This window comes from Vulpes lagopus, chromosome 2 (genome assembly GCF_018345385.1).
Source record: "Vulpes lagopus strain Blue_001 chromosome 2, ASM1834538v1, whole genome shotgun sequence".
NCBI lineage: Eukaryota > Metazoa > Chordata > Mammalia > Carnivora > Canidae > Vulpes > Vulpes lagopus.
In genome coordinates, this window is record NC_054825.1 from 155155309 (window position 1) to 155214261 (window position 58953).

General features: G+C 50.3%; 2 pseudogenes; both read left to right on the top strand.

Annotated features, from left to right (window-relative positions):
* Positions 1-15918: 15918 nt before the first annotated feature.
* LOC121485729 lies at positions 15919-24408 on the top strand (annotated as a pseudogene).
* A 1589-nt stretch (positions 24409-25997) lies between these two features.
* Positions 25998-26565, top strand: LOC121478542 (annotated as a pseudogene).
* Positions 26566-58953: the final 32388 nt, after the last annotated feature.

Sequence of the window (58953 nt, forward strand, 5' to 3'; positions counted from 1 at the left end):
CTTTCACTGTTGTGTATGATGCTTGCTGTGGGCTTTTCATAAATATCCTGTATCATGTTTGAGGAAATTCCCTTCTATTTCTAGTTTAAGGAGTATTTTATCACGAAACAGTGTTAGATTTTGTCACGTCTTTTCTGCATCAGTGGAGACGATCATGTGGTTTTATTCTTTCCTTCTATTAATATGATGTATTACATTGATTTTCTTATTTTTTAAATATTTTATTTATTTATTCATGGGAGACACAGAGAGAGAGAGGCAGAGACACCGGCAGAGGGAGAAGCAGGCTCCCTGCAGGGAGCCTGATGTGGGACTTGATCCCAGGACCCTGAGATCACGACCTGAACCAAAGGCAGATGCTCAACCACTGAGCCACCCAGGCCTCCTAATTTTCTTATGTTGAAATAATTTTGTCATCAGAGGGTAAATCTTATTTGGTATATAATTTGGTGTATAATCTTGTAAATACTGTTAGATTCAGCCTAAGTTGTTACGGACTTTATGTTGGCATCACCTCTCAACCACCACCAAATTCATATGTTAAAGTCCTAACCTACAGTGAGATGGTATTTGGAGGGGGGCCCTTTGGAAGGTAATTGGGTTTAGATGAGTCTGAGGGTGGGACCCTCATCATGTGATTACTGCCCTTATTAAAGAGGAAGAGAGAGATTTCTCTTATTTTCTCTTCCCACCATCTCTCTCCCTCCCTCACTCCTTCACTCCCTCTCCGCCGCCCTTGCCATACTCGTACACTGAGGAAAGGCCATATGAGCACACAGTGAGAGAGGGGCCATCTGTGAGCCATGAAGAAGTCTCTCATCAGAACCCTAACCTACTAGCACCCTGATCTTGGACTCCCAGCCTCCAGAACTGTGAGAAAATAAATGTCTGTTGTGTATATCAAAACATGAGTATTTTTGCTGAAGATTTTTACATCTTTACTCATAAAAAGTCAGTCTCTAATTTTGTTTTCTCATGATGTCTCATCTAGCATTGGTATCAGGGTAGTACTGATCTTACAGAAAGTTAGGAAGTGTTCACTGCTTGCTTTTTTTTTTTTGAGAGAGAGAGAGAGAGCACACACATGGAGGGACGGGCAGGGGGAGAGAGAGAATCTTAAGCAGGCTCCATCTCACAACCCTGAGATCAAGACCTGAGCCAAAACCAAGAGTCAGATGCTTAACTGACTAAGCCACCCAGGTGCCCCTTTCCTCTTGTATTTTTTTGGAAGAATCTGACAAGAATTGGTGTTAAATCTTCTTCAAGTATTTGGTAGAATTCACCAGTGGAGCTATATGGTCTGAATTTTTCTTTGTTTGGTATGTTGTGTTTTCTTTTTTTTTTTTTAATTTTTTTTATTATTTATTTATGATAGTCATATATATAGAGAGAGGCAGAGACAAGGCAGAGATAAAAGGCAGAGGGAGAAGCAGGCTCCATGCACCGGGAGCCCGACATGGGATTCGATCCCGGGTCTCCAGGATCGCGCCCTGGGCCAAAGGCAGGCGCCAAACCGCTGCGCCACCCAGGGATCCCTGTGTTTTCTTTTTCAGTAGTCTCTAAGTATCTTCTGATTTCTCTTATTATTTCTTCTTGAACCCCTGGTTATTTAAGATTATGCTGTTTAATTTCCATATATTTGTAAATTTCCCAGATTTTCTGTTACTGATTTTTAGCTTCATTCTATTGTGGTCAGAGAAGCTACTTTGTATATTTATCTTTTAAAATCTACTGAGATTTGTTTTGTGATCTAACATATGTTGTATCCCAGAGAATGTTCCAGAGAAAAATGTGTATTTTACTGTTGTTGGGTTGAGTGTTTTATATGTTTATTGGGTCTAGTTGGATTAGAGTATTGTTCAAGTCCTCTATTTTCAGGATGCCTGGGTGGCTCAGTGGTTGAGTGATCCTGGAGTTCCAGGATCGAGTCCCACATCAGGCTCCCCTGTGGGAAGAGGTAGCCTGCTTCTCTCGCTGCCTGTGTCTCTGCCCGCCCCCTCTCTCTGTATCTCTTGTGAATAAATAAATAAATCTTTAAAAGAAGTCCTCTATTTTCTTATTAATTTTCTGTCCATACATTGTATCTCTTATTGAAAGTAGAATTTTGCCATTTCCAATTATTAATGTAGACCTATTTCTTCCTTGAAATCTGACAGAGTTTGGAGCTGTTTTTTCCATCTTTATTGAGACATAATTGATATATAACAGTGTGTAAGTTTATGGTGTATAACATTACGATTTGATACATGTATATTGCACAATAATTACCACCATAGGGTTATACCTAACACCTCCATTACCTTGCATAGTTATCCTTTTGGTAGTGGTGAGAAATTTTAGGACCAGAGCAACCTTCAAGTGTACGTTACAGTACAGTTAACTACAGTCACCATGCTGTACTTCAGATCTGCAGAATTATTCATCTTATAATTGGAAGTTTGTACCACCAATGACTTTCACATCACACACCATCCCACCCCTGACAACTATCAATCTACTTTCCCCTTCTAGCTTAGTTTTTAAAAGATTACACATATAAGAAAGTTCATACAGTTATTTGTTTTCCTCTCTCTGATTTATTTCACTTAGCGTAATGTCCTTAAGATTCACCTATGTTGCTACAAATGGCAGGATTTTCTTCTTTTCTTTGGCTGAATAATATCCCTTTACGTCAAGCACATTTTCTTTATCCGTTTGTCTGCTGATGGGCTCTTAGGTTGTTTCCATGTCTTAGCTGTTGTAAATTGTGCTGCAACAAACATGGGAAGGTGGATATCTCTTGAAAATAGTGATTTTGTTTCCTTTGAATCTATTTCCAGATGTGGAATCATTGGATCATATGGTAATTACATTTTTTTAATTTTAAAGGAATTTACATATTATTTTCCATAGTGGCTGCATGAATTTACATGCACCAACAGTGCATGAGGGTTACCTTCTTTCCAGATTCTTATGAACTGGATAACAGTTGTTATAATAACAGTTGTTATTTCTTGTCTTTTTGATAATAGTCTAATATGTGTGAGGTGATATCTTGTGATTTTGATTTGTATTACCTTGGTGATTAATGATATTGAGCACCACTTCATGTACCTCTTGGCCATTTGTATGTCTTTTCCAGAAAAAAAAATGTCTATTCGTGTTCTTTGTCCATTTTTTTATCAGATTTTTTTTCGCTTTTGGATTGTATATGTTCCTTAAATGTTATGTATATTAACCCCTTATCAGATACATGGTGGGCAAATATTTTCTTCCATTCCATAGTTTGCCTTTTCATTTTGTTGATTACTTCCGTTACTGTGCAGAACAATTTCAGTTTGATGCAGTCCCATGTATTCATTTTTGGTCATTCCTTGTGCTCTTGGTATTAAACAAACAAACAAACAAACAAAATCATTGTGATGACCAATGTCTGAAGGTTTTTCCACATGTTCTCTTCTAGGACTTTTACAGTTTCAGTTCTTATATTTAAGTCTTTCATCCAGTTTGAGTTGATGTTTTGCTATGGTGTAAGATAGGGATCTAGTTTCATTCTTTTGCATGGGGATATCCAGTTTCCCCAACACCATTTATTGAAGAGACTCTCTTTTCCCCTATTGAGTATTTTTGTCATCCTTGTCAAGTATTAGTTGACCATCTATGCATGAGTTTATTTCTCAGGTATTGATTCTGTTCCATTGGTCTATGTGTCTATTTTTATGCCAGTACCATACTGTTTGGATGACTAGAGCTTTGTAATATAGTGTGAGATCAGGAAGTGTGATACCTCTAGCTTTGTTCTTCCTTCTCAAGATTGCTTTGGCTATTGACCTCTTTTATGGTTCTATACAAATTTTAAGATTGTTTTTTCTATTTCTGTAAACAATGCCATTGGATTTGATAGGGATTGCACTGAATCTATAGATGGATTTGGATAGTGTGGGCATTTTAACAATATTAATTCTTCTAATTCATGAACACAAGACATATGGCACTGACTTCTGGCTTCCAAGGTTTTTGTTTTTTCTTTTTTAATTTAAAGTCAATTAGCCTATATATAGTACGTCATTAGTTTTAGACATAGACGTCAGTAATTCATCTGTGGTGTATAACACCCATTGCTCACCACATCATGTGCCCTCCTTAATGCCCATCACCCAGTTACCCATCCCCCAACCCCAGCTTCCAAGATTTCTGATAAGAAATCAGCTGTTGATATTTTAAAAGATCCCTTGTATGTAATTAATCGCTTCTCTCTTGCTTGCTTTCAAGATTTTTTTCTTTGTCTTTGTTTTTCAGCAGTTTGATTACAATGTATTTCAGTGTGGGGTATCTTTGGGTTTATCCTCTGAGCTTGTTGAGCTCCTTGGATTTGTAGATTTATCAAATTTGTGAAATATTTGGCTACTACTTATCCAGAGTATTCTTCCTACACCTTTCTCTCTCTCCTCTTGGTTTTGAGACTCCCATTATGCATATGTTGGCCCACTTGATGCATTCCACAGGTTCTTTACGCTTCACTCACTTTTCTGCATATTTTCTTGGTCTGTGTTTCTGCTCTTCAGATTCAATAATTTCAATTGGCCTGCCCTCAAGTTTGATGATTTTTTTTTCCTGCTCAAATATGCTGTTAAACCCCTTTAGTGAATTTTTATTTCAGTTATTGTACTTTTCAGTTCCAGAACTTTTGTTTGCTTTCTTTCTACAATTTCTTTGTCTTTATTCAAAATCTCATATTGTTTATGTATTATTTTTTTTTCTGATTGTCTTTAGTTCTTTGTCCATGTTTAAAGTCTTTGTCATCTAGTAAGTCTGGTGTCTGGGCTTCCTCAGGAACAATTTTTGTCAATATATTTTTTCCTTTGAATAGATCTCTCTCTCTCTCTCTCTCTCTGTCTCTCTCATATGCCTTGTGATTTTTTTTGTTGTTGAAAAACAGACATTGATGTTATACTGTGATAACTTTGAAAATCAGATTCTTCCTCTTTCTCAGTATTTGCTGTTTTGTTTTGATTGTTGAAAGATGTAGCTTTAGTAGTATATTTATTTAGGGACTTTCCCAAAGTATTTTTACAAAGACTTTAATTTTTGTCATGTGTGCTTATTAAACTCTTGTTCTTTACCTCACGTTCAGCTAATATTTTGACAGAGATTTCCTTGCATGTCAGGAACTTAAAGAAAAGGAGAGAAAAAAACAAACAATAAACAAAAGCAAACACCTCTCCCAGTCTTTTGAATTGTCTCTCTGCTGGGGTCCTCCAACACTAAGGCAGGCTTGCACTCAGCCTCAGGATGATCCCAGCATGAAAGCTTATGATCTTCTCGTGTTATTTCTGAGCAAGTATTTTGTCCTGGGTATTTGTGTGGCTTTCAAAGATCCTCTGTATTTTTGATGCTTTCGAATATTCTTTTTTTCCCAAAGAATCAAGAATCTCCCAGTTTTTCCTCTTGGGCCTTAGGCAGTTGTTATAGGTCTCAACCATAATCTTTGTCCAAACCATCTGTGGGTTGTTAGTTTGCCTTGCAAAACTAAAGGTAATACTCACCCCTTTTGTAGACTGAGGTCTGAGTCAGGGGAAATAGAGATGGCTTCCTTGTGTCAGTCCTCCAGGTGGCCCCCAGACCAGTTAGAACAGACATACACATTAATTCTCAAATAAGGTCTTTTTGCTCCCTTGAATCAGGGACCAGGACTTCAGACTTGGAATTTGGGCTGCTGCCATGTGAAGTCTATCACCACACCAGGGAAGAGATAGGTAGGCCAAAGGCAAGTAGAATGCCCCAAAGCTTTCCTGCTGTTTTCAAGTTGTCTTCTTCTTGATTTGTTTTTTATTTGGTTGGCGTAAACCTTTGACTGCTTTCCAGAGTTCTGACAGTTTCTGCTTGTTTCTCGATGTTTCTGTAAAGGGACGGACATTTGGAGCTCCTCTGCACCACTTTGCTGACTCCCTGTCATCATGCATTCTTAATCTCGTTGGATTATGTCTATCAAGCCCTACTCTTACTGGTTCCCTCTTTCCACACACAAAGATCTAGCAGCTGTTGCCAGAACCCTTCTTGGTGATGGTGAGCTGAGCATAACACAGTGTCCAGATTCATAGCAGTTCCTCATCCTTATTGCTCCAGAGAGGAAACGTCCTCTGAATCCTTTCTGGGAGCATAATCAGCAGGAGGTTTCTCAGGACTTAGGAGACATTGTTTCAAGCACCCTAACTTCTCTAAGTGTCTGATCCCAACCACATCACCAAGCCAAAGTGTTCTGACATCTGCATCTCATTCAGGCAGACCACCATTTCTTCCAACCTTCCAGGAGCCATCCCAATGAGGCATTAAGACCAGCTCCGGGCACCCTAACTGGTGTGGTCTTAGTTTATAGCTCAGGCTGCTATAATCAAATGCTGCAGGCTGGGGGTGGGGGGCTAAGCAGCTCCAGGAGGGGGTACAACCTGGCTATCACCATGGGTCAGCCCTGGAGACCCTGCGAAGAGGGTCTTAGCAGTTGTTATAGGTTTCGGGACTCCTGACCTTCTGGCCTATGCAATAGTAAGAGGATGATTTTCTGACCCCCCTGAGGACTCAGGGTGAAGCTGAGAATTCAGTCTTCCCTGTGGTTTGGCCACTCTCAGCTCCTCCCAGTCCACTGTCCAGCTGTAGGCAATGAGAGGCTTTTAACACAGGCCTGGTGTACCCTGCAGGGAGACAGATGGACAGTCCTCCAGAGCCCTCTGGTGGGGATGAGGGACTGAGTGGCCATATTGCCCCACTTTGTTGAATGAACAAAAGGACATTGAGATGTTCCCTGTTGGGGTCACTTACTCATCTGAGCACACCTGCCTCTTCTGCTTCCGATACCCAACTATGCACATCCCGGTTTGGAAAAGAAGGTGTTCTGAGTCCTGGGGTTGGCTGCCAGGAGGTGCTGAGGACATCTTCCTGGAAGAAGAGTTAGCAAAGAGGATCTCTTACATAAGGACAGCAAGTAAATCATCCTGCAGCAGCAAATGGGGATCCCTTTGCGCCAGAGGCCAGGAGAGGCTGTGAGTCTGGTGGTGTTGGGATGACCCTGTCCCCTGCCAGCTCGGTTGGTCAGGGGAGTCATCAGCCCCTGGACTTCAGTTTCTGCACCCATAAGAGGAAGGAATTCCTGAATTGGAGCAGGTTGTCAGAGGCCTCTGGGCTCAATCACAGGGTGAGCGTGTGACTGTGGCCAGGCGTCCTAGCCTCACACATTGAGTTCCCTGTTTGGGAGCCCCAGGGCCACTGGGAGGGCTGAGAACCATGTGAGTGTATATGCATGTGTGTACGTGTGTGGTATGTGTGTGGCAGGGTGTATGTGAGGGTCTGTGTGTGCCTACATGTCACATGTATATGTGGTGTGTACATGGGTACATCTGTGGTTTCTATGCATGTGGTGTGTATATATGTGTACATGTTGTGTGTGTATACATGTGTGGTGTGTGTGTCTGTGAGTCATCCCTTACCCTCCTGTTCTCTCTCAGGTGAACCCTACAAGCTGCAGGACCTTGGCTGGGGCAGGCAGTGGCCATGCCCCTGGGCCTGTCCCCTTAGACTGTTTCTGCCCCAGCACTGGCCTCTTGAGTAGCAAGCAAGCAGGTAGAGCCCAATGTCCAGGGCCTGGTCTGGGGCTCTCAGAGGAGGAAAGGCAGGACACAGAGGATAGCCTGATGGTTGGCTGGCCTTTCCTCCCCACGGGGGCAGTCCATCAGGGCAGGGCTCCCTGGCAGCCACCTCCACTAGTGTGCGGCAGACGTAGGAGCTCTGGCTCATCCTTGGCCCTCACCATTGCCAGGCCAGGAACAGGGGAGGGGCTCACAGCAGAATGTGGCCTTGTCCCCCATGTGCTTTCCAGAGGCCTCCACCCACAGCTTCAGTGCACAGGGAGCCCAGGTTTTGATGGTGAGGGCTCTTTCCCTACAAATGTGCCACTTCTCAGGTCCCAGAGGCCTGCTCCAGCTCAGAGCCAGGACTCCTGGTGGGAGCAGGCAGAGGAACCTGGCAGGAGCCAGCCCTATGGTATAGATCGCATCCCACCGCACACAGCCTGAAGCAAAGTCTGGGAAGCCCCAGGAGCTCCCAGGCTGGGTGCCACCCTCATGCCTCACTTGGACAGTGGTCACAGGTTTGTGCCTTTTATGCATAAATTGTGATTATTTGTGTGTGAAATGCTAATTGTTTTCATCTGGGTGAGTTAACCAGCGCCCCAGTGCCTGTTCTGGGCCCCACCCCAGAGGGCTGCTCTGAAGTGCTTACTGTTGCTGTTTGTCTGGGGTCTGTCCCCTGAACACACAGTGTTTTATGCAAGAGAGTTCTCGATTTGGGTTATTACATTTTCCACTCAGCCCTGTGTCTGTGAGGCTCATCCCTGTCTCCTGGTGCTGTTCAGCCCTCTGAGCTGTGTGTGCTGCATGCACCCCCTTCCCCAGCCACCTCTGGTCTCAGCCCTCCTGGTCCCCCCAGGACCTGTGTGAAATGGGGACACTCTTGAAAGTAGCAGACGCCCTTAGTGTCCCAGCAAACTCAGAATGGAGTCCCAGTAAAGACCCCCATGTCTTGTGGCTCTGAGCCAATGGCAGCCAGGCCCCTGGGGAAATGTCTGAGACAAAAGTGGGTTCTGGAACTGAAAACCCATAGGGCTAGTGTGATAATGAAAACACACATACACAAGTACACACATATATATATGCATAGACTCACACACGTACTTCAAACACACACAGTATAAGCACACACATACACACAGACTCATACTATTCACATGCAGAGATGCACACAAAGCATTGTACACACAATGTAAATATGCATGTGCACATATCCACACACTTGAATGCACATACATTCATAGGCACACAACACACACACGCAGGAACATACCCACACCCACTGCACACACCTAGTGTCAAGCACTCTGCTTCATCACACTGATGAGGTCTGTGGGAACTCATGACCATCCAACAGATGAGAAAGATGAGGCCCATGAGGACTGATGGCCTGTCCTCACAGGGTGCTGTCTGGGGGACTGGGGCAGCACGTTCTGGCCACAGGTTCCTTGAAGGAACAAGGGGTGATCTCAGCTTTGTTTTGGGGAATTGGAGAAACAGGTAACACCCCCAATGTGGGAGGAGGAGGTCTTGCGAGATTCCTGGTCAGAAGTTAGAGGCCGGGGTTGGGACACGCTCCTGAGGAAGTGGCCTCCAGAACAGAGGGGTGTCCGCCCAAATGCCCCCATGGGCACCAGCACTTTGAGGGCTGGGGCAGGCGCCCAGGGCCCCCCAGGAGAGGCGGCCCCAGACTCTGCTGGCCTCCAGGGATGAGGGATGAGGGACACGCGGGATGGTGCCTGGACCTGGGCCCCTCAGGAAATCACTTTCAGATCTCCCTCCAGCTCACTAACGTAAGTGCTGCTGGAGAATTGCCTTTTACCTAAATTGCCTCAATTTTCAATTTGCTTGACATTTGAGCAGCACGAGGCCTTCTGGCTCCCTTCCTGGGGCAGCTGCTGCATGGGACATCCCAGAGCCCAGTGAGTGGGGTGCAGGGCACCTGGGGGCCAGAGGTGCCACAGGGAAGGGTGCAGATCCCTCAGCACTCCCCAAGTTGCTACATGCACCCCAGCCTCGCTCGTCCCCCAGCCTGGAACCCCCCCATCACTTCCCACCCCAGGCTCCTCCACAACACCCAGCCGGCCCCCTTGGGCTCTTTTACTGCTGAGGTGAGGAGTTTGCAGGACTGAGGAAGGAGCTCACTTGCCCCACAGACAATGTCCATGTCCGGGAGGGACCCCAGAAATAAGTGGACTGTGTGTCCCTTGTGGAGGAGGGTGCAGGGAGGGGAGGGAAAGGGAGGGGAGGGGCTGAGGGCTGAGGGCGGGAGCTCAGGCAGATCTGGATAGCAGGTAGAGGAAGGGCAGAGGCTGCTCCAGGCCTGTGTCCTCCAGGCCAGGGCAGGTTTCAGGGCAGGGGATGCGCCGCTGATGCAGTCCTGGGCGGGGAGACAAGTGGGGGTGAGACACAGGGAGAGAGGGGGAGGAAGACAGACCCAGCAGCTAGGGGAACTCCCTGCTCTCCCCCAGAAGGAACCAAGAGGAGGGAGGAGGAGGAATAGGGATGAGAGAGAAGGGAACAGAGGAGGGAGGTGGGGAGAGGGGGAGGAGGGGGGGAGGAGGGGAGGTAGGAGGGGGGGAGGGAATGAGCCGGGTGAGGAGAAGGGGAGGGAGAAAGGGGGGAGAAGGGGAGGAGGGAAGAGCCAGGAGGGGAGGAGGTGGGGGGAGGAGGGAGAAGAAGGAGGGGAGGCGAGGGGGGGGGGCGGGCAGCCGCCTGCGTCCCCCGGGAGCCCTGACCCCACTGGGCGCCCGCGGCCCCCCTCCGGCCGCTCAGGTTTCGGGGCTGCGGAGGCAGATTGGGTAACGGGGCATGTGCTCCGCATTACCAGGAAAGCCTTAAAAAGCCCTCGTTTATCGCTGTTTACGTTCCGTGATTGAGAGGAGAATTCACCAAGACCAAAGGTTACTGCTGGTGTTTCTGTGACCAATATTGCCTCCAACTAAAGCAATTAGCTTCAAGGAAGGGCGCGTTGTCGTCGGGGCTCTCAGGAGCCCCCGGTGCGCGACACGCCCCCCCCCGCCCCGCCCCGCCCCGCCCCCTCGCCGCCGGGTCACGTGCCCGGGCCTCGGTTTCCCTCTGCGTGGGACGGGGACCCCAATTCGGAGCTCCCACCGGCCGCGCACCTCACTTCCTTGGTTCAGTCCCGGGGCCTGTGCCGCTGGCTCTTCTCCTGAGGCTGTTTCTACTCAAACTGGCCACTAAAATCCCCAGACATTTACGGAGAAAGCCGGACGGGCAGTCAGCAGATGCGCTCCTTCCGGGGAGGGCGACCTGACGGATCCGTAGCGTGTCTGTCTGTCCCAGGCCAGGCCCTGTGGGGGACGGCTGCGGCCAGGGGCTGGGCGTGCCTCAGTCTCCCCGGCTGTCAGCGGCGCGGTGATGGAGCCTGCGCGGCGCCAAGCGCTTAGAGCAGTGTAGGCAGTGTAGACCGGGATCGCATTCCCGCAGCTGCCACCAAGAATCCGGAGGACTGGCCAGCGGGTAGGGCTGCAGGCAGAGAGGCGGGGCAGGCGCTCCCCTAGGGAGGGGATGGAGGCCAGAAGCTGCTCTGGGGGTGGGGGTGGTCCCGCCCCCGCTTCCCACCCCGCCCCCACACCTCCTGCCTAAGTCACTTAGGAGCTGCCACCGCGCCCCGCATCATAGCACGTCTCCGCCTCGCGGTAAGCTGGGGTGCCAGCCCCGGAGCGCCCCAGCTCTGCCCCTCACTCCCTGGGCACCACACAGCGGGAACCCCTCGCGACAGAGGACTGGGTAGCTGTCTGCCTCCTAGGGTCGTCAGAAGGCCCGGGGGCTAGACAGGCGCACGCTCAGAGGTGGGCTGCAGCAGCGTGGCCCAGGGGTAACTCCGGCGGGGAGGCCCGGGCCAGGCCCCGGGCGCAGGGGTCCGCAACTCCCCGGGTCACTCGGAACACGGGACCTCTCCCCGCAGGACTGGAAGCAGCGCCCACGCTCCTCCCTGCAGAGGTCCCAGGAGCCCAGGGCTCCCGCTCTTACACTTCGCTGGCCTGGGCTGACGGTGGGTGGGTGGGCAGATGGTCACCGGTTGGGCCAAGGTCAGGGCAAGGGGCTGCAGGGAGACAGGAGTCCCGTGGTCCCGGTGCTCTGAGCTCCATCAAACCATGAGCCGGGCGGCCGGGCTCCAGGCCTACAGGGACACAGGCTGCGTGTCCTCAACAACACGAGGACTTCGGGGCTCCCCCGGTTGGCCAGTTGTCTGCTCCTCCCCTGTGATCACCCCACTTTACTGATAAGGGAGCGAGGCTCAGAGGAGACATGAGGGCATTCAATGCTTCAGTAGACACTTGCCAAGTTGCTGGATGGTTTCGGGGTTTCTTCATATCCCTGTGACCCTTCTGGGAGCACGGCCCACAGGGGAAGCCCACCTGGCCCCTCCTGTCTTCTCTGACTGCAGGGTCAACGGCACCCCAGCTCATGGGGTCCAGAACCTAGTCCAGGACCTGGTCCACCTGCACCAGCCCTGACACTGTCTCTCTGCCATCTGGGGCGGGGGCGGGGGGGGGCGGGGACAGAGGACAGTAGTGAGGGGCATACCCCAGGCTCCCATCTCCCCCACTTCCCCACCAGACCTGCGAATCCTCCTGGCCAGGCCATCTTCAGCTGCTCCTGGGTACACCCAGCCCGGGGTACCTGCAGTGTCCTCTGCTCCTCTGGTCAGTGACCACCACCCCTGTAACCTGAAGACACCCTGAGAGAGATCCCACAACCCCTCACGCCACCCTGCTTCTACCTCCAGAGAGACCAGCTCATTCTTCAAGGACGCCACTCACCCTCCACATAAAGCGCCCATTCTTCCCGGCGTGGGGCTAGGTGGGAAAATATTTTCCAAAGGTCAGTTTTCCAATTATACTTAAAATTTGAAAGCTTTTTTTTTCTTTTTTTTTTCTTTCTTTTTTTTTTTTTTGCCTCCCGTCGGTGCAGCCACGTTCTGCTAATTTCATAAAGATACCATTTAGCTGAGGTAGGTGGGATTCTGGGCATCAGAACAGCTTCCCAACGTCAACAGCCAGCCCTAACCGTAACCACCGACTTCCCATCATTTGTGGGGAAAAAAACGTTTCTCTCCCCAAAAATTATGGCCTGTAGGAATCAGACAACATCCCCATTGCCCGGCGGGAAATTACAGAGATTTTCTTGCATACTTAACGTTAAGCCATGTTTATAAAGTCCTGCTCTGTCTTAATGACCTGCTCACGGTCTGCTGGGGAAGCAGGATGTTTGAGGTCGCTCAGGGCCTGGGACACAGGTGAGCGCCCGTGTCACAGGACAGTGCTCCCGGGGTCTGGCGTGCAGCTGAGGCCTGTGTTGGGGGACAGGGCAGGGGGCACAGGACTGTCTCGCCCGTGTCCCCTCGAGTGCCAACAGGATGAAGGGGTCATAGGCACAAAGTGGGGACTTGGCCCAGATGCCCCTCCTCTCCCCCACCTCTGCCTCCATGGGCCCCCATGGGACTGGACTGGGGAACCTGCCTGTGCCCACACTCCATTCTCCACCTTAGCTGGACCTTGTCCCTCCCCATGCATACCTTCAAGGTCCCCGCATGTCTGAGAGGGATGGGCGCCTCCGGAAGCCTGCCAGGCCGCTCCCCCTGGCAGGTCACTTGGCCCCTCCTGCCTAAGGCCCCTCCTGCTAAGAGGGCACCAAAGTTGCTGAGGGTGCCAGATGAGGCGTGGGATGGAGAGGATTTCAGAAGCCACGGGGAAGGTAGGGGAGCCGTGAGGGGGCCCAGGGGTGTGTTCCCCTCCCACAGGAGGAAGGCCTGTCTTTTCCCAGGGTGGAGAGGGGGCAAGCTGCAGGATAGGATGCAGCCCCCTTCCCCTCCCATCCCTGCAGGCCCAGCTGACCAGGGATGAGGAGCCTGCAGACACACAGGCCAGAGCTGAGCTGAGGAGGAAGAGAGGCAACAGTGGGAAGGTGGAAGCAGAGTACAGATTGTAGCCAGCAGAGCAGGAGCAGTGAGGGCACAGGTGCCATGAGGGGCGGGGCCCATCCCTTACTACCCAGCCCAGTGTGTGAGGTGGGGGTGGGGGTGGGGACAGCAGTCTCAGCTCCAGCCAGTGGGCCTGATGGCACCAGCCATTTCAAATTTTAAAAGCTAAGAGTCTAGCTTTTAAAAACTTCATATCCCAGGATGCCTGGGTGGCTCAGTAGTTGAGCCTCTGCCTTCAGCTGAGGTCATGACCCGGGGGTCCTGGGATTGAGTCCCACATTGGGCTCCCTGCAGGGAGCCTACTTCTCCCTCTGCCTATGTCTCTGCCTCTCTCTCTGTGTCTCTCATGAATAAATAAAATCTTAAAAATAAATAAATAAAAATTTCATATCCCAATTTTCCAAGTTTGGTGACTTATTTCATGTTTTTAAACCGTGGGCATCACAAACCACACACCTCCCATCCTTCCCCTCACTCCCATGCTCCATCTACCTCTTGTCCCTGCCTTAGGGTCTTTGCACCTGATGTTTCCTCTACCCAGGACACCCCTGACCCAGCAAAGGCCCCTCACCCTGGAGAGAAGGAGGGCCCTGACCTGGGGCTGAGGTCCCTGGAAGCCCCTCCTGCCCTACCCCTCTGCCCTGTAACCCTGTCTTGTTTTGCCTATAGGTGACTGGGTTTACCAAGCCTGTCTGTTCAGCTATCCTAAAGCAGACCTGAGCTGAGCCTGTCTATAGGATGGCAAGGAGGTCCATGTGTCTGGGTACAGGCATGAGGGCTCCAGTGAGCCTGGTGAGGCCATAAGGCCTGTGGGCAGAGTGAGGAGCTGGGATTTTATTCTAGGGAGTCACTGAAGGATTGATGCAGACCCTGTGGGGTATGGAACAAAACCTGTGTCCTCGGCTTCCAGGTGGTGAAGACAGAGAACAACTCATTTCTGTACAAAGGCTCTAAATGCATAAGATGAAGGGGGTATGGCCTTCAAAGAGCTAAGACCCTAGAGAGGCAAATAGGATAAATACTAATTCTCCTCTTTATGCATCCACCCACCCATCCACCCACCCAGGGATATCCCTGCAGGGTTTGACTCCACTGCCTTCTTGATTGCCTGGACACCTTTTGGGCTGTCCGTTGCTCAAACACTGGGTGAGGAAGAAGATAGGAAAGAAAGAAACAAGACTCATGGGACACTGATACTATAGCCTGGACCATGGTAGGGACTTCAGAGAAAGGACTTCTTCCTGTTTCTCAAAACTACCGTAGGACAGAGGGATTATCTGCTCTATTTTTCCCAGAAGAAAGTGGAGATTAGAGAGACCACATGGCTTACTCGAGGCCAGAGAACCACTAAGTGACTGCACCAGATCCATAGTGAGGCTAGTTCATTCCAAATTCCCAAACTCCCCAGTGCAAAGTGGGGGTTCAGGGCAACCGTGTTACTACTGTTAGGCAAGCAGCCTGTAAACCAGCAGGCAAGCTAGCACTGTCTGCACTAGGATTTTTTATGCCATCATTTAAAAAATTGATATAAAAATAATACATGTACAGGTTTAAAAAAATAGTTCAAATAGAAAAGATGGAACCATAAAGAGGAAGTCTTAACTTCCAGCCCCAATCATGATGAAGTGCTTTCGTGTAAGATTTACCCTGTCCCCACAAGCAACTATGAAACTAGACAATGTGTACGTGAGGCAACTGCTCAGGCAAGAGGCATCAGACAAAGCAGGGCTGTAACTCGAGCTCCACATTCTGGCTTCACGCCTGATGCACTCACCCGACTGTGGTACAGGGTTGGAGAACCTAAACAAGACAGCTCACTGGGAAGAGGGAACCTGCTGGTGCTCAGGACTGCGGAGGTAGCTAGAGCTGCAGGGCGAGGGCTAGAAGGAGGAAGCGATGTAGAGACGCACCAGAATTCCGCAGAGAGTACCTCTGAGTCTTAGCAGAATACTGGCTGCAGGTACACAGGGCTGTGCTCCGCTAGGTAAGCAGAGAGCAGCCAGGGCAAGCTGAGAGCTGGATGGGGACCTGGGAGGTTGCACAATGCTAAGGACACTGGTGCTCTGCTTCGCAGCGAGGGGTTACTCTACACCCACCCAAAACAACTACCAGCAAACCCCAATAGGATCACGTTCATTGGCCAGTAAGCTAACTGCCTGTAGGGAAAGTGGTCAGTCCTCTCTAAAGACAAATAACCTCTTTGAAATGCAACCAAAAATTTTAATCTAGAATTCTATGGCCAGCACAAAATCACCCCTTAAAAATAAAGGGAAATAAGGACATTTCATGCAAACAAACCTGAGATAATTCATGTACAGGCAGGTTTAAACTACTGCAAATGTTAAAGGAAGTTCTTCTGACTGAAAGGGAATGATATCAGGTGCAAGCTTACTTACATGAGCAGTGAGGAGTGCCAACAAGGACAAGTGTGTGGAAAAAAAAAAAGGACGGGGAAATAGAAAGGACGTTGAAGTACCACTAGAGAAAGAGAATGGATTCATAATGATAAAAGTGGACCCTTTAGGAAGATACAGACATTCTAAACATTAATGCACCTAATAACAGATGTTCAAAATGCAGAGAAGCAAAAACTGAGAGAACTAAAGAAATAGGCACATTCACAGAGATTTAACCTCCTTTCCAAGTAACTGATGAAAAATAGACAATCCAATAAAGAATATGGATGATCTGAAGATCACAAATCACACTAACCTAAATGAAACCCACAAAACACAATACTGAGGAATACACATTTTTTAAATGCACATGGAAATTCAGCAAAATGAGTCATACTCAATGAAAAAGCATTTTGCAATAATACAGTATGTTCTCTAGACACTAGTAGAGATGAAGAAATCCATAAGAAGCTAAAAAGAAAATCCTCAAATCTTTAAAAGGAACACACATCTAAATAATTCATAGGTCAAAGAAGAAATCACAAAGGAAATCAGAAAATATTTTGAAGTGAAAGTTAAAACAAAACCTAACATAATATGTGGAAGGAAGCAAAAGTCAAGCTTAAAGGAAAATTTACAGGGACCCCTGAGTGGTTCAGCAGTTGAACGTCTGCCTTCAGCTCAGGGCGTGATCCTGGAGTCCCAGGACCGAGTTCCACATCGGGCTCCCTGCAGGGAGCCTGCTTCTCCTTCTGCCTGTGTCTCTGCCTCTCTCTCTGTGTCTCTCATGAATAAATAAATAAAATCTTTTTAAAAAGAGAGAGAAAAATTTACAGCTTTAAATGCCTACAATGAATTATCTAAATTCCATCTTAAGAATTTTAAAAAGGACAAATTAAATCAAAATAGAAAGAAGGAAATAAAGACAACAGCAGGAATCAATAAAGTAAAATATGAACAAACCATAGAGAAAGATCAAGAAAATACAAAATTGGTTATTTGAAGGATCAATAAAACTGAAAAAACCCTAGCTAGCTCAATTAAAGAAAAGAGAAAATACAAGTTGCTGTTATTAAGAGTGAAAGAGGAGATGTAATTACAGGTCCTGAAGACAGTAAAACAACTGGAAAGGAAAAGTTATGGACAACCTTATACCAATAGATTTGACAACTTAGATAAAATGGGCAGATTCCTTCAAAGGCATAAAATTCCATAATTCACATGCATGTGCATGCACACACACACTCACTCACATACGTTATACATGAATAGCACTACACTTACTAAAACTTTGAAATTTCCTCACAAAGAAAGGTCTAGGCTCAGGTGGCTTCATTAGTGAATTATATCAAATATTTAAGGAAGAAATAATACCAATCTTAGACTAATTCCTCCAAAAAATACAGCAGGAAGAAAAACTTTCTAACCATTCCATGAAGTAATCATAACCTTAATAACAAAACTAGTGAAGGACGTTATAGGAAAAGAAAATTATAGACCAATATTCCTTAAGAATATAGGCACAAAATCATTAACAAATATTAGCAAATCAATTCCAGAAAAATTGTGTGTGTGCATATGCATGCAAGTGCATATATGTTAATACTAGACATACAAAATGCTTTAATATTTTAAAAACCCTACATTTTGCCACATTAACAATGAAGGAAAACATATATTATCACATAAATAAGTGAAAAAATTTTTGACAAATTCAACACCTATCCAAATCCCATGATTTTGGGGGACAAAAAAAAACTCTTAGCAAAGAGCTTTTGGAACAGAAGGAAACTTCCTCAGCCTGATAAAGGGTATCTGTAAGAAACAAAAGTATTTTCATTCTTCAGTTAACACATTGTGTATATAGAAAAGGCTAAAGAATTTACCAAAAAAAAAAAAAATCTACTGGAAAAAATAAATGAATTAGGCAAGATTTCTTGATACAAGGTCATCAGACAAAAATCAATTATATTTCCATATAAAAGCAATGAACAATTAGAATATGATTCTTAAAAAAAAAAAAAAAAGAGTCAGTACTATCTATGTAGCATCAAAAATGTACAAAGATGGGCAGCCCAGGTGGCTCAGCAGTTTAGCGCCACCTTCAGCCCAGGACCTGATTCTGGAGACCGGGGATCCAGTCCCACATTGGGCTCCCTGCATGGAGCCTGCTTCTCCTTCTACCTGTATCTCTGCCTCTCTCTCTCTCTCTCTCTCTCTCTCTCTCTCTCTCTCTGTTTCTCTCATGAATAAATAAATAAAATCTTTTTTAAAAAATGTACAAAGACTAGGGGAAAACTTAGCCAAACTTGTGCTGGGCTGGTATACTGGAAACTACAAAACATTGCTAAGAGAAACCAAGGAAGATCTAAATAAATGTGGGTGGATACATATCATATTCTTGGGTTGAAAGACAACATCGCTAAGATGTTGATTCCCAAACTGATCTAGAGATTTAATACAATCTCAATCAAAATCTCGCAGCCCCTTTCTTAGAAATTGTCAAGTTTATTCTAAGATTTATGTAGAAATGTGAAGTACCTAGAATATCCAAAGCCACCTTGGAAAGTAAAGAAAGATTGATGGACTTAACACTATTTAATTTCAAGACTCATTATGGTATTGGCAGAAGGATGGACAAACTGATCAATGGAATAGGAATGGTTCAGGAATAAACCGAACCTTACAGGGTTAACTGATTTTTGACAAGAGTGCCAAAGGAATTGAATGGAGAAAGAAAAAGGCTTTTTAACAAATAGGTCAGGAACAACTGTGTTTTTACATGAGGAATCACTGTCAGTCACCAAGATAGCAGTAGCAGTCTTAGGTGAGAGCTGAAGTCTGCTAGTAACACCTGGCTGTGGCCACACCATATGCCAGGCCTTAAGATGTTCCTGCCTACCATATGTGAGATATGATACCATATGTGAGATAAAGATACCCTGGGAGAAGATACACTCAGGACAAAGCTTTGTTCAGATACCAAAGGGGCCAGAAATAGGTCCTTCATCCCCAGGATGAGATGGTCATAACCCCCATGCAGAACCCTTCTTGCCAAGTCTCCAACAACCCTGAGCCACAAGTCTGGGGCAATGGCTACAAAAGTAGAGACCTTCCTGGACCATGAATCATGAGTCAAATCCCAATGTGCCTGGCTGGAGACCTTCTGGTCTCTCTCTTCTTGCTTAACTCCATGCTCATCTCAGAGTCTGATCCAGCCCCTTCAAACTCCAGCTTTTCAGTCCACCCTCCATGTCTCCCAAAGTAATATTTTTTATGAAAATTAACTTATCATATTAAATAATGAAAAGACTTCTACTTCTGACCAACAGAGAGTAACAGAGTCCAAATTTACCCTCCCACATGAGACAACCAAAAAACAAATAGCATGTATGAAACAATGTTTTTTTTTCCCCAAGACATAAGACATTGAACATCAGACAATGAAGGAAAGTGATTGATCTCTAAGAGCCAGGAAACAAAGGAGGTGACCTATGATTACTCCAGTTTACTTCCTCTAATAGTTTCCAGCTCATGATGCAGGGAGAGGGAAAAGATAGAGTACAGTGGTCGCATCAGAGTACACCCATCAGAACATGAATTGGACGACAAAGCTGAGAACAGGGAGACCAAATGGCAAGAGTCATCAGACAGGGTACTAGAGAGTAGAGACCTGCATGGAGAAAGAATGTCAGAGGGCTGCCTTCAAGGATGTAGCAGAGTATGGGCCAGCATATGCATGTGAAGAAGCTATCCAAGGATGGAGAAAGAGCCACCTGAGAGGATTAGAAGCTCTCACAAGACCAGGAAGAGTGCCTGTTCCCATCAGCTAGATTGGAAACCTCATGATTCACGGGGCACAGTGGAGAATACAAGAAAAGTCTTGTCTTGTAAGTAGGGAGTCATTTGCCCTAGACTGAATGTTGTTGTGGCCCCACGTAATAAATCTTAAAGCAAGACTTCAAATCATAAAACTGTTTCCAAGTAATTTTACCGTGCTCCAGAATGAAGCACAATAATATTTGTAGGAATACAAAATTATTCAGTACCGAACAAGGTAAAACTCACAATGCCTAGGACAAAAAAAAGAAAGAGAAGAAAGAAAGAAAGAAAGAAAGAAAGAAAGAAAGAAAGAAAGAAAGAAAGAAAGAAGAAAGAAAGAAAAGAAAGAAGAAAGAAAGAAGAAAAAAAAGAAAGAGAAAAAAAAAAGAAATTACCAGGCATTAAAAGCAGTAGGAATATACAACCCACAATGAGGAAAAAAGCTAATTAACCAAAACTGACCCAGATGATATATGAATAGTAACTTTCTGAAGTTTAGGAGACTTAAGATGAAATTGGATTCAAGTACAAAGTGAGACTTTCTTTGTATTTATGATTGCATTCAATTCACATATGGACATAATAGACTCATATTACATTTCTAGGAATATTTTTCACTTTTTCAAATTAATTCAAAATAAATATATTTTCTTTTCAAAGATTAAAAAAAACTGATCCAGAAGTGAAAACTATATTAACATTAGCAGAGAAGAATATTAAAGCAATTATTGTATTCTTTATGTTTAAAAAGAGATGTGGAAGATATAAAAAAGACCCCAAACCAAAATTCTTTTCTAAAAAATAAAAATGAAGTTGAAGGACTAATACTAGCTGATCACATGACTTAGCATAAAACTGCAGTAATCAAAACAGTGTGATATTGGCACAAAAATGGTAAAGATGTCCAGAAATCAATTCTCACAAATATATAAATATAGTGAGTGGACTGTTAACAACAGTCAAAGGCAAGTCAGGGAAAGAAGGATAATCTTTTCCACAAATTATGCTGAAAAAATTGGATATCAGTAGGGGATAAAAATTGAAGTTCCATACAAAATTCATATCTTCAAATTGAACTTAAAATGGATCTATAGTTAAATGTAGAGCTCCAAATTATAACATTTTTAGGAGAAACCTTATGATCTTGGGATAGGCAAAGATTTATTAGCTACAGCACCAAAGCATCATCAACAACAAGCATCAACAACAAGTTGATAACTTGGAGTTCATCAAAAGACATCCACTTTGCAATAGATACTTTTTTTTAATGAAGATTTTTTTATGCATTCATGAGAGACACACAGAGAAAGGCAGAGACACAGGCAGAGGGAGAAGCAGGTTCCATGCAGGGAACCCGATGCAGGACTCGATTCATTGATCCCAGGTTCACGACCTGAGCCAAAGGCAGACACTCAAACCGCTGAGCCACCCAGGCATCCCTACAATAGATACTCTTGAGACAAGCTACAGACTGGGAGACAAACTTCACAAAGCATATATCCAATAAAGAACTTGTAGCCATAATAGATAAGGAATTCTCAAAACTCAATACAAAAAGAATCCAACTTAAAAATGGGAAAAAGCAGGGATCCCTGGGTGGCTCAGTGGTTTGGCACCTGCCTTCAGCCCAGGGCATGATCCTGGAGTCCTGGGATCGAGTCCCATGTCAGGCTCCTTGCATGGAGTCTGATTCTCCCTCTGCCTGTGTCCTTGCCTCTCTCTCTCTCTCTCTCTCTCGAATAAATTAATAAAATCTAAAAGAAAAATGGGAAAAATCTTTGAACAGGCACTTTACCAATGAACATATATGGATGGCAAATAGACACATGCAAATATGCCCAACACCATTACCCATCAGAACATGAAGTTAAGGGATCCCTGGGTGGCGCAGCGGTTTGGCGCCTGCCTTTGGCCCAGGGCGCGATCCTGGAGACCCGGGATCGAGTCCCACATCAGGCTCCCGGTGCATGGAGCCTGCTTCTCCCTCCGCCTGTGTCTCTGCCTCTCTCTCTCTCTCTCTCTGTGACTATCATAAATAAATAAAAATTAAAAAAAAAAAAAAAGAACATGAAGTTAAAAGCATAAGGACATACCATTACATACTTTTGAGAGTGGATAAAATTGAAGACTGACCAGAAACTGACTGAGACTGTATAGAAACTGAGACTAGTAGGGATATAACATGGTATAAACACTCAAAAACAATGTGGCAGTTCATTAAAAATTTATGGTGGGATGTCAGCATGAGGAACTCCATGGACTCACTCACCAGAAAAAAGAAATGTGGTAATAAATATTAAAAAAACAATTATTTAAAGTCTCTGGAAATTGTCCCAAGGGCATATAAAAAATGACGAAAAGTTTATTCAAGGAAACATACTAAAACTTGGTAAGAACAGCAAGAATCTGTGACATTTGAGGTATGGCCCATTCCTTCTTTCCTTCTCCACTCTCAGCTTGATAGAAGCTCCACTCTGTAAGAATGGCCAAGAAGATGGTTGGGAGCTAAGGGGAAGGGGGGCACCAAGTCTTAATATACCTCACCCAGAAGAGCAGGCCACCAGCATTTCTAATGCCCTCCAATTATAAATTGGCCTGGGGAGTGTGGCCAAGAGATCAGGAGCTCCCTTCCTGCACCAATTCCCACCCCTGGCATAGACGCTCTGTCCTAGGTGTAGCCAGCCAAGAATACTGGGACCCTCACCACCCTTGCCCCAGATTAGGGCAGAGTTTCCAGAATAAGAGAGTCAAGTCATGCAGACCAGAGTCTACTGCCCCATTCAGAGCCCAGAGTAGTGGATCAGAGATATTGTCTAGGAGGAGAAGCATCCCATAAGAAAACAGGGCTCCAAAACTCTTCACAAAGGAACTGACATTATTTGAAAAAAAAAAAAAAAGCATGGAGAAATGTAAGCTTAAAGTGGCTTAAATTAATAGGACAACAATTCCTCTCAGTTAGGAGCAACAAGCTAAACCACAGGCCATCTAGTTCATAGGCCTAGAGAGAACTAGGGAAAGAAACAGCTAAGAAGACACCCTGGGGACAAAACAAAGCTCAAAGATTGACTTCAAAATATAGTCACATTGAATTGGATCAGACTACCAAGAAATACATGGCCCAGGGGATTGTCGAAAACTATAAAGCAAGCAATTAGTGATCAGTTGCACCTAAGGGGTGGAGAGTAACACCAAATAAAGAAAATAGCCTAACAGAACTCAGAGAAAGAGACAATTGAAAGAGAGCCCCATAAGCTACCACCTGAGATTTCCCCCCTCTCATAAAACAGGAAGGCAGCTCAAGGTTTGTGCAGCTGCTTGAATATGTCCTAAAGAACCAGGTTTGTCTTTCTGTTCCACCTTCCTTAGCACAGTCCTCTTCATGGTCTCGAGATGACTGTGGCACCTCCAGGTATTGTGTCTGAATTCCATAAATGAAGTAAGAGAATGGGAAGTAAAGGTCTCCAAAAGCTTCCTTTTTATTCCAGAAGGGAGGCTCTCCCTTAGGACTCCTGTCTATATCTTATTGGCCAGAACTTCATTCGGTTGCTACTCCTAGCTGTAAGGGAGGTTGGAAACTATATACTTTACTTTTTAGTCTCTAGTTCTGAAAGGCAAGGGATAAGTGGTTGGAATAGATATTGAATGAACCTCTTAGAGTATTTGTCACACTTTGTTTAATTGAAATGCAGTAATTAACACTGTGGACACTTCCCATGAGGATATGATTCATGATGCCCAGATGGACTACCATGGCACCCACCTGGCAACCTGCTCCTCAGGTCCGTCAAAATCTTCAATGTGCGAAATGGAGGACAGATCCTTATTGCCAACCTCAGAGGTCACGAGGGTCCTGTGTGGCAAGTGGCCTGGGCCCACCCCATGTATGGCAACATCCTGGCATCCTGCTCCTATGACCGGAAAGTCATTATCTGGAAGGAGAAGAATGGCACTTGGGAGAAGACACAGAGCACACAGGACGCGACTCCTCAGTAAACTCTGTGTGCTGGGCCCCCCATGACTACAACCTAATACTGGCCTGTCGGAGCTCAGATGGGGCCATCTCCCTGCTGACATATACCTGAGAGGACCAGTGGGAAGTAAAGAAGATCAACAATGCTCATACTATTGACTGCAATGCCATCAGTTGGGCCCCTGCTGTTGTACCTGGAAGCCTTATAGACCAGCCATCGGGACAGAAGCCCAACTACATCAAGGAGTTTGCTTCGGGCGACTGTGACAACCTCATCAAACTGTGGAAGGAAGAGGCGGATGGCCAGTGGAAGGAGGAACAGAAGCTAGAAGCGCACAGTGACTGGGTTCGAGATGTGGCCTGGGCCCCCTCCATTGGCCTGCCCACCAGCACCATTGCCAGTTGCTCCCAGGATGGTCCTGTGTTCATCTGGACTTGTGATGACACCTCAGGCAATACATGGTCACCCAAACTTTGCACAAGTTCAATGATGTTGGGTGGCATGTAAGCTGGTACATCACAGCCAACATCCTGGCTGTCTCGGGCGGAGACAATAAGGTGACCCTGTGGAAGGAGTCTGTTGACAGACAGTGGGTGTGCATCAGTGATGTCAACAAGGGCCAGTGATCTCTGTCTGCTTCTGTCACAGAGGGCCAGCAGAATGAGCAATGACAAGACAGGCAAGCCCAGCTCCTCACCTGCTGACTCCAGCTCCAGGACTGCCCTTTCCTGGACCAACTGACCAAATAGCTGGGAGGAACAGCTCCAACACGATTACTTTCCCAGTAGTTACAAATGCAACCAGATTGATCATCTGCCTTAACATGATTTGATATGGTTTGTAATTTATTGTCCTGCTGAAAGCATTCATATTATGAGGAAAAAACTACAAATGATCTTCAGATCTATTATTTTAAAGTATTTTTGGCCATTTTTATGTAACTTTTGGGTTCAGGCATTATTTGGGGGGGGTTGTTTCCAAAATAGTTAAATAAATTCATAAAAAAACAGGGGACTATTTCCCTGTTTTTTTTGGGGGGGGCTTTTCCACAAAAGAATACTTTGTTGACAAATTACCCATTATTCACTTTGTTACACCACTTACTACACTTGCATCCCGCCTTCTCACCACACCCCATCCGTGATTCTAACCCTGAAGAAAACACACAGAATGCAGTTCTTCCCACGGCACCAGCCTGGATTGCAGTCCCCCAGGTGCCTGAATCGACCAGCAGACACTCAGGTTACCCGGAGCATACCACCATCCACCAAAGCAGACTCTGAGGGTGGCTCCTCCCCGAGGCAGTGCACAACTGCGACACTGGAGAGGTCTCTGCCTGCTGGGAGCCAGTAAGGCACGGAGCTGCCCTTCCAGACACACCCCACAAGTGGGGCCCTGCAAGGCTGCTGGGGTGTGGCAGTTTTAGAACGAGAATGAGATCTTTGTAGCTCCTGAGAACAGGTGACAGCAGAGTTCCAGCCCACCCCAATGCAGGGCCATCCCCAGGGTGCGGGAAAACAAGCAGGCTGGAGCTGAAGACGTAATGCACCAGCCATCTACCTGTAGGGGGTGCTGGCTCTTCTTCCTCCTGCCCCACCCCCGCCCTCAGAGGCCCAGAAGCCCTCTGGCCAGCAGGAGTTGCCCCCGTCCTTGAGCGGAGAGAGAAGCAGGCTTCATACACTGGGGTGAAGTGCATCAGCGAATAAAATGCCAATGGTCCAAGCATGCTGCCCTTCGGGCTAGATGCAGAAGTCTACACAGTGCTCAAAACCCACTAAAGAACCCTTATTTTTATATATAAAAACATTATAAACAAATAAAGCATAAGGCGATGTAAGGCTTGTATTTCAGCTTGAGTCCAAAGAACTCACTCCATCTTCCCTGGAGCTTCCAGGCATTGGAACCTCAGCCCCGGGCTCCCCCTGAGGTAAGCACAGGGCACAGGAGAACGGACTCCTGTTTCACAGCTGGGGAAACCCAAGGTTCAGAGCCCAAAGGAGCTTGCCAACAGCCAGCAGACAGTTCTAGAAGTAGAGTCTAGAGCTGTGCCATCCAATATGGTGGCCATGATGGGGCTAGGGCCCTGTGCTAATATTTGGAGCCATTGAATAATGTGTATGATACAGTACCTGGGTTTTTTTTGGCTTTTATTAACGTGGTGACTAGAAGGTTCAAAATTGGGTATGTGTCTCACATTCTATTTCTACGTGGCTGGGTGGCGTCCTGGAGCGGTCATGTTGTGGTCCTTGTGGCTGCTGCTATGCCGTCGTCGCCACTGCGGGTGGTGGTGGTGTGCTCGAGCAACCAGAACCGGAGCATGGAGGCGCACAACATTCTCAGCAAACATGGATTCAGTGTCCAGTCCTTTGGAACAGGAACTTACGTGAAGCTCCCAGGACTAGCACCTGACAAGCCAAATGTTTATGATTTCAAAACTACATATGATCAGATGTACAATGATCTCCTTAGGAAGGATAAAGAACTCTATAGCAGAATGGCATCTTACATATGTTGGACAGAAATAAGAGAATCAAGTCTCGAACTGCAGAGACCTGTTCCATCTGATCCTCACCTGTGAAGAGAGAGCGTACGATCAGGTGGTAGAAGATCTGAATTCCAGAGAGCAGGAGACCTGCCAGCCGCTGCACGTGATCAATGTGGACATTCAGGACAACCACGAGGAGGCCACCCTTGGGGCGTTCCTCATCTGTGAGCTGTGCCAGTATATTCAGCACAAGGAGGACATGGAGAATGAGACTGGCGAGCTGCTTCAGGAATTGGAGGAGAAGAGTGGCAGAGCCTTCCTGCACACGGTCTGCTTCTGCTGAGCCGCCTGGCCTGGCGCACTGCCCCGTCCTGAAGCCATCTTGTTGAGCTTCCCTTTGTTAATACTTTTTCCCTCCTGATATTTGTTTTCACCTTTAGGTATTCTGCCGACCGACAGTAGCAGTACCCAATAAATTGTACATATGAAATACAAAGCTACACATAAATGCCAGATTAAAAACAATCAAGTTTTTCTGTCCACTTTGACTTAACGAGTCAGATGTTGATTATAAATTTTTTTTTCTTTAACCAAAACAATAAACAACAGTTTCTAGTATCTTTCCCCCACGCATTTGTGGCTTCATTGTGGCTCCTTCTCTCCACCCCCAAACTTGCTGTAATGTATAAATAATCTGAATAAAGCAATGGGCTTGGTCTTACTAGGAAAGAAAAAAAAAAAAAAACAACAGGGGAACTGTGTACTCGCTCAAGACTCTGCCCCCCCCAGAGGAGCAACAGCAATGGCCTCATGCTATAGGGGAAGCAGACTTCACTAAAATGGTCTAGCCAAGTCACAAAACAAATAGCAAAAATAAGTCCCCAAGAGGAGGAAGGGCAATCCAAAATTCCTATAATATATATTACCTAAAATGTCTGATTTTCAACAAAAAATTATGACATGCAAAGAAACAAGAATGGCTGAAAAACTTCCCAATTACTGAAATACATTAATCTACATGTTCACGAAGCTTAGCAAAGTCCAAACAGGACAAGTACAAAGAAATCCATGCCCAGATACACCAGAGTAAAACTGCTGAAAGACAAAGACAAAGAGAAAATCTTGACAGCAACAAGAGAAAATGACTTTTCACACACAAAGGGATCCAAATAGGATAACAGCTGACTTCTCATCTGAAACAATGGAGGCCAGAAGTTAGTGGTATGATATATTCAAAGTGCTGCAAGAAAAATACCCAGAATCCTATACCTACCAAAAATGAAGTGGGGATGCCTGGGTGGCTCAATTAGTTAAGTCTCTGCCTTCAGCTTAGGTCATGATCCCAGGGTTCTGGAATTGAGCCCCACATCAGATTCCCTGCTCAGTGGGGAATCTGCCTCTTTCTCCCCATCTGCTTCTCCCCCCACCCCACTCCACCCCCATTCATACTTTCTCCCTCAAGTTAAAAAATAAAATAAAATCTTTTTTAAAAATGAGAGTGAAATAAAAATATTCCCAGGAAACCAAAACTGAACAAATTTTATTCTGGCAGATCCATCTTATAAAAGAAATATGAAAAGAAGTTTTTCAGGCTAAAAGGAAGTACTCACAGATGAAAATTCTAATCCACATGGAAAAAAGAGCACCATTAAAGGTAACTATGTAACTATTTCCAAAACAAAAACAAAAACAGAATACATATTATTTTATTTTTTCTCTTAGCTGATTTAAAAAATACATGAAACTCATATATCAATGTATTATTGAGCCACAAAAGTCATATATTTGACAATAATAACATAAATGAGGTACATAGGAGCTGAGCTATATTGTAGTAAGGAAATGACACCAGATTGTAACTCAAACCTGCATGAACCAATTGAAAAAAAAAAGATTGTAAATAATAAGATAAATAGAACAATTCAATAAATACATCCTTGCTCTCCTTTGCTCAGCTTCTTTATATAAAACAGCAATTAGGGGGGGTGAGGGGTGGGGGTGAATGGGTGACAGGCACTGAGGGGGGCACTTGACGGGATGAGCACTGGGTATTATTCTGTATGTTGGCAAATTGAACACCAATAAAAAATAAATTTATTATTAAAAAACAGCAATTATAACAATGTACTGTTTGGTTTGGAACATGTATAAATTTAATATACGTAACAATAATACAAAAGGGCTATTCTGTAATCTATTTAGGAATAGATCTATTAAGGAATATAATTTCTGTATCACATTAAAATGGAGTTAAAAGAAATCCAAATTAGATTTTTTTAATAAGATTTGTGTGGTAGGCCCTAGAGCAACCACTAAAATAGTAATCAAAAAAATCTAAAGAATCACTAAATGAAGGAAAATCCTATGCTAGAAAACATTCACTTCATGCAAAAGAAAGAAGTAAAGGAGGAAGAGAGGGACAAAAGAAGTAGAGGAGACAGAGTAAATAAAAAGTAAAATGGCAGATATAAGTCTAACTATATCAATAACCACATTAACTACATTAACTATGAATGGATTAAACTATCCAATCAACAGGCAGGGAATGACATAGTTGATAAAAAACTTCATCCTACTATGTGCTGGTTATATGACTCACAGCATTACATCTAGAGATTCACAAAGGTTACAGCAGAAGGATGAAAGGGAGTTAGATCATGTGTATACCAACCACAAGAAAGCTGGAGTGGCTATATTAATATCAGATGAAGTAGCTTTAACATTTTTTACTAGAGACAAAGAGGGACATTTTATAAAGCTAATCCATAGGGAAATTATAACAATTATAAACATATATGCACCAAACAACAGAGCCCTGCAATATGTGAAGCAAAGGCTGACTGAATTAAGGGTAGAAATAGACAATTCAACGATAATCATCAGAGCCTTCAGTACTACACTTTATCTTAAAGATTTTATGTATGTATGTATGTGTTTATTTACGAGAGACAGAGATTGTGACAGAGATAGGAAGAGGGAACATGAGCAGAGAGGAGAGGGAAAAGCAGGTTCCTCACTGAGCAGGGAGCCCAATGCAGGGCTCAATCCCAGGACCCTGGGTTCATGACCTGAGTTGAAGGCAGATGCTTAACTGACAGAGCCCCCAAGGCACCCCAACACTAAACTTTCAGTAATGGATAGAATGAGGCAGGAGATCAATAAGGAAACAGGAGACTTTGAACAACAATGTGCACAAAGTAGACCTAACTGATATGATAGAATGCTGCACTTAACAAGAGCAGAATATGCATTTTCCTCGGACGTACATGGAACATTCTACAGGCCAGATAATAAGTCACAAAACAAACGTCAATTACTTTTTAAAAACCTGAAATTCTACAAAGTATGATCTGCAATCACACTGGAGTAAAACTAAAAATTAATAAGAGAGAGATGTTAAGAAATTCACAAATATGTGCAAATTAAACAACAAATCACTAAATGCCAATGGCATAAAGGAAAAAAATCAGAAAGGAAATTAGAATATATTTTGAGATTAATAAAAAATACAAAAATTACACATGAATATTTCTGGATGCAGTTTAGAGGGTGATTTGTAGGTATAACTTACAAAGAAGAAAAAAGATTGCAAATCAATAAACTTCTACCTCAAGATCCTAGAATAAGAAGTGCAAACTGAACCCCAAGCAAGCAGCAGGAACGAAATAATAAAACTACAGCAGAGATTAATGAATTAGCATAAAAGCAATAGAAAAATCAACTAAATCAAGTGTTTGTTCTCAGAAAAGATCCAAAAAATTGATAAACCTTAAACTAGACCTAAGAGGAAAAGAAGAGAGAAGACTCAAATTACTAAAGTCAGAAATGAAAGAGGGGACATAACTACAGACCTTACAGAAATAAAAATAATTTAAAAGAATGCTGTGAACTGTATGTCACAGATGAGATAAGTTAGATGAAATGGACAAATCCCTAGAAAGAAGAACTAAAAATAACCCAATAAGAAACAGAAGATCTAAGTAACCCATACAAGTAAGTAGTTTGTCTTAGTAATCAACTTCCACAAAGAAAAGTCCAAGACCAAATGGCTTCATTGGTAAATTCTTCCAAACATTTGAAAAGGACTTAATACGAATTCTTCATGAACACTTCCTAAAATAAAAGAGAACGGGGCAGTTTCCGACTAATTCTATGAGGCCAGCATTGTCCCTATATCAAAACCAGACAGACATCACAAGAAAATGAGACACCATTCACTTATATTTTCCTATGAATATAAACACAAAATCCTCAACAAATGTTATTAAATGGAACCAAGCAATGTATAAAAAGAATTATGCTCCATGACCAAATGGGACTTATCCCAGGAATGCAATGTTGGTTTAACATCTGAAAATCAGTTAACATCGTATGCCACATCAATAGTATGAAGGGGAAAAAAGCACATTATCTTTATTTTAGAGACTGTATTTACTTATTTATTTGAGAGAGAAAGAGAGAGCGGACAAGCAGGGAGAGCAGCAGGCAGAGGGAGAAGGAGAAGTAGGCTCCCCTCTGAGCAGGAAGCCCAACACAGGGCTCAGTCACAGGACCTCAGGATCATGACCTGAGCTGAAGACAGATGCTTAACTGAGCCACCCAGGCAGCCAAAAATCACGTTATCATTTCAATTAATGAAGAAAAAGGTATCTGACAAAATCTAACACCTTTTCATCATAAAAACACCCAACAAACTAGAAATAGAATTATCTCAACTTAATAAATGCCATACGTGAAAAATCCACATATGTAATGGTGAAAAAACAAATACTTTTCCCCCCACAATCAGAAATAAACAAGTTCTCACCTCTTTTATTTAACTTGTATTGAAGCTTCTAGCTGGGGAAATTGGGCGAGAAAATGAAATAAAGGGCATCTACATGAGAAAAGAAGAAGTAAAACTATCTCTAGTTGCAGATGACATGGTATTGTATGCATACAATCCTATGGAATCCATTAAAATCTATTACAGCTTACAAACAAGTTCAGCAAAACTGCAGAATACAAGAAAAATATATAAAAATCAAATATATTTCAAAAACAATTTTATTTATAATAATATCAGAATAAAATTAGGGGATAAGTTAACAAAAGCAATAGAAAACTTTTATTCTGACAATTGAAAAATATTGCTGAAAGAAACTGAAAAAGATCTAAATAAGTAGAAAGACGTGTTTCACACCAAGCCCATGTTCATGGACTGAACAACTTAATATTGTTACAATGCTGATATTCAACACAATCCCTATCAAAATCCCACCTGAGTTCTTTTCAGAAATTGACAAGCTGATCCTAAAATTCATATAGAAATTCAACAACATGGGGATCCCTGGGTGGCTCAGTGGTTTGGTGCCTGCCTTTGGCCCAGGGCACGATCCTGGAGTCCCTGGATCGAGTCCCGCATCGGGCTCCCGGCATGGAGCCTGCTTCTCTCTCTGCCTCTCTCTCTCTCTCTCTCTGTCTATCATAAATAAATAAATCTTTTTTTAAAAAAGAAATTCAACAAGAATCTTGAAAAAGAGCAAAATCTTGCCCATTTCAAAACTTACTACAAAGCTATAGTAATGAGGACAGTGTGGTGCTGACATAGGAAAGATGTGTAGACTGAGGGAATGCAATTGAGAGTCCATAAGTAACCCTTCACATTTTACAGCCAATTGATTTTCTCTAAGGGTGTCAAGGTGATTTGGTGGAAAGAAAATAGTCTTTGTAACAAATGATGTTGGGACAACTGCAACCAACATCAAAGAATGAAGGTGGATTCCTACCTCACACCACATACAAAAGGTAACTCAAAATGGACCAAAGATCTAAACACAAGAGCTGAAGCTATACAAGCCTTAGCAGAAAATACCACCATAAGTCTTCCCAATATTGGATATAAATAGTTCCTTAGATATGATCCCAGAAGAATAAGCAACCAAAGAAACAGACTGGGGATCATCAAAATTAAAACTTGTTGTGCTTTAAAGGGGACCATCAGGGGATCCCTGGGTGGCTCAGTGGTTTAGTGCCTGCCTTCAGTCCAGGGTGTGATCCTGGAGTCCCAGGATCGAGTCCCACATTGGGCTCCCTGCATGGAGCTTGCTTTTCTCTCTCTCTCTCTCTCTCTCTGTCTCTCTCTCTCTCTCCCCCTCTCTCTCTATGTGTCTCTCATGAATAAATAAATAAAATATTTTAAAAAGGGGGACCATCAAGAAGATAAAAAGACAACTGCAAAGTGGGATAAAATACCTGCAAATCCTATGTTTTATAAGGAACTAGTATCCAGAATATATAAAGAACTATTGTGGCTCAAGAAGACAACAGATAACCAATTTAGAAATGGACAGAGCATCTGAATAGACTTTTCTCCAAGGCAGACATACAAATACCCAGTAAGAATACAAAAGGATGTTCACCATCATTGGCCATCAGGGAAATGACCATCAACCTATGAGATACCACTTCATGCCCACTAGAATGGCTGTAACCAAAAGGACATGGCTGCAGGTGTTGGCAAGGGTGTGGAGAAATTGAAACCCTCCTACCTCCTGGTGGGAATGTAAGATAGTAGGGCTGCTCTGGCAAGCAGTTGGTTCCTCAAAAAACTAGACGTAGAACTACCAGATGACCCAGAAATTCCACTCATAGGTATTTACCCAAGAGAAATGAAAACATAAGCCCATGCAGACTTGCCTAGGGATGTGTAGAGCAGCCTTGATGGCCAAAGTCATCGGCTAAACCTGGAACCAACACAGGTGAGATGTAAGAATACGAATGAATGTCCACATAACTACGCAGAGTGAGGAAAGCTGTACACAAACTTTCCAGGGCAATGGACATGTTCAGTATCTTGAGTGCAGTGAGGGTTCCATGAGGATGGTTAGAGGAAGGAAGAGAGGGAAGGAGGGAAAGGGAGAGAGATGTGTGTGTGTGTGTGTGTGTGTGTGTATGTGTGTGTGTGTCAAAAATGTATCAACTTCATCAGAAGTTGATGAAGATGAAAGACAACCTACACAATGAAAGAATGTATTTGTGGCACAGCTGGGTGGCCGGTGAAGCATCTGCCTTCGGCTCAGGTCATGACCTCAGGGTCCTGGGATTGAGCCCCTGCATCAGGCTCCCTGCTCAGTGGGGAGTCTGTTTCTCCCTCTCCCTCTGCTGCTCCCTGCCCCACTTGTGTGTTCTCTCTCTCTCAAATAAACAAAGTCTTTAAAAAGAAAAAGATGTTTGCAAATCTTATACCTACTGATAAGGCTTTAAGAACCAGAAATATATAAAGAACTACAAACTCAACAACAAAAAACAAACAACTCAATTAAAAAAACAGGCAAAGGACTCGAACAGACATTTCTCTGAAGAAGATATACAAGCGGCCAACAAGCACATGAAAAGACACCATTATTAGTCATTAGTGAAATGCAAATTAAAACCAAATGAGTCACCACAATTACAGAGATGACTATGAACCAATGGAAAGTGATAAGTTGGAGATGGACATGGAGAATTGGAACCCTGGCGGTGACATGAAATGGTGCAGCTGCTGTGGAAGACAGTTTGGTGGTTCATCAAGAAATTAAACATGGAATCACCATAGGGTCTGGCGATTTCAGTTCTTGGTACACACCTACAGGAACTGAAAACAAGGACTTGAACAGATACCTGTATATATGTTAATGTTTCAAGCAGCATTAATTATTCACAACAGCTAAAAACTAGAAACAACATGTTCCCACTGAGGGTGGATGGATAAACAAAATGTGGTCTACACCCAGACTGGAACAGTACTCAGTCTTAAAAAAGGAGGAAATCCTGGTCCCTGCTATGGTGTTGGATGGACCCTGACGACACTAGGATAAAGGGAGTCAGCCAGACACTGAAGGACGATCCTATGGAGGTCCAGGTGTATAAGCCACACCGGCCAGGTGAATTCACAGGGACAGGAAGGGGACTCCAGGCCATTGGCGGGGGGCAGTTGGTATTTAGTGGGGACACAGTTTCTGTGTGATTGCAAGATGCTGTGACTGTAAGCAAAGCCACTGAATTGCATACTTGAAATGGTTAAAACTACAAATTTTATATTGTATGTATTTTACCACAATTGAAGATTATTAATACTGTGATAAACCAAACCCTATCCAACTGTGCACTTTAAGTGGGTGAACTCTGCATGAAAGGTATCACCTTTTACACTTTACATGTAAACATTTCATTGTATGTCAGTTATATTTCCATAAAGCAGCTAGCAAAACTATGCATCTGTTACTTTGATAAAAATTAAAATTTTCTTAAAATTTATTTTTTATGGGCAGCCCTGGTGGCTTAGCAGTTTAGCACCTGCCTTTGGCCCAGGGTGTGATCCTGAGGTCCTAGGATCCAGTCCCACGTCAGGCTCCCTGCATGGAGCCTGCTCCTCCCTCTGCCTGTATTTCTGCCTCTCTCTCTCTCTGTCTCAAGAATAAATAAACTCAAAAAAAAAAAAAAAAAAAAGAAATTTAATTTTTATGAATGTAGTCTCTAAGTAATTCCACAACACAAATCTCTACCGAACAGAATCTCACCGGGCCTCTGCTGCCCTGGGACTCACTCACTCAGCTAAGAATGAGGCACAGCCCTGGGGTGGGGGTGGGGGTGGGGGGCAGGAGGCAGGGGCTGGGGTTCCCGGTGCTGAGAGGTGGCAGGGTGCTGTTGCCTTGTTAGTTCTCCCACAAAACAGGAATCACAATAATGGCCACGTCAAGGGATTTATGGAGGCGTCTTAGAGAAGGCCTAGCAGCGTCCCAGCATGTCAGCCTTGAGCACAGGGGGCTCTGGGCCCAGTAGAGGACAGGTGGAAGGAGCCCAGAGGGGAGAAGCCAGCCACGCAGCCCCTGAGGTCCCGGAGGGGTGGGTGGGGCAGTAAACCCCAGGGCGGGGGTGGGGGGCAGTGGGAGCTGGGTCCTGTCCTGGGGACCCTAGGTAGAGACCAGGACCCCTGTGACCACCAGCTTCTCAAAGCGCCTGCAGTCCCCTGCTGACCGTGCTGTGCTGAATTCAGCCCCATCCTGCATGAGGCGCACCGCACAACACCTCCCCCCCCCCCCCCCCCCCCCCCCCCGCCCCGTCTCCTTCCCAGGGCACCAGGGTGCTGTGGGGCCTCCATCCCCGTCTCAGCCCCCCGCTCCTGCCACACCCTGTGCTGCACTCCTGGATCTGCCACCAAGCCAGGCCCAGGCCCCGGACCCACCTCCGGACAGCCCGCCTGCGCTATGAATAGCAAACGGCCCCTTTCCTTTCCAAATATAAAATGTTTGCTTTCAATCAGGGGCGTCTGGGGAAATGGAAATTATAGGATTGGAGAGTGTCCTTGGGTAAAGAAATACGTGGAATGCCGAAACCTCACAGGGCCTCTGATTAGGGCTGAAATAATTCCTGCTGTAATATAAACAAGCCTCGCTCGGCTAATGGGGGGCGGGGAGCAGTGGGGAAATAGGGCGCACGCGGCCTCTTTGTTCTCCCCTGGCATGCCAGAGCGGCGGGATCCCGCAGCGGGCCGGGCCGGGTGTGGGGCAGGCCAGCCTGGGGGCTCCGAGTGGTGGAAGCCGGGCTCCCAGAGAGCTGAGCGGCCGCGCTGAGACCCTGGCTTGTGTTGGCACCGGGTCACATGGGACAGCCAGTTCTGCGGGGTGGGGGTGCTACTGGTCCCACCTTCCAGGCTTCTGCACCCTGGGCCTGGTCTGGGGGCTGCAGGAGCAGAGGCCAGCAGGGTTCGGGGCCAGGGATGAAGGACAGGAGCCTGGGGAAGCCCGTCTGAGCAAGTTTCCTGGAAGAGATGGTTAGTCAACAGATGCTCGTCAGTGTCCCCTTGAGGCATGTGAAGGGGTGAGGACCCGCTCGCCACCTCGAGGGGCACAGACACCGTCAGCAGGCAAACCACAGGCCAGGCAGTGGCCCCAGGCTCCCAGGTCAGGGACGCCCGCCGCCACCGGGACAAGGCCAGGCCTGGGAGGCTGTCTGTGACCTGAGCCTGTGACCCTGCCCTGTGTAAGGGCACCACCCCCACCTCCCCAGGGCCAGGGTCAGTGAGCACCCCAGGTACCCACAGCCGGAGAGTCCTGGAGTCACCAACACTCCTGGTTGCAACGCCAAATGGATCTTCTCCATTGCAGACAACCTCCGGCTACTGCCCCCGCTGACAGGGCTTTTATGTCTGCTGTCCCCGCCCCCCCCAGGAGGTGGCATTCGTAAGAACCCTAATCAGAGAGACAAGACCTCGGGTCAGTGCTCCCTGAGGAGCCAGCCACAGTGACTGCAGGGGCTCACAGTGTCTCTGTGGCACCGTCTACCACCTGTAAAATGGGCACGGATGGCAAAGCCCACCGAGGTGGCCCTGATGGAGGGGATGTGCCATCGGGTCTGACCTTATGAGGCCCCCTAGTGCACCCCCACACCTGGCTCCCAGGTGTGCCCAGGTTGGCTCCAGGTGGCGGTCAGGGTCTTTGAAGGGCCTGAAGGGGCACCGGCAAGGAAAAGGTAGGAGCTGGATGGCCCGGGAGCAGGGCAGACTCACCCAGTTTGCGGACCCCAGCCTGGCCATGGGTGCAGAGCTGGGAGGAGGGAGATGTGGTGGGGGCCCCCACCCAGGGCTCCCCAAGGGTGGAGACGTACCAGCCAAGGGGGCCCAGGGCTGCTGCCAGGCCTCTGCCGAGTGAGGGAGTGACGAGAACTCGACCCTTTGTCCTGCTCAACATCTGAAGTGAGAACGTGCTGAAAGCCCCACGTGTGGGGCGTGTGGAGCTGTTTGTACCTGGGCCCAGGAGCTCACGGGGAGTGGGGGCGAGGGGCAGTCCCACAGCCTGGCCGGTGTGGGCCCTCCCAGGGCACTGCCAAGGCTGGGCGGGGACAGGCCCCTCCCCTCCCTTCATCCCCTCCTCCCCCCTCCCCCTCCCCCCAGCCCGCCCGGGCCGCCAGCGGTTCCGTGTTTACACTACATTAATAATGGTTTAAAGGTTCTCATAAATAGATGCTGATTAATTGGCAATCCATTTGCTGAAGCCTGGCCTGCCAGACGGTTTCCTGGAGGCCCCGCTCCACGTCCCTGTTTACTCCCAGGGCGCTGCCCCAGGTGCTAATGCGGCAGGCGGTAGGCTCCCAGGCCTGAGGGGGCAGACCCATGGCCCACCACACACCCTGGTGCCCGCCCCTGGGCCATCGCCCTGTTGGCTGTGACGGCCGAGCATCCCCTGAGCTGTGCGTGCCGGGCCATCCCGGGCCGTCCCGTCCCCCTGCCGTGTCAGTCATGACCCGCACCTGCCACTGGTGGGCCACCCGTTCACACAGGTGGTCACTCACTCTTGCTTCGGGGAGCCTCCCCCTAAGCCGGCCCTGGCGATGGTCAGGGGAGGGCCTGGACCTGGCAGCCCCTTGACTCCTGGAGGCCTCCTGGAGGCCACAGTCCCTAGGGCGGGTGTGAAGCGGGGTGAACTCTGCACCCCAACGGTGGGGGGGCGCTCAGCTGAGTGTCACTGCCCTGAGGGTCCTCTCAAGGAGGCCCCCCAGCCTGCACTGCCCCCTTCCTGGCCGCCAGGCAGACACCCCTGCATGCCAGGCCCAGCCCTGTCTGCTGGGTGGGGTCTCCACTGCCCTTCACCCTGGTTGTGGAGGGCACAGAGAGGGCATAGGAAGAGCCAGGCCTGCCGCCCCCACGCTGCAGCCTGAAGCCCTGCACGGTCCTCCAGGACCTGAACTGCACTCATCTGTGTGTACGGAGCGCTGTCCTCATCAGGCCACACGTACCATTTGTGCGGATGGGCACATGGCACTCTGAGGGTCACCCATCCCGGGGCCACCTGTCCGGCAAGTGCTGGCTAGGACAGGGGCCTCAACCGGCTCCAGAGGGCCCTAACCACCAGGCCATGTTGCCCACACCACTGCTGAAGCGTGAGGGAGGGAGGGGTGAATGCCAGAGCGAGTGGGGGAGGGCCTCCCTGGTGATTGGTTTTTAAAGCTCCTCAGACCCCAGCTCAGTGGGGAGGTCAAAGGTGATTGCTGATGGTTGTCACTCAAGCAAAATAGGCCCGTTTTCATTTTTCACTTGGGCCCAGACCCCTCCAAACAGACAGTGATTAGGCCCTGATTGAGCCTTTCCTCTGCCTGATGACTCCCACATGTGACCCACGCCTAAATTACCTGCAAATGTTCCACGATGAGCTGCCGAGAGCCCTGCAGCCCCACCAGCTCCTGCCGCAGCGGGCGCCCAGCACACAGGTGTGTGCAGGCCAGGACTCCAGGGGAGGCACCTGCGGCCCTGCGCCCCGGAGCCCTGGGGATGGCGCCCCTGAGCCTCCATCCGCCCTGTCCCATCCCTCCATGCAGAGGGCAGGTTGCAGCCAGGGCAAGTGTGGAGGCACAGGGGGCTCTGCAGCCCCCAGCCCCCAGGAGGCCCCGGCTCCAGTTCTCTGCTGCAGGCAGGGAGCTCCGGAGGTGTGGTGCAGGACAGATGGGCCGCTCAGCTGCGTGAACAGTGCTGGGCAGGGGCACGCACCCCGTCACGCTCACGGTGACTCCTGGGATGCAGGGAGGGTTCCAGGTGGCCCCCCTCAGAGAAGCCTGGAGCTGTCCAAAGGCACCTCCCCACTCCCTACACAGGGGCCACCACTCGACATGGCTGACCTGCCGCCACTCTGAGGCCACGTTCAGAGGAGGACACCATGGTCTGAGAGGCCCATGGTCACACAGCCAGTCAGTGGGGATGTGGCCTGTGGCCTCAGCCCACACGAGCCACTTCAGGGCCGAGGTTCCGGCCTGCAAATGGCAGAGGGATGTCCAACAGACGCCGCTGTGTGCGTTCTGACAGCCCACCCAGCCCCACGCCAGGCAGGACTCCCCGCACAGCATCCCAGCTCCAGCTGCACACCCCCAGTGATGGGCAGCTCAGTCCCATCCCTATAGAGCCCTGCAGCCTTAGGCTGGGGGTCAAGGTCTCCCCAAATAACAAAGCATTCCTGGCAGTCCTGGGTCTGTGCTCTGAAGCCCCAGGAGGATCTGGATCTCTTCCTCTCATTCATTCATTCAAGCGTACGTTTGTGCAGCGAGGCTGCTCTGACCACCCACCTAGCTGTCCCCTCACTGGCACGTGCTCTACTGTAGTCTAGGTACTCACTCCTCTCCACAGTGAGCCGGTTCATGGGTTGCTTGCGGTTTGTCCCCATCCCTGTTAGAACATCAGCTGCTCACCCCCCTCACAGGGCCAGGGTCACTGTGGGACACTTGAGAGACACACAGACAAAGAAAGGAAGGAGAGACAGAAGATGAATCCATGCTTCAGACTGTGGAAAGCAGGGCATCAGATGGGGAACAAGGGAGGCCAGGCCTTAGAGACAGGGAGCAGGTGGGTGGTTGGAAGGAGGCCTGGGGGTCCAACCGCAGGAGGTGACCAGACCCGTTTCTGGGGTTGGGCCCAGTGGGAGGCGTGGGGACGTGGACAGAGGAGGCAGGAGCACAGCTGGGCTGCAGGTCATGGCGGTGTGCGGGTTGTACACTGGAGTGTACATAGGAGTCCAGCCATTTCCCACCTGCCTGCCTGCAAGAAGCCAGTAGGGGCCTTGGGTGGGCTCTGGGGTGGGGAGGCCTTGGGCCCCGGGTGGCTGGCCTGGAGTTGCGTCTGCTCTGAGTTTTAGGGTGAGGACCAGACCGCGTTGGTGGGGGAGGCAGTCTGCACAGAGGGCTGGGCCCTGTCCCGTGGCCCCCACACCCCCTCTTGAAGACCCACATGCAGGGTGTTACCTGCCTGGCCAGCCCACACGGTCCCCTACGTCCCCGTCCCTGTCCAGTCCTGGGCAGGAAGCAGCTCAGAGCTCGGCCCCTCCTCAGCAGCAGGTGGGTGGCCCCTCATCAGCCTGATGTGGAAAGTGGACTAACTCCTCCCAATTACCCTCGAATCTGGAAACTTTTTGTGCCTCCGACATTTCCTCTAGCCTGAGAGGTAATCAGCCCCTTGGCCCTCCCCCTCGGGGCTGGGGCGTGGGGGCACCAGGGGCAGTTGTGCCCCAGAAAATTATTTCTCATCGCCAATTATTGCCCATTAGAGCTAATGGTCGCGCTTAATCACCGCACACTTATCTGGGGTTTTTAAGCCACTGGAACAGCCCCCTCCCCCACTCCGCTCTCCTGTGAGCAGAGCTCAAGCCATTGCCAGAAATTTTTTTTTTTAACCAAATCACACATCTGATACCGTTTTGTTTGAAAAATGAGTTGCCCTCCCCTTTCTCGTGAATGCCGGTCACACAGCCAGTGAGGTTTGGGGGACAGAGATGAGACCGCCCTGGGGCTCATTCTGGGGGAGGTAGGGCTCCCTCCCCCATGATCCTGCCTAGCCCCAGTTACAGGTAAGGAAACTGAGGTGAGGCAGCCACAGCATGTGCGTGCAGGCCAAGCGAGGGCCCAGGCAGAGGGTTGGACCTGACAGGGTGGGGACGGGCCACAGGGCAAACCCTGGGGATCCCTAACCCTTGGCACTGGGACAGGCACGTGAGGGGGCTTGTCCACGTCAGCCTGCCCTGCTAGACATCCACTGAGGACTACCACATGTCCAGTGTCCATCTGAGAAGCGGAGGGGCCCCAACAGGCCAAGGCTGGGTTGCCTCTGCGCAGACAGGGGACCCGGCCCCTGGTGCACATCCACTATGCATCAGGGCGATGCCCTGGGCAGAGTTGGCTCCATGACCTCTTTCCACGGACATGCCGGAGCCTCTCTGGGTTTTGGCTTCCTTATCTGAAAAATGGGGCCCTGGCTCCCCCAGGGGTGGGGCCACTGCGAGGACACGGGCACTGGCCCCACCGCTGGCGTGGACGCCCCGTCCCCATGGGGAGAGAGCTGGGAAGCAGGTGCCCGGGACACACACTGCTGCGGGGCAAACGTGGCTGCCCGGCCTCCGGCCACCAGCCTAGTCCCCCTGGTCACCCAGCCCGGCCCCCTAGCCACCCAGCCCAGTCCCCCAGCCACTCAGCTCGGCCCCCTGGCTTGATGCATGGACCCCACTTCTCACCCGTTACCTCAGGCAAACCTCACGGTCCCCCAAGGTCCAGCCTCTTAAAGACACCCTCCTCCCCAGGCATGCTGTGAGGATGTCAGCCAAGCCCTGTTTCTGGGGGCCATGGGGGTGGGCTGAGGGAACACTTCAGCATAGCAGATGGTCCCAGGGGGTCGTGCGCACCCAGAACGGGGCAGCACCAGGGAGCCCACACATAGGTCAGGTGTTGGTCACCACCCGTTGCATGTACCTGGCTCTGTGCCATGAAGGACACATGAGGCAAAGGTGGCTGTGGAGCTGTGAGCACGCCTGTGCCCAGGGAAAGGAACCCGGAGCCTGGGAATATGGACCGTCCCAGGGTTGGGGTGGGGTGGGCGCCATAAGAATCTGGACCGCGTGTTCTATGTATTCTGCGGGAGCACGTAGGAAAACGGTGGCCGCCGTGGAGGGTCAGAGGAACCAGCCTGCGGGGTCACCCGCAGCCCCTCAGGACAGCCACGGCTGTGAGCAGTGGGCCCCATCCTGACCTGTCCCGTCATATGTAGGAGGGGGGATGGTCTTTAAAAAAAAAAGATTTTATTTATTTAGTTATTCATGAGAGACACACACACACACACACACACACACAGAGAAAGACAGACAGACAGACAGACAGACAGACACAGGCAGAGGGAGAAGCAGGCTTCCTGCGGGGTGCCTGATGGGGACTCAATCCTGGGACTCCAGGATCTGCCCTGGGCCAAAGGCAGGTGCTTAACTGCTGAGCCCGCTAGGTGTCCCAGGAGGGGGTGGGGGGGGTGGGGGGGGTGTCTTTCTTACAAGGCAACATGCAGGCTCTGTCACCAGCTGGCGACTGTGGGGGGATCTGTGTTGAAAACTGGCTTCTCAGCAGCCTCTGTGAGGAAGGCAAGCTCTGGCAGGGCCCCTTCCCCCCACTTCCCCCCTTCCCCCCCCCCATGCTGACCAAGCCAGGAACCCTCCCAAGGAGCAGGGAGTGGATCAGATGCGAGGAAGGGGAGCTCAAGAGCAAACGGCAGGCAGGCAGGCAGGACCTTAGCAGGTGGAAAATTTGCCGCCTCTGCGTGGTGCCCCAAGAGGGACTTTCCCCTGAGACACTCTCACCCAGCTGCGAAGACACAATCTGAACCCAAGCAGGAGGCAATGCAGACCCACGAGGGAGTATCCCTCAAGAGGCCACCTTCTTCCAGGCTGCTGCTGCTGCTGTTGCTGCTGCAAAGAAGGCGTGGGCACCCCGTCAGACTGCAGGAGACAGTGGGGGAGCAGCCCCGGAGGGACACCACAGGGTCAGCTAACAGAGTCAGGGCATGTACATGGCACATGGGGGACGTGCGGCCCCAGGGCCAGGTTTCCTATAGAGGGAGCTGCGGGTGTGCTGGGGGCGCCCTGATGCCTGTGGTGCCCGGCAGGCTGGGTGTGCACGGAATAGCGGGAAGGGAGCCAGTGGCACCGCGCATGAACCGGTCTGCCCTCATCAAGGTCGGCGTCCTCTACGCCCGTCCTTATTCCTGCAGCTGTCTGTAAATGCTAAATGGTTTCCCGATAAACGAAGACAACAGAAGGGCCTGGAGAACAGAGCTGGGACCCCAGGGAGACGGCAGGATGGGCATGGGGAGGGAGGGAGGCATGCTGTCAGCGGTAAGAAAGCAGGGCTGGGTGGCTGCACCACAGGGGATGAGCTCCCCATCACACAAGGCATGTAAGCAAGGGCAATGCCCAAACTCTAGGGACCCTGTGCAGGGAGCTCCTAGACGCCAAGGGGTCTGTGTTCCCCAAAGTCTGCGTATCCTGGAAAGAGGGCAGGAGGCGGGTGGTTGGGGCTGCGGGTAGCTGGGGCAGCGGGAGGCCCTGGTGGCATCCGCAGGCCTGCCCCACTGCTCAGTCCTGGGCAGGGCCCTCAGGGTCCCCATCAGGAGTGGTGCCATCCCCCTAGGTCCGGCGGGGTACCCCAAGGCCGTGGAGCCCTCGCTGAGTGACCCCATGAGGTCAGGCCCCAGCGCTGCTGACGGGCCGCTGCTCTCTCCCTAGCCGCCAGCACTGACTGCAATGGCAGGAGGACCTAGGCCGTGGTCAGGGCGGAGGCCGCGGGGGCAGCTGTGCTGGGGTCACTTGGGAGTCCCTGGAGGAGGTAGAAGATGCAGCTGCTGTCGATGGGTCCCTGGAGGTCTGGCCAGCATGCTCTGCTCCCCTGCAGGCCCCCTGCCAGCCTTCTCCTGCCAGTTGGCCCGGTGCTCTGCCTGCATCCAGGGGGGAACCTGGAGGGCTGCCCGGTGGTGGTGTCAGCAGGGTGTAAGCAGACGGGTGGTTGGTGGGTCACCCTCCACCTGGATTCTTCTTGCTGAGGCCCCCGATGTCCCTGGGCTGCCAGATGTGGCACCTCTTCAGGGAGGGGCCCATCCATCAAGGAGCCATCAGTGGTCAGGTGCAACCTGCACACCCCAGTGGGGCCCAGGCAGCGTCAATCCAGGTTGCAGCAGAGCCACGGGGTCCACGAGTGATGGATGGCACCACCCAGCCACTCTCGGCCCTTGTTTATGGGCCAGGCAAACAGCGGTCAGTCCTCTGAGACCATCACTCATGCAGCTACCAGGCAGCCCATGGCCCTGGGGCTCCCCAGCTCTTGTCTCCCCGTCAGCCTGACCACTGCCCAGCCATGGAAAACAGAGGGGCACACAGCCCCTCCAGGGTGCACGGGGCCATGATACAGCCCGCCACCTACACCCCCCACCCCCCACTGTCTGCTGTCCCCCAGGGCCTCCTGGTCCCGTTGGGGTCTACATGGGGTGGGGGATCGGGCCCTGCTCTGAGGAAGTACCATCCTCCCTCCCTCCTTCCCTCCTTCCTCCCTCTTTCCTTGCCTCCTTCCCTCCCTCCTTTCTTCCCTCTTCCCTCCCTTCCTTCCTTCCTTCCTCCCTCCTTCCCTCCTTCCTTCTTTCTTTCCTTCCCTCCTTCCTTCATTCTTCCCTCCATCATTCCTTTTCTTTCTTCCTCTCCCCTTCCTTCTTTTCTTCCTTCTCTTTTCCCCCTCCTTCCTCCCTCCCTCCCTCCCTTCCTTCCTTTTCTTCCTTCCTTCCTTCCTTCTTTCCTTCCTTCCTTCCTCCCTCCCTCCCTCCCTTCCTCCCTCCCTCCCTCCCTTCCTCCCTCCCCCTCCTCCTCCCTCTGCCCCCCAGGAGCTTCAGTCACCCCCCTCCCCGCAGCCTAGAGCAGAGTTGTTGAGGGTCACACAGGGCAGTGGTGGGGAGGGCAGGGGGTATGACATCTCCTTCCTCCCAGCGAGCATCCTCACAAACTCAATGGCAAACATGAACCAGGCCCGCAGCCTCAGCTCCCTGAACCTGGTAAAGTTCGGTCTCTAGGAGTCTGCCTTCAACTGCAAAGACTAATGGAAGGCCCAAGTGTAGGAACACAAGGGGGAGGCTCCTAGAGGAAAATGCAGTAGGTGTGTGCTAAACTTGGGGTGGATGGTGTCCCTTGGATGTGATGCAGGCAGCACGTGCAGGGGGAGGAAACATGACTACAGTAGAAATCATCAAGATTAAAAACTTTTGCGCTTCGAAGGACCCCGTGATGAAAGTAAAAGGACCACCGCAGAGTGGGAGACGATATCCGCAGATTGTGGGTGCGCAGGGCTCTCCCGCTCAGGACACTGCAGCCTTGGCAGAGCTGCAGGGAGCCTGTCCCTGTCATCAGTCATCATTCATCAGGGACTCGCCCAGTCGCTCACCCCCCAGCCCAGGGAGCAGCAGGTTGTGCAGAGCACAGAGGCCCCTGGTGATCCCTGCTCCCAAGGACGCAGAGCAGCCACTCACCCAGAAATTCACCCCAGGATGTGGCAGGGCAAGTGCCCCCCTCCCACTGGCTGTGGACCTAGGCCCGCTGGCCACCAAGGTGTCTCGGGCCACCTTGGGGCTCAGGGCACGCATAGGCTGTGCCTCCCCATCTCCCCTTCCTTGGATTTGCTGTGTTTCCCTCAAATTGATTCACTTCCAAGGAGATGTTTACTCATAAAACCTGTAGATGGAAACAGGTTCAATCCTAGCTAGAGACTGGAACTGGGGGGCTTGCTCCTGGAGTCCCCAGAGGTTCCCGAGGGGCTGGAGAGGGTGAACCACACTCACCCCCCGCTCAGGGCACCCCCGATTCTCCCCTGGGTCAGTGCTGTGGGGCTGCGCCCACCCTGCACCCTTTCCTGGCCTTCCTGCCTTGTTTTGCTCACGAGCGTCCTTTGTGTGGGGCAGTGGGGCAGGGGTGGGGGTTTGGGCAGGAGGTTGCACCCTGATGTCAAAAGCCTTTCCCGAAAGCATCTCGCAGCTGTCAGGGGCCGCCCTGGGCGGGTGGAGTGTCCATTAGCAGAGGCAGGTGATTTGTCCTGCGGCTGCTGCTCATGTAAACATGGGGCTCAGGGCGCGGGCTCCGGAGGGGGTGGGGGTGCACCTGGGACACCTGAGCAGAGGTGGGCCAGGTGCCCTGCAGGGGGCTCTGAGCTCTGGGGAGCTGCCGAGTGCCCAGCACCCGCCCACCCCCCCCCCCCCCTGCTCAGGCCGCATCCCCTCCCACACCCGCCAGGCACCTGGGCGCCCCCACTCTGTGTCCAGATGGTGTTGTGTCCCCCAGCCCCGGGGTTCACAGGCAGCCCTGTGCCCCCAGCACTCACCACGCGGCCTGATGGTCTGTTTACAAGGCTGTCTTCCGCACCAGACGGAGGGGCTCTAGAGGGAGTTTAATGACCTCCACCTCCTCTGTCAGCGCTAATCAGTGTTTCCTGAATGAATGCGCAAAGGAATGAATGAATTCCTGAGCACACCACCCCCCACCCCCACCAGACCCTGGGTGTGGGGGGGTGCAGGCAGGAGCAGCATGTCAGGGGGCAGGTGGTGGTCCTGCTGCAGGAGACCCCGGAGGAGCCCCAGGGTCGGCTGGGGAGGGCGCGTGCTGGAGACAGACCTGAGGGGGTGAGGGCAGGCATCTGGGGAAGGGGCCCCAGGGAAGGGCCTGTGCAAAGGCCATGGGGTGAGACTGGGGGTTCAAGGAACAGTGAAAAAGCCAGCAAGGCTGAGCCTAGGGAGGGTGGGAGGTAGGGGGGCGAGCGGGTTCTGAGCAGCCCGGCCACAGGACCATCTAGCCCTCTGCTAGCCCCGGCCCCCTCCCTCCCTTATTGTCAGGGAGAAAGGGCCAGACCCTCACTTCACCCTGCAGCAGTGCAAGGCGGAGGATAGCAAGCAGGTCTGGTCCCCGAGATGTCGGGAAGAGTCCCTGAGGGTGGGGAGTCTGAGACGTCCATCCTCCTCAAGGAGATGTCCCGACCCAGGTGCTCCATGCCTGTCCTCCAGCTGTGGTCCTGTGTGCGTGCATGCTGTCGGGAGTGCTGGCAGCCGCCTCGTGCCCATGAAGCACTGCAGAGCCCTTGCCCGGCGCCAGACGGGGAGAACAGCTGTGCCCCCGGTCCTCACCCTAGCCGTGCCCTGTGTGACTTCTCCCCACAATCGTTGTCTCTCCCCCATACTCCAAGGAGCTGTGCCTCCTTGACAGCGCAGGGCAGGGCTCTTGCACACCCAGCGTCCCGTGTGTGTCTGTCACCTGGAGCAGGGCCTGGCACAGAATGGGTGCCCTGAAACATCTAGGACACAAACAAGTGCTCAGCCTGCACCCCAGGGCCACCCCCACTTGGTCTGCCCCAATGGAGCTCCCAGGGCTTCATGCTCAGTGTGAGCCTCCTTTATGCAACACAGAAGCTCGCCCGCTGGCCTGTCCCCACCACAAACCCACCCATGGGGCCGAGCCCAGGTACCACCACGGCCACCCTCTAGGGGAGCCACGGAGGGACACAGCCACAGGACCTTACGGGCCTGGCCAGAGCCAGTACAGACCTGAGCCAGGCACTCAGCCGGGCACTGCTGACCCCGTTGTTACCGCGGGAGGCCAGGGGACTGGGACTCCATTCCCACAACACTGCATGACGCGGCCCAGCACACGGGGCACGGGCTCCCGCAGAGCTGAGAATTGCCTTGGGAGGCATCGCAGAACACGGTGCCATCGTCCGTGGAAATCTTAGGACTGGAGAAAGGTCCTCTAGGTTTCCATGGGACAAAGAGCTGAGGGTGCAGCTGGGACCCTGAGGGACCCTCACCATGAGTGTGTGCTGACCCCAGCAAGAGGCCTGGGCTGGACTTTGCACAGGTGTGGTGACACCCCAGGCATCCCCTTGAGGGCCTATAGGCTGCCCTAACCCGCACCCTGACCCCCCTGCCCCTGTCCCTCTGGACCCAGAGTAAAGCCTGGCCCACTCCTTTTGAATGGCCGTGCCTTCGGGCCCAGCTGGGCGGGAGCCCCTGTGTCAGGCCTCCACCCCCCAGGCGCCCCCGACCCGGCTCAGCGAGGGGCAGGCGGTGATGGATGGGCGAGGGAGGCTCCATTCCCGAAGACATTCCTCCTGCAGATAAACGGCCTCGAGCGGCCGCCCCCGCAGCAGCCATCGGAGAGGCCCTCTTGAAAGGCAGGAGATGAGGGGCCTCTGTATATAATAAAGGTGAAAGAGTGTCATCCAGACATTTTTATGCTCCTCCCGAGACCTCAGCTGCCGCGCGGCCGGAAGGACCCGGGGCTTTTAACTGTGGCCTGAGGAAGCGGCTGCTTTTAGCAGGTTCCAGGCCTGAGAGGGAGCCTGGGGTCGGGACATGGGCATGGCCCAGGGCCCCTCCAGGGAGGAATCCTGGAGGACTGGCAGCCTGACAGATGCACACTGGGGGCACCTGGTCCTAGGAGCCCCCAACAGGGTGTGGGCAGAGTCCCGGTTTGTCAAAGCCTGGCTGTCCCCAGGCACCTGGCCCCGTGGCATCACCATCCCCAATACAGAGGCTCAGGGCCTATGACTCCAGTGCCTCCTTGAAGTTGGAGGGTCAGCAGGAGTGGGGTTGGGAAACCTCTCACCAGGGCCAGCACCTCACACATGTTCACTGGGGTTCTTCCTGGGCCCCTCCCTAAGTCTCAGAGCTCAGGAAAGGAGGGTCCACCTGACCTGGGAGATCCCCAGGCTAAGTGTGGCCAGGCCACGTCCAAGCACACGAGATGGAGCAAAGCCTGGGGCTGCATCCAGGGGCCCAGACACCCGAGGGTCCAGGATGGAGACCCCCCCCAAGGGAGCCCGGACACTCAAGTGTCCAGGACAGGGACTCCCTACAAAGGGGTCCAGGCCCTGAACACCGGAGGCAGGTAACAGGCAACAGGCTGCAGTGGAGGGTGCCGTCCACAGCTGGCAGCCCCGCCCCACGGGAGTGCTGAGTGTTCAGGAAAAGTGGATGGAGCTGTTTAGGGGCCACTCGGGAGGAAGACACAGCAGGTTCCTGGATGTTTCAGGTCACCTGGACAGACCCTGTGTCCCACCCCAGGGCCCACCTCAGTGTCGGGATCTCCGCGGCAGGGGTGCCCCAGCCCCCTGGTCCCCGGCTGGGCATTGGCGGGATGCCAAGCCCTCCGAGCCCTGGAAAGCCACAGTTTCCACTCAACAGCCTGGCTATCCAGAGCCCCAGGGCTGGTCGGGCCTCAGGGCCCCTCTTCTGGGCTCCTTTCATTCTCTCCTCACCCCAGAGTCACTGTTGGTCCCTTCCCCAGGGGCCCCAAGACACCCAGCTCCATCTCTTTAGTGGGTCTGGGTTTACCCAAACACCGAAGGGGCTGGTGGGGAGAAGGGGTCCTGACCAGCGTGGAGACAACAGATGGTGGGGCGCGGGGAAGTGGGTGGTGACCCTCCCCAGAAGCCGTCCCCTCTGCTGGCTCTCTGCCCCATCAGGCCTGCCCCGACGCTCCTGGGGACAACAGGTAGCAGCGGGGTCCTTGCTTGACGACTCTGTGCGGCTCTGGCAGGTCCTCCCTGACCCTCAGAGCCTTCCGGCCTTGGTGACACAGGCATGTGTACTGGCTACCGGCAGGCCAGGTCAGCAGGTGTCTCTGACCCTGGGGAGGGATCCAACCACCAAGGGAAGACAGGCTGTGCTGGTTATTCAAAAATTTTAATGGGTAACAGAAAACCTGGTTCAAAATCCAAGGAATAGCCAGTGACAGACCCCCTCCCCATCCCTGACACAGTCCTCCCTTGGGGGCACTGGGTGTGCAGTGGTGTCCATGGGGCGGGAGGGTGCCCAGAGTGCTTCTTGGCCACACCGCACCCTGCTTGCTGCCCCTCCCTGTCCCATTCCTGGAGTCAAACCCCAGAACAAGGCCTGGCTTCTCTGAGAACAGCAGGGGCATCCCCCCAGCTGACCTCTTCCCAGCCAACACCCCCGCAGGTCCTCCAGAGCCCTCCCCCTCCACCCTGGCCCCCCTGCAGATCCTCCAGCGCCCTCCACCAGGCCCACCTCCCACCCACCCGCATTCTCAAACAGGAACCTCCAAAGGCAAGGAAACCGGGCTGCAGGAAGCACAGAGTAGGCCCCCTCGGGCTCCCCACTGCCCCCCTGCCCCCGCTGCCCTTGCCTGCGCTCAGAGGCCCGAGGCACCAGGGCTGCCCGCCCACCTGGCACAGAGCAGGCCCAGCATGCACAGGCCGCCTGCCCCCAAGAGGTGGGCTGTCCCCTCTGCACGGACAAGGGCTCCAGCACTGGAGCCGCTCCACTCCCGGGGCCAGGCCGTGCCGCCTGCCCAGGTCAGGTTTCCATCCGCCACCATCAGGCAGATGTCAAGCTTGAAGGGGCAGCAGTAATTTGGACAATTATAGTCACTATTATTGCTTCCTCTCCTTAAACAGGGGCCCCAATTACTCAGACACGGCCCGCAGCCACTCCCCAAGGCTGAGGGGACCCAGAGGAGGGAGGACAAGGTGGGGGGAGGGGAGGGGAGGCAGTGGACATGGGGGACGGGGAGGGGGAGGGAATGGGCATGGGGAGGGAGAGGGGACCCACTGGGTGGGGGGAGGGATGGGGGCCGACTGGGAGGGGTGGGAAGCGCCCACCTGCTGCAATTGTCCAGTGTGAGTGCTTGCCCCCTGTGTGAACCAGAAGGTCATGGGCCAGGGGACGGGCAGCGCCACGGGCAAGAGACACAAGTGGGTCACTGCAGGCCTGGGGGGGCAGGTCTGTTTGAGCCCAAAGTACCTAGGGAGTCCTCCTCCAAATCCCAGGGTAGGTGAGGCCCAGACCTGGGTGGGGGAACATGAGGGCACCGCTGGTCTCAGGGGACTGCACACCCACGCCTGGGGCCGGCATCCCAAGGCCAGGACTCGGTCCCTGGGCCAGGCAGGCCCGGGAGCCCCTCCTGCTGGCACACAGAGCTTGGCACCAGCTCCCGGGCGGGTGGCCAGTGGGGCTCCCCAAGGTGGCTGTGGTACAGGGACCCCAGACCTTCCCCCTTCCTAGGGCTAATGGGCCACAGCCCCAGGTAGAAGTGAGCACTTATGCAGTGCCTGCTGTGTGCAGGTCGGACCTGGTTTACAGGTAGCATCAGTGATCCTCAGGACAGTTGTGTTGGGCAGGCATTTCCTGCTGCCCAACCTTCCAGAGCAGGGAGTAAGGCACTGAGGGGCTCACCAGCTAGGGGTCACACAGCATGAGCTCACCTGGACCTGTGGGAGAAGCAACTCCACCAACACCTGCAGTGTACAGGTGGGTGGGAGGGGGCACTGCTGAGCACACGCAGGGTCTGGGCGTGCAGCCAGGAGGCAGGGGACCAGGACCGTGATGTCTGTCCTGAGCCGGGGTGCTGTGAGCCAGCTGTGCGCCGCGCCCCCACCTCCGCTGGAGCCCTCACCCCAAACACTCATGTCATATCCCCGGATCAACAGGCATGACTGACACTATTACATTTTAATGTTCAGCATCCATTGAACAAACATTAAAGCCTCTTTATCACTCGTGTGCCCCATGGGCACAATCAAGCACCACTAATCCCATTGCCAACCTAGGTCAGCAGCACTGTCCTCCACGTGTGGGCGTCCTTGACACCAGGGCGGGAGGGACAGCTCCGGGGACATCCCCAGCTCCACACCTACAGGCCAGGTGCCCAGGCCAGTGGCTGAGCCCCTGCTGTCAGCTCTTTCATCCATAATATGGCACGATGACCACCTAAGAATGTCTCAGCACATGTGCAAGAATGAGACAGCACAGATGCTTGCATTTGACTCTCAGGGCTGTGGAGGCCACCTTGGGGTGGGGGACCCCACTTGCAGACATGACCCCTTGCCATGTCCTCACGTGGTAGGGGGGGCAAGCTCTGGTGTCTCTTCTCCCCAGGGCACCAATCCCATCATGGCCGCAGCCTCTTGACCCCATCTTACCCTAGTCACTCTGCAAAGTCCCCTCCAGACGCCATCCCCCTGGGGGGTGGGGCTGCATTGTGTGGGTTTTCGAGGACACAGCAATCGGTCCATTGCAAGGATTAAATAATACAATCTGCATACAAGACTGAACATGGTGAACCCTGCTTGGGTCAAAGGGAGTCCTTGGGTCACAGAGCTGGACGCCATTCCTGGTCACCACCTGCCTGCTGTGTGACCGTGGACACATTGTCTCTGATATCAGTCCCAGGAGAGCTGACAGGTCCTCACAGCAGCCCTGCTGCTGGCGTGGCATGACGGCAGGTGTACCTAGATGCATATATGTGAAACAGGTGGCCAAGGTCATGGTGGCCAAGATCTGGCATGAGCTTGGGCCTGGAACTCACTGTCCCCTGGGCGATGGCCCGGGAAGGCAGCACCAAACCGATCCCTGCTTCCCCAGGATGTGTGCCTCCAGGCCCAGGGGAGCCATCACAGGGGGCCCAGGTCACAGACTTCCCTGGCTAGTGGCCCACCTCAGAGACCCAGAGTGGACGCCCTGCAGGGTTTGAGGAGCCCGGGCCTGAGGTCGCCATCCTGAAAGCCACACGAGCTCCAAGAGAGGCTTCAGGATGGCATGCAGTCAGCACTCGCTGTCACCATCAGCCACCATTGCTGCCGTGGAGCTGGCCACTCCAGATCCTCCCCCACCCTACACCCCCACCCCACCCGGGGCCGGGGAGACCACTCTTCCCCGCAGCCTGCAGAACCGGCTCTGCCTTCCGTCCAGGGGCCACCGCCACCTGCTATCTCCACCCCTTCCCTTTGTAGGAGGCCTGCTGACCTTCCCAAGCCTTGTTGCGTTGTCTGCATCTTCATATCTGTCCCCAGCTGGGTGCCCGAGGTGGGAACAGTGCCCTGCCAGCTCTGGGGGTTCACAAGCCTCACTACGGGATGGCACGTGAGGTCCTGCATGTCCTCAAGGCTGCAGCCTCATTTGAAAGTGCTAACACCTGCTCCAGCTGCATGAGGTGTGTGCCATACGTGCTACGGGGCTTCCAGGGAGGCCTGGAGGCAGGGTGCACCTTGTGAGCCTGGCTGGCTGGCCACTGCTGTGTGCAGCATGGAGGGAAGGTGGGCAGCTCCTGTCTGCTCCCTGCCAGGACTATCCCTCCAATGGACCCCGTGAGGCCTGTGACGTGCACACAGAGCAGCCAAGCCCGGTGAGGCACAGAGGAGCCACGTAGCCGAGGGCAGAACCCACAGCGAAGCTAGGGCCTGCTCCACACCACGAGGCCTGTCCCAAGAAGCATGGCTGTCCCTGGGCCTGCCCTGGAAGGGATCCCACTCCCTGCACTTCTCCCAGCAGGCTGGCCATGTCTCCCTTCCTGGAAGAAGGCTGGACCACCCACACTTGACAAGGTGAGGTCTGTGGGGCACTCGTTCTGAGCACATGGCCACACGCCACCGACCAAGGACGGCCAGACACCAGTTGCCAGCCCGTAATTAACTGCAAGCTGGCAGGCCTGCATCCTGGCAAGGCCCCCAAAGGGCCAGCGGGAGAGGCCTGGCACCTTGTGTACCCTGTGTACTCCTGTACCTGTGCTGGGCTCTGGGTCACCTTGGTCCTTGTGGGGGGTGATCGCAGCTACAATGAGAGCTGCATGCACTCCGCTCTCACTGCACGAGCTCACACCATCACGATCCCATTTTGCTGGTGAGGGGACTGAGGTCAGAGTGAGGGCATTGCTACCTGGGGTCACACACCAGGACCAGGGTCCGGCTGGTGACCCACAACACCCAGAGCAGTCTGGGAGGCCACAGCCTCCTTCTCCGAGCCACCTGCTGACCCCAGGAAACAAATGCCTTCTCACCTTTCCTCCTCGGGGTGAAGCAAGGACCTCAGATCGCAGCTACAATGAGAGCTGCATGCACTCCACTCTCACTGCACGAGCTCACACCATCACGATCCCATTTTGCTGGTGGGGGGACTGAGGTCAGAGTGGGGGCATTGCTACCTGGGGTCACACACCAGGACCAGGGTCCGGCTGGTGACCCACAACACCCAGAGCAGTCTGGGAGGCCACAGCCTCCTTCTTCGAGCCACCTGCTGACCCCAGGAAACAAATGCCTTCTCACATTTCCTCCTCGGAGTGAAGCAAGTACCTCAGGTGGCACACCAGTTTTTTCTTCCATAGCAGCAGGGAGCTGGGTGCTCAGCAGTTGGTGGGTCCCATGCCCACGGTTAGCTGATGACTTTCAGAGGCCGCTGAGGTGTGGGGTGGGGGTGCTGGCCTTGGCCTGGAGCTGACGGCAGTCCAGGGGTGAGGGGGAGGCAGCATATGTGTCCACCCGGTGAGGCCAGGCTGCACCCCAGGACCCTGGGCTTCTGGCTCACATACACCTACAGGCCTGCAACCAGGTGCGCTCAGGCCTCAGGCCCTGGGTGATCATTAACCTTAGACGTGGTGCCAAACTCAGGGTGGGACCTTACTGGCAGGGCTGAGGTCACCTTCCTCAGTTTCTACGCAGGAAGTCCAGTCCACGGATCAGGGGGCCGGCCCCTCGATCCTACAGCCTTCATTAGCACCAGCTCTGGGACATCGCTGCCCTGGGCTCGGAGACCCTGGGGAGCAAGGCCACCCTGGGCCTCAGGAAGCTCAGGTGGGATGGCATGGACCTCTTACAAGTGGAACCTTTACAAGGCACACCTGAAGCAGGGAGTGGGGCTGGGACAGGTGACAGTCACAGCTGTGCTTTGTGCAGGGAGCAGTGATTCTCATGCCTGCCATGCTGGAGAGCACAGGCCAGGCCAGGGGAGACCCTGCAGCTCTTTCCCGCAGCCCCAGGGTACAGAGCTGGGATCTCAGCTGTGTGTTAGGTAGGGCAGACCGAAGCACGAGGGCCTGGTGTGGACCGAGGCCAACCCCGGAGGCAGAGGCACCTGCTTGGAGGTCTCAGCCACAAGACCCTCCTCAGAACGCTCTGAGAAATGCACGATGGGACGTGTCCCTCGGGGACAGCCCGGGGGCTCCGGAGTGTCCCTGAGGCAGAGTTGAATGACTCAGCATCACCCAGCGAGAGCATCTGCAGGTCTGTTATCCTGACTCTGATATTACCAGGGAGGAAGTCTCCGTTCCTGATCACATCCCCTGAACGCCTTTCTAGGCATTTGGAGTGAAAAGAGCATCACCTCGGTTCACTCAGCCACCTCAGTGACAGGTTGCCCCAGGTCAACACCCACACTAAGCTTCCTTTGGCTCATTGTGACAGGTGACTTCAGTTCCTGGAAAGCGATGCTGGTTGTTGCTTTATGAGCATGACTCAGTTTCCCTCGGACAGAAAGCCAGCCAGCCAGCAAGATAGTGTGGCGGGTAGATGGCAGAGTGGTCCCGGAACAGGCACCAGGTGCTGGCAACAGAAAGCAGAAGGGGGTGAGGGGGGGCAGCTCACCTCTGGGGGCAGGGCGGCTCCAAGAGACATGGGGGACCTGTCCAGGGTGCTGGAAACTCTGTGTCCTGGTTATGCGAGCGATCGTGTCAGGAACCAAGGGGGGCCCTTTGATGTTTATGGAAGGTGCTATTTCTCGAGTTTAAAATACAAAATGATTTTCACACTAACAGCACAACACGCAAGACTTTGCTTCTTTACAGTTAAGGTTCCGACTCCGTTTCAAACCATCAGAGGAGCTGCGAATCCGATTCCATCACCACTGGCATGAGTTACACACACAACTGGAATCCAACAAGGGCCAAAACCGCCCGTGACTCTCGGCACCCACCGTTCCTGCTCTACCCGCAGCCGCTTCCTTCTCGTAGCTTATCCTCCTCGCCTGCTGCACTGTTTTACTTCCAGGCACCTCTTTTCCGCACTCGCAGATGCATTTCCGCTCGCTCCATCAGCCACCAGGCTAGAGAGAGAGAGAGAGAGAGAGAGAGAGAGATACATGAAAGTCTTCCACCCAATTCTGGGCTCGGCTTCCTTTCAGTTTCGTCCATGGTGGGCATTCGATATCTGGAGGCTCTATTACTAAGGTGTATGGACACTAAAAACAATAAAATTGAATGATGTGTGTTGCCCTTCTTTTTAAATTATATTTATTACTAAATGTGTCTCTTGACTGGTATTGGCTCATTTTTTGATAGCTTGAAAGATAACACTTTTTACGTCCTTTCACTTTTTAACCTTATAACCAAAGTATTGCTGATTTTCTTTTAAAGATTTTATTTATTTATTCATGAGAGACACACACACACAGAGGCAGAGACACAGGCAGAGGGAGAAGCAGGCTCCATGCAGGGAGCCTGATGTGGGACTCAATCCCGAGTCTCCAGGATCACACCCCAGGCTGAAGGCAGCGCTAAACCACTAGGCCATCAGGGCTGCCCCATATTGCTGATTTTTTAAAAATCCAGTCCTATATCTTTATATTTTATGTAGGATACTCAGCCCACTTATATTTGACACCATTTTATGTAATTACTGATATATTTGCATCTAAATATACGTTTACTATTATTTGTCTCACCTGTTCTGTGTTCTTTTTTTCTCTGCTTTCCTGCTTTATTCTGGATTTTATCTTCCCCTCTCCATTCTTTTAGCTTCTTAGTAATACAATATATTTGTTTACTGCTCTTTTCATAGTAACGATAGAGATTACAATATGCAACCCTATTTTATTAAAATCTAATTTAAATTGGTATTTTTACAAATTGCTAGGCAGTGCAAGGATCTTATGACACAAACTCCATTCACCACCTTCTGCCTCTTGTATCATTGTTGCAGTGCACATTCATTCTACATTTTTTTAAGATTATTTATTTATTTATTCATGAGAGACACACAGAGAGAGGCAGAGACACAGGAATAGGGAGAAGCAGGCTCTATGCAGGGAGCCCAATGCAGGACTCTTTCCTAGGACCCCGGGGTCATGACCTGAGCCGAGGGCAGACACTCAACCGCTGAGCCACCCAGGCGTCCCCATTCTACATATTTTCTTTTTTTTTTTTTTAATATTTTACTTATTTATTCATGAGAGACACACAGAGAGAGACGCAGAAACACAGGCAGAGAGAGAAGCAGGCTCCATGCAGGGAGCCTGATGCGGGACTTGATCCCCGGACTCCAGGATCACGCCCTGGGCCAAAGGCAGGCACTAAACCGCTGAGCCACCCATGGATCCCGCCCCCCCCCCCCCCATTCTACATATTTTCATGTAAACTTTGTATTTTGAGATGATGGTAGATTCACAATCAGTTGTATGAAATACCAAAGATCCAGGGTGTGCTCCACCCAGTTTCTCCCACTGATAACAACCAGGTGCAGTCAAGCTGCAGAACATTTCCACCATAAGGACCCCTTACATAGCCCTTTCAGAGCCACATCCAATTCCCTCCTCCCCCCACACCCTAGTTTCCTCTTTGAAGTAAACTTGTTTAAATAAAAATAAGATAGGTTTAAATAAAATATTTCAAAATGACAGTATAGATATTATGCTGATACAGCAAAAATCGGGGGGAATTTCACAAATGGGTAAAATGTGGGAAACACCAGCTGAAGGCTTTTGGAAATAGCACTAGTTGGGCTGAATTCTGAGGTGAGGGGCAGAGGTCAGGGCCAAAATGGTGGCAGGAAGGTGGCACATCACAATGCCCTGAAGCCTCTGCAAGCTCAGCCTAGTGTGGCTGGAGGGCGAAGCACAAGTGGGAGACCACGGAGGGGTGGTCAGGAGTCAGAGGTCAGCAGAGACCTAGAGGCCACAGAGGAGTGTGGATTTCCTCCAAAGTTAACAAGACACTGCTGTGGGGATGTAAACAAAGAGATTATGAGATTTTGATGTATGTTTGTAAAGATCCATTCCAGCACTCTACAGTGTCCAACAACCCTATGGCTGTGTATGGAGAACGGACAGGAGGGGTCTCTGGTGTGGAGGCAAATGCAATTGCCTTGCAAGAGCCCAGGGTCATCAGGAGATGGCAGTAAGGGATGGATTCGGGATATGGCGTCTAAAATCAGCTTTATTGAGATATGAGAGCAACGCTGAATCATGAAGAAATAGATAATCTGAAATGACCAATAATGAGTGAAGACATTGAAACAGTGATCAAAAACCTCCCAACACAGAATAGCCCTGGACTAGATGGTTTCACTAGTGAATTCTACCAAATATTTGAAGAATTAATACCAATCCTTCTCAAACTCTTCCAAAAAAACTGAAAAGGAAATAATATTCCCAAACTCATTTTATGAGGCCAGAATCACTCTGATGCCAAAGTCAAATAAGGATGCTATAAGAAAAGAAGACTATAGGCCAATATCCCTGACTAACACAGATGTAAGAGAACTCAGTAAAATACTAGCAACCCAAATTCAACAATACAATAGAAGGATCATACACCTTGATCAAATGGTATTTATCCTGAGGTGCAAGGAAGTTTCAACATATGCAAATCAATAAATGTGATATACCACAATAATATCATGAAAGATAAAAGTCACATGATTATCTTAATAGATGCATAAAATGCATTTGAAAAAATTTAACATGACCAAAAAACCTTTAACTAATTGGGTATAGTATGAATTTCCCTAACACAATAAAGGTTATATAGAACAAACACAGAAAATGTCATACTCAAAGGTGAAAGATTTAAAGTTTTCCTGGCAAGATTAGGAATAAGACAAAAATTCCCACTTTTATCACTCCTGTTCAACATAGTATTGAAAGTCTTCGCCAGAGGAATTAAATAAGAAAAAGAAATAAAAGACATCCAAATTGGAAGGCAAGAAGTAAAAATGTCTCTGCCTGCAGACGTTATGATTTTACATGTGGAAAACTCTAAAGACGCCACCAAAAACTATTACTACTAATCAATAAATTCAGTTAAGTTGTAGAATACAAAATCAATACTTAAAAACCAATTGCATTTCTACACATAACCATGAACTACCTGAAAAAGAAATAAAGGAGGGATGCCTGGGTGGCTCAGCAGTTGGGCGCCTGCCTTCGGCTCAGGTCATGATCCCGGGATCCGGGATTGAGTCCCACATTGGGCTCCCTGCGAGAAGCTTGCTTCTCCCTCTGCCTGTGTTTCTGCCTCTCTCTCTCAGTCTGTGTCTCTCATGAATAAATAAATAAATCTTAAATCAATCAATCAATCAATCAGTCTCATTTACAATAGGGTCAAAAAATAAAAATAATTAGAAAAAATTTAACCAAGGAGGTGAATGATTTGCACACTAAAATTATAAGATACAGATGAAAGAAATTTTAAGAGACACAAATAAAGGGAAAGATAGTCCATATTCGTGGATCAGAAAAACTAACATTGTTAAGATGTCCATATTGCACAAAGCCATCTATAGATTCAATGCAATCCTTATCAAAACACCAATATTTTCCACAGAAACTTGTAAAAATCCTAATTCATATAAAATAACAAAAGACACAGAGTAGCCAAGGCAATCCAGAGAAAGA